At 35.5% G+C, this 58250-nt stretch overlaps 3 protein-coding genes across 9 annotated transcripts; 2 read left to right on the forward strand and 1 right to left on the reverse strand.

The window, feature by feature from the left end:
* Nucleotides 1-8263: 8263 nt before the first annotated feature.
* On the forward strand, nucleotides 8264-13734 carry LOC132149250 (homeobox protein Dlx4a-like). The gene is made up of 3 exons (XM_059558322.1): nucleotides 8264-8747; nucleotides 9800-9993; nucleotides 13195-13734. The coding sequence occupies exons 1-3, from the start codon at nucleotides 8444-8446 to the stop codon at nucleotides 13444-13446; spliced, it is 750 nt and encodes a 249-aa protein (XP_059414305.1). The 5' UTR covers nucleotides 8264-8443; the 3' UTR covers nucleotides 13447-13734.
* Nucleotides 13735-14159: 425 nt separating this feature from the next.
* dusp3b (dual specificity phosphatase 3b) lies at nucleotides 14160-16481 on the forward strand. 2 transcript variants are annotated; one of them, XM_059558330.1, is made up of 3 exons: nucleotides 14160-14525; nucleotides 14816-15054; nucleotides 16155-16481. In XM_059558330.1, the coding sequence occupies exons 1-3, from the start codon at nucleotides 14404-14406 to the stop codon at nucleotides 16367-16369; spliced, it is 576 nt and encodes a 191-aa protein (XP_059414313.1). In that variant the 5' UTR covers nucleotides 14160-14403; the 3' UTR covers nucleotides 16370-16481. The 2 variants fall into 2 exon arrangements, with proteins under 2 accessions (XP_059414313.1, XP_059414314.1); XM_059558331.1 differs by having other exon boundaries at nucleotides 14816-15039.
* A 6006-nt stretch (nucleotides 16482-22487) lies between these two features.
* thraa (thyroid hormone receptor alpha a) lies at nucleotides 22488-52153 on the reverse strand. Of its 6 annotated transcripts, none has more exons than XM_059558325.1 (9): nucleotides 51835-52149; nucleotides 34900-35100; nucleotides 30208-30269; nucleotides 29414-29514; nucleotides 29191-29338; nucleotides 28346-28551; nucleotides 27084-27227; nucleotides 25812-26070; nucleotides 22488-23756 (listed from the first exon to the last, which is right to left on the reverse strand). In XM_059558325.1, exons 2-9 carry the CDS (start codon nucleotides 34947-34949, stop codon nucleotides 23506-23508), a joined length of 1221 nt encoding a protein of 406 aa, XP_059414308.1. In that variant the 5' UTR covers nucleotides 34950-35100; nucleotides 51835-52149; the 3' UTR covers nucleotides 22488-23505. The 6 variants fall into 6 exon arrangements, with proteins under 6 accessions (XP_059414308.1, XP_059414306.1, XP_059414307.1 ...); XM_059558323.1 differs by having other exon boundaries at nucleotides 29414-29535; nucleotides 51835-52148; XM_059558327.1 differs by having other exon boundaries at nucleotides 23557-23776; nucleotides 29414-29535; nucleotides 51835-52153.
* Nucleotides 52154-58250: the final 6097 nt, after the last annotated feature.

Consider the following 58250-nt stretch of genomic DNA (forward strand, 5'->3'; position numbering starts at 1 on the left):
ATCATAAAGAAGAACATGTGAAAATAGGTCAAATTGAATTAAGAGATAAGAGAAAATTTGTTTAGACATTCTTGACATTATTGCAAAGCCATTATTTTCACAACTAAACGTCTGGCCTATATGGCTTATTCAACAAAAATGGCTAAAAAAATACGTAAAAACAGTAGACTGATAAAAATGAAAAAGAAGTGATTATTGTACAATATTAATGTATTCTGTTCAAATCCTTTATAACAGAATCTCCAGTTCTTGTGTTTATTTTCTGTATATAGAAATGAAACTTCAAGTCCATCTTCCTTTAATCCACTCTTATCCTCTTAACAGTACATACAATTTTTGTTTTGACACTCAGCTTGTAATATTAGCCTACAAATAACTGATGACCTTAAAAATGAGTCTGCGAGAGGGTGTGTACTGGGAGATTAAGTTCTTACCACCTGCAAGGTGGCCATGGGTGTTTCCTCCTGGCAGCGGTGTGAATCTTCCATCTTTGATTCTCCTACATTTTCAAATCTGGTCTCTGGAGCCTCGGGACACACACACACCCACTGCTGAAAGCGGATTTGGCTAATCATTCAGAGTAGCTGGGCTACATTCCTCTGGCAGATTATTTGTAAGAGTTGTGTGGAGCAGTTGAATGTTAAAGAGATGTGGCTCTTGGATATCATCCAAAACCTTTACAAAAGCATTTGAAATCCCCAATAGGAGTGACGGCAGTTCAGCCAGCGTGAACATACTGTACCCAAACAATCTGACACTTGCCTGCATTTACTGTAAACAGCCTTTGCTTGTGGATAAAGAAGACCTTCTGTACAGTAATTTTGAATTTTAACAAACCTGGCATAAGTACAACAACTGATATAATATAATTAAAGTCATTAATTATATTTAATAGCAACATTTTTTTTATTTATGCTTAGTTTTCCTTGTTCCTGGTCAGAGTTGCAAAAAAGCAATACAGAAATTCTAATGGTATTTCTAATATTTTGTAAGCATTTAAATTTAGGAACAACCACTGAATGAACAAACACAATTTGTCATTAATAAATTACTTGTAGGCTTCCAGACAGTCCATATCCAGATAACATTTGTAGCTATAAATCTATCAAGCGTCATTTGTATGTTCACTGTTGTACTAATGCTTTTATTGGCAATTAAGGGTTTGGTCTTGGTACTTGAATTGTATATTGAACCACTTGTTTAAGTAATTACCACTTACACAATACTTTGTAAATTGTCTTTGTAAGAAATCATCTGCCAAGGAAAAACGTCTTCAAGGTTGTACCAAAGTGTTAAAACATGCAATCTTATCAATAAGGAATTACATACAACTGATAACCAAGGCAATGAAATGCATATAAAAAAAGATGTAATCTTTCTGATATACTCACAGCTCTGCTTTCCTTCAGAGATTCTTTTAATATTGGATTATGAATTGTAATGGTTTAGTCTTAATCTTAATAAAAAAAAAAAAAGATTAATCGCTTACGGAAAACACCATTCATTATCTCAAAATGAATCTATTATAAATTGGATATGTATACATAGTATATTATGTACAAAATGTAAGGGGAAAAATTCAACCTTATAAAATTGTTGGAATAATTTTTATATATATATATATATATATTATGAACAACATAATGTAGCCAAGTCAAGTCAAGTCACCTTTATTTATATAGCGCTTTAAACAAAATACATTGCATCAAAGCAACTGAACAACATTCATTAGGAAAACAGTGTCAATAATGCAAAATGATAGTTAAAAGCAGTTCATCATTGAATTCAGTGATGTCATCTCTGTTCAGTTAAATAGTGTCTGTGCATTTATTTGCAATCAACCAGGCTCAGTTGGGGGGCCAGTTCTCCTCTGACCAGACGAAACCAGTAGTTCAATTCCAGGCTGCAGCAAAGTCAGATTGTGCAGAAGAATCATCTGTTTCCTGTGGTCTTGTCCTGGTGCTCCTCTGAGACAAGGTCTTTACAGGTGATCTGTATCTGGGGCTTTAGTTGTCCTGGTCTCCGCTGTCTTTCAGGGATGTAGAGGTCCTTTCTAGGTGCTGATCCACCATCTGGTCTGGATACGTTCTGGATCCGGGTGACTGCAGTGACCCTCTGATCTGGATACAGACTGGATCTGGTGGCTACGGTGACCTCAGAATAAGAGAGAAACAGACTAATATTAGCATAGATGCTATTCTTCTAATGATGTAGCAAGTACATAGGGTGTTATGTGAAGTGTTTCCGGTTCCGGTTTACCTAATTAATGCAGCCTAAAAATCCTTTAACGGATCTGGATATTAAAAGCATTTAAACTGCAAGAGTGTGTCTGCCTCCCGAACAATGTTAGGTAGGTTATTCCAGAGTTTAGGAGCCAAATAAGAAAAGGATCTGCCGCCCTCAGTTGATTTTGATATTCTAGGTTTTATCAAATTGCCTGAGTTTTGAGAACGTAGCGGACGTAGAGGACTTATAATGTAAAAGGAGTTCATTCAAATACTGAGGTGCTAAACCATTCAGGGCTTTATAAGTAATAAGCAATATTTTAAAATCTATACGATATTTAATAGGGAGCCAGTGCAGTGTTGACAGTATAGTGTAGTGTAGCCTATAATTAAATTATATGCTCTTAAGATTTAAGAGATTGGTGAAAAATGCCCCTGTATGAGTTTTTAATCTAATATTTATATCATTCAGTTACTGAATAGCATGAGTGCAAATATGATTTTTTACAACAGTTCAGTAAAGTTAATATTGTGTTATATTTTAAGATACAACCTAATTAGTTTGTTTCTACTAATTAGTCTCTTTTTGTTCAATTTTGCCAACAAAAATATTACCTATAAGACTTCAAGAACTGTTGTGCATCTCTGAGCAACACACAGCATCACATTTATAAAGTGAGCTGGTTACTTCATTCTTGAATGAATCAGTCAACTATTGGTAAATTGGTCGTAGAGACCATTGGTGGCAATGGGTCTACAATCTACTTAGGCTTACAATGCTTTTAGGAAATACAGCCCAGATTTGGTCACCAGGCAATGACTTTTAGTGTATGAACAATAAATACTGAGATGTTCATTGGTTTATGTCAGGCCGCTGTGGCCTAAAGAATTATGTGTAATATTTTTATGTTGAATCAATATTGGGTTTAAATGATCTGTGGGGGTATTTTCAAAGCCAAATGTAATTTGCACTAATTTAGATTAATTAATTGCCACATCTTGTAGAGAGAGAGAGAGAGAGAGAGAGAGAGAGAGAGAGAGAGAGAAGTAACTACAACTTCCAAAAATCTATTTAAGTAAATATATATCTTAAAAATATATTTTAGTATAATATTTTTAGATATATTGATGGATGATGGATAGATTGAGAGGTGTTTTAGAGATATAGATAATTAGATGAATTAGATGTATTAAATGGATGGATGGATGGATGGATGGATGATAAGCACAGATCATCTCTATCCTCAGGGTTGGTAGGTCAAACATTTCACCCAAATGCTGTGCCCTTCACAGCCTCTTTTCTTACCATACAGCTCCCCCAGGCTTGGGTAAACCTGCCAAAGCCTGCTCCCAGATGGCAGATCATGGAGAGAGAGAAAGAAGATAGAAATAAAATGAGCACACAGTGTAAGGTAGAGAGAGAACTTCGGCAATGTTCAAAGGCAAAATGAGTTCACATCAACACCTTTGATGTTGCTGACAGCTGCCAGACAGAAGGAGACAATCTGTCTCTCTGGTGAACCGCCCAGCTTGAGCAATGCCTTAAACCACCCAAAACCCTGCAGCTAGATTTAAAACACATTCACAGACTGAAACGTGCTCATCAAGCACCTTAATTACACTGACAGGTAAAGGCATCTGAGACACCAGTGAGGTGCAGAGTCTCCAGGTCAGTCTTGAATGCTGACACCACTCAAATTCACTTTTACCATTTAGCATTGACAAAAGACTGAATATCTGGACTATTGTTCAAACTAATTGCCATTTACAAGATAAGTAACTCATTCATCCCAGGAAAGCTGAATTGTGCTTGATGATCATTCAAGTCTGTTGCATGTATTGAGGTCAGTGATTATTGTGTCAGAGGATGAGTTTTACCCAGTAGACCTAAGAAAACTACACTCTTAAAAAACAGTTTGTTTAGTCAACTTAAAAAAAAAATTGTTTCCCTGCTGCCTTTTTTTTGTTATATTAAAAAATATATATTTCAGTGTGATTCAGTTGTAGCAACATGCATTTTTGAGTTGAAATAACAGTTATAGTTCACTCAACTTTTAGCTTGATGGCCAATCAACTTATATTTTCTTGTTGCTGGAAAATTTATAAAAAATGAGTTATGTTTATGTCTATTTTTTTAAGTGTACAAAGTCATTTGGTGTTTCAAAATTCTTCATAGTGCTTGCAAAGTGCATATATTGTGTGTATTTTTATTTCATTTTTATTTATTTATTGTTTATTTATGTTGTGGTAACACAATTAAACAACGTTATATTCAATGCTCATTTATTAAACACAGAAAGTGCACTCAAAATCCCTTTTTTTTTAAGGAGAAAGAGTTAAATCAAACAAGTGTCTTGGCAAAGGCATCCTCCCATAAAACGACTGTATTAGTACTATTAGATGATTCTTTCTGGTTTAAAACTTAAAATAAAGAATAATTGTATACAAGTGATCTATTATTTTGGTCTATATAGGAGTGCATGGTCTCTTAACGAGAAGACAAAAACGCACACTCCACAGTTGCAGTGCTCCAGATATGATTTCACATCATTTTATAAATCGTTCATAAAATATACCAGTCCGACTGTACATGCTCACAGCATTATAATTAATTAGTTGATTAGTCTGTCTATCTATCTATCTATCTATCTATCTATCTATCTATCTATCTATCTATCTATCTATCTATCTATCTATCTATCTATCTATCTATCCAATTATCTATCTATGTCTGTCTGTCTGTCTGTCTGATTTTACGCAAGAATTTATTGTTTTACTTTTATAACACAATACTGAACATTTTCCCTTAAAGAGAACACTCTTGCTAAAACAATAATAGCATAATACCTGCGGTTTAGCCAGCAAATAATTCACGTCTTTATAATAAATCAGCCTACATCCAAGTTGTTTCATAAAACATAATACCGAGAAGAATTCGTTCACGACAACATCCAGTCTTGAAAACAAAACAAAAAATGATTGTCAAACTACCTCGTTAAAACTGACATAGGCCTACATTTTGACAGAAGCACATGAAAATATTATACATAAACGAGGATGTGTCTAGTGTCTAATGTCCAGTGCAATATAATTATAGGATAAGTTTATTTTAGATGTGGGTTGCTACGCCTGCATTTAAATTATGATTAGGCTATAGGCTACCTTCCATAAGATGGATAAGAGGGTGAATCTTTAGAATGATGAAATAGTGCATGCAAATTAATCGAGTCTCCTCATCGAGCAGGTTCATTTCATCCATCGCGATGAAACCAGAACAAAAGCGCCGTTTTGAGAAAAAAAAAAACCAAGAATGTTTGGAAACCGCTAGAAATACCCGATATAGGAAGATGTATGGTCAGCGTCACGGGACATATTTAGATGATTCTTAATTTTTGTACTGCAGAGGACCGTTTTTATTGGCTCATAAATAAATAATTTATATTTCATATTTTTAAGCATATAATCAATTTTTTTTTATTTCAGTGCGATTTTGATAGTAAAAATTAGCATTTTGGACCATTCGTATTTTAAATCAGGCTAATAATGATAAACGACAGGGTTGCGTTGATAATTAACCTAATAAATAACGACATTCACCTACCTGGCTTTGTCATTGGAAAAGATTACAGGTGTGAGTAAACTTTTAGGTAGGACTAGCCTACTTTTGCGTCGAAATGTCATATTTGTGTATCACTCCATGCTTAGCCCAACTGATGGAGAACGGATCCACACCTATTTACAACTTACTTCAAAGACTTTGAATTGCCTGTCAATTAAACAAATTATCTAAATGGTCGTGCCTTACTATGATCTCACATGTTTCAAAGCAAAATCATTTCCAACAAAGTAGCTAGCCTACTTAGATTTCTCCTTAATATTCTCTTTCAGTATCGATTATAGGCCTTGTGATTTATTCCATCCTCATCCACTGGAGTTCACCAACATCAGCAGCGCATTTATCAGCTCTGGGCTTCAGCTTTAGCTAGTGAAACATGCGCCATAGTAAAGCATTATCACCTGCCCTCAAATCAAAGATGACATAAACTCACCTACACAATACAGTGTGCAGTGTGCAGAAATATACACACATACAAACCAAGACACACACAGCGAGGACGCCAGCTAGTCTGGCCTAAGATGAGAAGTATTGTTATTAACCTCTTTACCTCCAGTGTGAATGAAAACCAAAGTGAGGGTATAAGTCCTTGTGTTATGACTTCAGGGGCACGTTTTGTTCTCCTCTATAATGTACACATAATTACAGACTGGGATGGAGTATACACTTTCTTTCTCTGAGTCTCTCGCTATCCTCTCTTTCTCTCTTATTGTGGCCCATGGTCTTATCTCTATCCTACACTTTCTTTATCCTTCATATCTCCCTCTCCTTCTTTCCCTTATGGTACCACATTTTGTCAAAGCAGTGCTTAGTCAATCATAGAGGATTATGACCTGCTGGCCTATACTGTTCAGCTCGAATACCAACTATTGTTAAAATATTTCTTTCTCTTTTAGCTGCAGTGCTCATGTCATCGTGTGTTCAAATTAAAACTTTGTCTAGAAATATAAACTAACATTTGAATAGGTTGTCATGTTTTCAGACAACATAGAGCGTGGTTGGTTCTTCCTGGAGTGTTGCCGTTAAAGGTCAGGTTTCAGGCTTCAGGACTGAGCATCGAGGCTGGGCGTGTCGTGACGGTTGGTTGTACCTGTGTGTTGAGGAATGTTGGCATAAGATAAAAGTACCTATAATTTGTGTAATTCTGTCGTAACGTCACTATTTTGGTTTAACAACACGTGTGCTTCAACCAAAACATGTAACAACATCGCGCATCAATAGCGGTTCTTTTCAACGCTTTTCCTCTCGAGCGCGATAAAAATGAGTTTTATCTGTGGGAGGCTGCATTCACTTAATCCTGTATGTCTGATTTCGTTATCCAATAATTTCAATGAATACTGTTAAACTGTTTGACTAAAATAACGTAATCGGATTTCTGTTTAAACTTTCCTGTATCCTCAAAAAATTAACTTTAGTCATTTTAACGAAAAATCTATACGGTAAAAAAAATTATATATATATTAGGCTATATATAGCCTATATATATATATATATATATATAATAGTTGTAAGTTATTGTAAAATATTTGTATAAAATCTATAATGGAAAAAATATATATTGTTTGGAAGTTAAAATAATTTTGTTGATAATATTGTTGAAATTAGCCTACATTGTTTCATTTATGTAAAAGTTGTCTAGGAGTTGTCTTACATGTTTTAAAAGTGAAATGTTTAATTCTTGAAGTAATTCTAGTACCCAAAATTCCTTTCGTTTGTAGGCTTTCATTACTTTTTGCTTGATTCTAATACATTTTAGTACGTTAATTTCTTCCTTTTGTAGAAAAGTTTGTTTAATATTAGCCTACATTTTATGTTGTATGGGCTAATGATTGTTGCATTATTTTAGTAGGCCTACAACGTCTGTTGATAGTGTTTCGTCTTTATGTTCACGTATTTTAATAACAAATGTTCATGCCTTTCCATATCACTGATGTTAAAAGACTTTAGATAGCTTGCTAGCCATATAAAGCCTAAGTGAAAAACATGTAGTGAGTCCCAGAATGCCCGAACATGTTCGAAACATTTACGATAAATGTATAGCAACCACAGTTGTCACTCACAAATTTTGGTTGACAATTGTATAGCTACATATTTGAATAACCACTGCCTACTGATTAATTTTATTTCTTAATGTTTATGAATCTTATCGTTAAGACTTTCTAAAAAAAATTGAGACGTTCCTTAAATGCCCTTTTTGTAGGCTATTTCTTGGTAAAGTATCAAACGATTTTTGTTTGTTTGATTGTTTTTTTTTTATCGTATTGATACATCTAAACCATTTACTTGCAGCATGTGAATTGCGATGTTACGAGCATATTACACGAGTGACGTCATTGCGCCTGCAGAACTGACGAGAACGGCGCGTGCAGCCAATAAGAGAGCGCGTTCTCACTGCTGAAATTAACTCCAGTATGTGATGAGACTGTTGAGACTAACTTCACAGACCTCGTACAGTCAAAACAAAAGCAGACACATGAGCGTCGCGTTTTCACGGACACGGATATTTTTATCGAAGTTATTTAAATGATGGAAACCACATGACTCTCCTAAATAGATGCTGCTTTTTTATGGTGCATCGGTCTAATGGACATAACTCTAAAAAATGACTATGACTTCACTGTCTGAACGTTTGGTGGCTTCAGACCCCTCAAAATCGGCTTTTCTGGAGTTCAGTCACGGCTACCAGTCTCACCAGCAGCATTCACCCGGTGTTTCTCACGCGCATTATCAGGTGCACGGTTTGCATCAAGGAGCACATTCGCAGTACGATGCAGCCTTCTCTTCGGGAGCTGCTTCGTACGGCCGCCCGCTCTCTTACCACTATCCCACCGCCCATTACCAATCCGGAGCTTACCTACACTATCAACACAACAACCCAGTCGGTCACTCAAGTGTAGAGGATGCAGGTAAAGTGTGCTTTCCTTTACTCTACCCCGACACGTCTTAAAAAAAGGAAAAAAGAAAGAAAAAGAAACAACTACTAAATTCCGTGTTGCGCCAAAATTAAGCTGGCTGAGAAAACTAGTTTTACAGGGCGCAGCATTCATGATTGATTCCTGAAGACAGAAATCCTTAATTTGGGATCGACATGTAGGCCTGTGATTATTTCTCTTTACATTTAATTTAATTACCGACGCATTTCTAATTAATAACGTGTCAAAACGTTTATATTTCATTTGTGACATTGGTCAAATAAGACTTATTGCAAAGTTTATCTTCACAATTTTTAAAACCGGTTGAGCGCATTAAAAATCCTGCAGAAATATAAGTGTTTATTTAAAGCCAAGTAGCCTATAAAGGCAGAACAGAGAAATAACATGCTAAATCGTTAAATCATACTTTGTCAAAAGAAGGCTAATTGTAAACTATTTATCTAGTATTTTAAGAGTGAGCATATTGCTTTAGTTGTAGGCCTACTCAACTCGAAGACATTCGTGTTCTAATTTTTGTAATGTCAAATTCTTGAACTTTGCTGGCTATATACCCATTATGAATTAAAATACTGTAATGACTGTTATAACAAATCAGGTAATTTTCGTGCCCTGCACACACACACACACACACGGACTAATGTCTCGCGATTTCTGTCTTTGAAACCTGTTTTTGGATTGCAAGATTAAAAAGAAAAGGAAAAGGAAAATAAATAATCACTGGCTTTTTTATTATTATTAATTATTTATCATTTTTTAATTAAAGTAAAATTTTACTATAGGCTAAAGTTAGCTACAAATCATACACACAGGAACTGTTTTTTTTTCAGCTCTACGTGTATATATTTCATGTAGTGGCAATTACTGTTTAAACCAAATGTCTTGTATTCGGTTGACAAACCTTGTCTTCAGACAGAATGGCCTATTTTTGAGAAACTATTTATTTTCTTTCATTTATTTAACAGTTATCAGTAGCCTATACCTCCGATATATTTTTTTAAATGTAATATTTAATCTTCTTACTCAAGATTCCGAGAAGCAAAGTTCCATTGAAAGTGGAGAGATCCGTCTGAACGGGAAGGGGAAGAAGATTCGCAAACCGCGCACGATCTACTCGAGTTTACAGCTGCAGGCGCTCAACCAGCGCTTCCAGCAGACCCAGTACCTCGCGCTGCCGGAGCGCGCTGATCTGGCAGCCAAACTGGGCCTGACACAAACACAGGTATGTACATATGACAACACTTAATCAAAGATGGAGAATAACTTCGACTTTACGCCATGTGTTACGCATGCTTTTGTGGACCGTTCTGAAAGTAAATTGGTTCATAATAAGAATAAAAGTTATGTAATAATGAATAAAAAATGTTCTAAAATAACAAAAGCCTCTATTTATCAGGGACAAAGGAACTAAAAATAAACGATAAAAAATGGAGGCATATTTTGCATTTTTATAGGAAATACTATGTCGTCTACTAGCCTATATTTGTGTATGTAAATATAGCAAAAAATGTGGTTTTGTAAAAAAACGATTCTTCACGGGATTAACATGACAGTCAAGTTAGAACTAGGCTCACGTTTATAATCACAATTTCGAGTGATATAGGCTATTCTTAAAAATAGTTCTTATGAAAGTAATATATGACCCTGCAAAAGGTTTTCACCCTTAATTTAGCAAACAAAGAAATAAATAAATAAATAATAGTGAGCACGAGTCTCTTCTTCAATGGCAGGTTCTAATCTGGAAACCACACATGACACATCTCGCATATTATAGTCAAAACCGGATATTGCATATACTTAGACAACAAAGATACATTTATGAATGCAGATATAGTATGCGATTCTGCAGTGCGGATGTGACCATGGCTGTAGTATCCGGTTTTGTTTAGTTCTTTTCTGTTTCCAACCGCGAGCTCAATTTTAACTGCAGTGTTTCTGTATTTATTTCAGATTAAGTTGCGTTTATATGCAACAAGCCCATGTAGCCTACAGACATGCATTCTTAAAAAAAAAAAAATTCCCATGACAGCGTTTTTATTTTTTTTTATTTTTGCCAAACTTGCTTCTAGGGTTAATCTCTTTAAAGCATCAATATTTAAATCAATATATTTCGACTTATTAAAGTGTAATTATTTCAACATTTAGTAGCTTCCAGTCTTTGGTCACAAGCTATATGTCTATAGATGAACAAATGTAAGAACTCTACTTCAACCTTATTTGACCCGTTTTACACGGTGGCCTAGTTCACCTGACTTCAACCTATATTTCAGTTACTATAATGAAAGGACACACTGAAGCTTCTAGGAAAATTGCAAACCATCCACCCACACACAAAGTCTAACTTCGAAACAATGAAAACTTTTAATTAATCATAAAAACAACTTCTTCAACTAAAGGCACTATACTTTTACGAAGAAAATGTTACGTTACCTTCACCTTTTATGAAGAAAATATTTATTTCTTTTCTTTTTTTAATAACAAATGTCCCATTAAAACGGTCTTGAAAATATTTTTTCCATTTATTTGGCTACTTTTCAAAAGCCTTTTTTTTTTTTTTTAGATGAATAGTTTGAAAGTCTGGGATTGGTATTGTTGCGAATACAAAGATATTAATTATTACATTTTTAAAACTAAACAGAGTCAAAGTGAAAACACATTATGAATTGTTAAATTGTCATAATTGTAAACTTATTATGACCTTCATTCATACTAATTGCTCTTACTATCATTACTTTCTGTGTTAGAGTATCATTTTTGTGTAGCATATATTAAACCTTCAATACTCCAATACATTATAAATACTCTGTGGTTTTGGTTTGGAAATGAATCACATATTTCATTGATTAGTGTTAACATTTTCTCTTGAGGACATTTACAAAAAAAAATCTTTTCAGCAGGAAAATATTTAGCAGAACAAACACACATATCAAAACTTTAATATGTGTTTGATAGTGTGTGGGCAGTTTGCAGAGCCAAGTACTCTTGATGAAGTTGAATGTTGCCTCTGGCACCTGTTCCTGTTTTTAGTACAGGCGGCTCATTTAATCTATTTTTTGATAATAATACATGCAGACATCATTTTAGTGATAAAAATAAAGGCATCACCACATGACAGAGTTTTTCTAATGGCAGCAAGAGGAACATCACATAAAAAAAAAATCAATTGTGAAATCCTAAATTGGAATAATTATTTTGGGTGTCAGCGTGCAGAGAAACGTTAAAAGGGTAATTGGACTTTCACCCAGCTTAAAAGGCTCTTGAAAAACATCACTTTAATTATGTTTCATTATAGAAGATTTTACAGCTCTGTGGTGTGACTTTGATTGTAAATTCACAATTAGTATGATTTTTCCACATTAGTAACACAATTAAGGAATTAAAAACACCAGAGTATAATATCAAGGCTACTTCATATCATATATTCTTAACTAAAAAAAATAAAATAAACATGCACAAGTGTATGCTAGGGAGGGTTCTGGTTAAAACTTTGGACTGATCAGAATTTTATTTCATCCAAAGAACTGTCAAGCTCTTCTCACTGGAAGGCTTTAGGGTTTTTTTTGGGGGGGGGGGAATCATGCTAAATCAAAGCTTGCAGAGATTCACACTTAAAATGTCTGCTTGTGACATTTTGTTAATTCTGTGCTCTACAACTACAAAAAGACAAGAAAAAGTCTGACTTTTCTGCTCTTGATTTTGTAAAAGTAAATAAAACAAAAAGCTAAAATGTTAGTTAGTTTACTGTAAAACAGTAATGTTTCTGATAGAAATAATTACAATTTACTATGAAAACCTGTATATCAAATATAACATGTTCCTATACCTAGTATAATGTGGTTAAAAAACAGTTCAATTTAATACTTTATTTACTTTTATAACTAAGATGCTTTCATGCTTTTTGTAAAAAAAAAAAAAAGTTAGCATTAGTCTCTGTGTGATGCTTTAGATTTGACTTTAATTATAATACTTATTCATTAAGAACATTTAAAACACAACCGAATTTGACCGAAATGCTCTCCTATTATTATTATTATTATTATTATTATTAAAGGTTATGTCTTATTAGGGTGTATTGACATTGTATATTGTTCATAATTTTGCCAGTTTGTGGTCTATGTGTTTCTCTGACTGTGGTTTGTTTGTTTATTTTGATTAGTAACTTTATACAGTATCGCCATGGGGCCTTCCGTTTGACATTTTATCAGTTAATAAAAGGTTAATTATATATATGGTCTCAAAAGTCCCCCTATATTTTCCACCTGAAAAGTGCTTATGGTTCTACATGCATTTTGATAATTCCTTCCAATCTTGCTTTACTAATGTGTTATGAATAATAAAAATAAAAATAAAGAATTTCACCATATGCTTTTAAACAGATGGAAACGTGTTGTAACAAATGCTAATCCAAATGCAAATGTTACAGGTAAAGATATGGTTCCAGAACAAGCGTTCCAAGTACAAAAAGATCATGAAGCATGGATCAAGTGGACCAGAAGGAGAACACCTTCAAGCTGCTTCTGCATCTGGAACACCATGTTCACCAGGAATGCCCCTGTGGGATGTTTCCATGTCAACCAAAGGTGCCCCCATCCACTCTGGAGGATATATGAACTCTTTTGGACACTGGTACCCTGGTCATCATCAAGACCCAATGGCCAGAACTCAGATGATGTGACGGGATGTTTAGGACAGTCTAGGACAGTTTATCGGCATCCCCTCTGCTGATTCTACCAGTCCATGCTGTTTCAGATCACACCAGCCCTTTTTAGCACTACTCACTTACAGCCCAACTATCGTCAACTTCCTCCCCAGAATTGTTTTCATGAAGATTTACATTGCTGACATGATTTTACTTGCAGGTTTTTGTGGTGGTTTTTTTAAAAGAATGAATAAGTAACCTATTCTAAATGTGGATTTTGTAAGCTCTTGTAAATTTGAATAAAATGCCATTGTCTGATTGCCATGCACGTCTATATTATATTTCAAAGCCTGCAACCTCCAAACTATTGCAAATATTTTCTCTTTGCTACAACAGTCCTGAGAACCTGCTTTGGTTTACAAACTTCTCAGTTTGACCTTTTTAATTAATGTGTTTGAATGTGCTCAATATTTCAATGTCAGGAATTTCAGATTTATTTTTTTAGAAAAATATATTTATGACAAGTTTTATGTCCCTGTTGTGTCAAATGAATATGAATTTTTACAACTACAAATATTCCATCTTAGTTCATACAATAAAAATCTAAAATAAACACAAAACAAATAAATGAAAGTTAAATGAAAGATAAAGTGGCATGCATAATAATATTATTAGTAGTATTATTAGTGATGGAGTAATTCCATCATGTTAAGACTTTCTGATGCCACCTAGTGGTTTGAGGGTAAAAGCTGTGAGAGTTTGGCTGTAGTCAACTCTCTCTAGGCCTAACAACAAAAACAACTTACAGATGAATCTGAACTACTTTTTAATTATGTTGAACTGAATACTGACCATTGGACTGAAAACACTAGACCATTATTTATTACTCTAAAAGGCAACATAATGAAGATGGAACTGGATTAAAGAAAGTCAAGCACTGAGGCCTGAGGAACAGCATTTTCTACTTGAAAGGCAATTTATCTTTAGCTGAACATGACAGACTATGAAGTGTCTGTTCAGCAGCTCAATGATCTGTTGACAGATGAAAACGGAGACTTCTGTATGCCCTCCAAACATTTCAATGAAGTTTACCCCGGGATACTCCTAGGAAATGAGTAAGTCCTCACATAGCCTCCAGATATGTAATGGGTGGATAATTTATTTTTTTCTTTCTTTAATTATAGGAGCAGTGCTAAACAAACATTTACATTTTGCAATCATACGTTCAGCCTTTCTTATCTGATACGTTGAGATTCAAAACATGTTCATGTATCCTGTTGCAAATTCTCAAGGGCAAGTCTTTAAATAAACATGGCTATTTTCCATGTGTGAAGGACACCCTCTAATGCTTGATGCTTTCAGACACTCATACTGATGTTGCTGTTATTTTACTGTATCTGAACAGGTCTGTAGCTACAAATGTAACCCGTTTGCATCAGCTGGGAGTGACCCACATCCTCAATGCTGCACAAGGTCAATCGGACATGCATGTGAATACAGATGCAGAGTTCTATGCAGATACACGGATCATCTACCATGGGATACCAGCCTTTGACTCTGACCATTTTGACCTCAGCGTATATTTTGAAGAGGCTTCTAATTTCATTGAAAGAGCTTTGGCAATGAAAGGTCTGAAGGGTCTTGGTAAAATGCTTAAAATGAATATCTTTTTCTTCTCTGCCTTTTCAGTGGCGGTAGTGGTACTGCATTTAGATACTCATTAATAAAGCATAGTTCACCCAAAAATTTTAATTCTGTCATTTATTCACCCTCACGAGTGAATGTCGAGTATGACTTTCTTTATTTTGAAGAATGTTGGCAATAAAACAGACATTTCTCAAATGATCTTCTTAGTACAAAGTCAGTCATATAAGTTTAGAAAGACATGAGGATGATTGCAGAAAATAAAGCAGCAACCTGCTTTATCCAGACGATAGATAAGGTTAAAAAATGCTGCTATCAAGAACAATGATTGTGGGCATAAACAAGAAGTTATCGATCAACTTACAGTTTAGATGCAGTTTTGTCTGTTTTTGTCCACCAGAGGATGCATAACGGCTGCACTTTTTCAAGGCACACGCAGTAAAGGTGTTTACTGCTTGAATGACCAATAGTTTGAGCGAATTATTCAATAACTCATTAAGTAAAGCATCACGCTTGAATAAAAATGTGTTTTTGAATGAATGTGACTCGCCCATGAAGAAACTTCTTGCCACTTACTGGTGTAATATGTAACCTGCAAAACAGATTTATGGAAAAATGGCGTGAATAAGCGGAGTGATACAGACAGTGAAAGGTTTGCTGGATTTTTATTAATCAGCCGTCTTGGAGCGCCGTTCGACCAATCAAATTCGAAGACTGTTAGCTAGATGAGTGAGTGAGTGATTAGATTAGAAATTCTGTTCTTTTCAATAGGTTTCCTCTTAAGGCTTCTTATTTTTTAGTTTTACCAACACTCTCATGACAAATCGTTGCTATTTTGAATTTTGGTGGATTTATACGTTCTCATAGTAGTTTTCGTATTTGCTTGAGGGTTAGGTTTCCAAAAAAATCCTACACATCAATAATTCTACCCATTAATATTCACATGAAACTCCTAAAAATAGTCGAGTTAGGTTTTCTTTAGCTTTTTCCACAACCACTGTTGAATGTCTTGACCTTAAAATCTTGAGTTTTATTATAATTGTATATGTTGCAATCACTGATATCCAATAAAATCGTCACAGTCTCTTGTTTTTCTGTAGGTAAAGTGTATGTTCACTGTCAGAAAGGCTACAGTCGCTCGGCTGCGCTAGTCATCGCACACCTGATGCTGCAGCACAGAATGGATGTTCGAGCTGCTGTGGCCACGGTGAGACAGAAGCGCGAGATCGGGCCCAATGATGGCTTCCTGCGCCAGCTCTGCCAGCTCAACGACAGGCTGGAAGGTGAAGGAATGCTGGGTGTTGATAATACCTAAATATAAAAATATAAAATGATTAGTAGCTCAGTTCTCAGTTAATCTGTTTTTATTATCTAAATTTTAGCAGTTGGCAAGTCAATTCTTTGTCTTTGGTGTCTTCTGCCCTCTAGTGGTAGGCCTACTGTATTGGTAATCGTAGTTTATGCAGTACAAAGAGTTAAATTAATATTTAGGCACATTTGGCCTTTTCTAGCTCTCTCTAGTCAATATAGATAAGCATAGTTGCTCTAACACATATATATTCCTGATTTGTATTTGCTATAAAATCTAACCAGTCTTTCTCAGTATAGCTACTTATTTTGTGCCATGATATTAAGTCGTTTTTGAGTAGCCAATGATAACAAATAATCAAACACAAGAGGTCTTCACAACAGACAACAATTATTTATTAAACATTTTTTTTTAAAGTGAAAAGTAGCACACATACCTGAGTTACTTTTAAACCCCTCCCACATGTTTTGCTTTCGTCTGATTGGTATTGAACACATACAGTATATTTTGATTGTATACCTGCAAATAGGATTTTTTTTTAATTATTATTAATCATTTCCACTTTGTTCCTGTGTGAAAATATAATCTGAATTGTTAAATTTGTTACTGCATGCAAATTAATTGCTCAAAGCAAATATCTTGAACATATGTACATACTGAACAAGCCACAGTCCAATGATGGTCAGCGGTTTGAGGATCAGTCAAAATTGGTGATTGTTTTTTTTTTTTTTTCAAATAAAGCAAGAAAATAAAATAAACATTATCTGCATTGCACCCACTAATCCACTGAACAGAGATTCATTGTATAGGGGAAAAACCTCACAGGCGTTTCACATCCATTACAGGTTTGTACTAGGACAGTTTCATAGAAGGATAATGTACAATGCTACAAAGATGATTTAACAGTAATTCTGCAGCGCTGGACTAGATGGTGTATCACCGACCCATAAAGGAGAGGGCATCTTAACAACTTCCTGTATAAGCATAGCGTTCAAAATCGAGTAAAAGCACATGGATTATGCTTCACAAGCAAGAAAAGAACACAGACAAGCATCATTTGTGCAAGCATCAGTCTTTGTCATTTTATAGAGCTATTTATGAGAATGCAGATAAAATCATTGTTAAAGAAGAAAAATAAAAAAGCTAAAGATCATTTATCGAGCAGGGGTGCAAAACTCAGTTTCTGGAGGGCCACAGCCCTGCAGAGTTAAGCTTCATTAATTAAACACCCAATCCAGCTAATCAAGTCCTTCAGGCTTATTTGAAAATCACATGGTATGCGAGTTGGAGCAGGTTGGGAACTAAACTCTGCAGGACTGCGGCCCTCCAGGAATTGAGTTCTGTACACTTGGTCTATTGCACTGAATGGGTTTACAGATCAATAGTGAGGTGCCTGCAGTGAGGATGAGGATGTTTTTTTTAAAGTAAGTGCGCAAGGTCCTGTTGTGTGTTAGACCATGTTGAATACTGTAGATTGAGGTACTGGTGATGGTGGTTTACTTCTCAAAGAAACACAGATCTGCTGCAGATGTGTCTTTTTTCTGACTGGATAAAAATCTTAACGTCTTTTGTTTCTAACCTGTCAGACCTACTGTACAACTACATTAATTCCAGTCTGATCACATTATGGCAGTCTAAGATACTGGAGAGGTGAGAAGTGCTGTGTGTTTGACACAAATGTGACATTAATAAGTCTATGCTGAACTCATCCTCTTATATCGTTCACACGTGAGGTATGATGGTTTGAAATAACAGAAGTGCTCATCATCAAATCACTATGAGAGAATCTTGATATGGGAGACAGAGTAAATACTAATGAAAGGTGTCAAATCCATTTAAACACATGAGAAGCACAATGGCTGTCTATACTGAGCACATCCACTGTACAGTTCAGATTGAAAAACGTACAAAAAAAGCACAGTGTCTGACATCGACTTTAGTTTTGCTGTGTTTGAACAATTGCTCATCACAATCCGCTTACTTAAAATTCACAGCCTGTGAATGTGTTATGTCCACTCAACATAAAAAAAAAGCAAGTATACTAAAGAATGAGTGCTTTGTCTTTTACATTCCTCATCAGAAGATGGACAGAGTTGTTGTTTTTTTAGGAATGGTAGGTCTTCTTTTCAAACTTTTGGACCTCAAATATGACTTGCTACTTTGCAGACATGGACATTTATTGGGGCGTGTGAATTTTCCAGAGAGCTGTTGAGAATATTTTTTTAAGATCTTTTAAAGGAGTCATATCATGCATTTTATTATTAATATTACTTATATTTATCCCCTGAGGTCCACTTATTAGTTTTTGCTCCGACAATAATAAAAATGTAGTTTTTAATAACTGTTTTTACATCTTCTTACTGATCCTTGCATTTTTTTGGCTTTAAGTCATAAACAGTTTATTTGCATGTGAAATGAGCAACAGGGCTTTGCTGTGCTCATCTGTAAACTGAATCCATTCTGCTCTGAAATGAATGTGTGTGAATTATGTTTCTTGAAAGAATATTTCACAAAAAAACTTATTTACTTATTATTTACTCACCCTGTCTTTCCAGATTCTCTTACAAGACTTTTCCATTCATCATCTGAATAGAAATTTTTTTTTTTTTTTTTTTTTTCTCTCATCATTTTTGTACTGGGCATGTCATTTCATGTTTTTTTTTTTTTTTTTTTTGAGAGGGGGGTGGGGGGGGTTAAAGTAAACATCCATAAATTAAACATCAAACATCCTGTTTTTTTTTTTTTTTGTCTTGCAGAAAATGGTAAAAACTCTCGGTTTGTATTTGGAAAAAAAAATATTAAATTAACATATTAAGCACCTTGATTCTTGATTCATAATACATTTAGGATGTCTTTGTAGTTTCTGATCCATCAAACCTTCGGTTGTGTGGACTTTTAATAAATGGTAAAAATTAGGAGAATATATTAAATATATCCTCATTTTTGTTGAAAGTTTTAAGGATTTGAAACAACACGAGAATGCGAAAATGATGATAGAATTAATTTTTGGGTGAACTATTTACACTGGAATCCTACAGAAGGATCTGCAGAGCTGTAGGTGCTACACACAGCCAGGAAAAGCATAAAGTTTGGTATAATTTTACTTGTTTAATCATTAGTCCTTCTAGTGTTTAAGAATAATATTAAAAATCTTTCTTTGTCTAGTGAGTGGACACCAAATAAAAATGGCTCATATGTAAATGTTGGTGGTCATGTTTATATTCAGAAAATGTTCAGCAATTTTCGCTGCATAGTTTCAGTAAATGCCCTTTTAATTTGGGCAAGGGAAGAAGTTCTGAAATTTGCAGTCTGATTTCATAGTACATTGAACTCAGGGGCATCATGCATTCATGATTTTTGAGGGGGCACATTGGTGGGGGGGGGTATAAGTCATGGTTGTCATGTGACACAGCAGCTACGATAGCGCTGTATAACTGATATAGGCTTATGTTTTATTTATTTATTTTTCCTTTTTATTCAAAATAATTCCAAACATGCTTAATATATCAGGAAATATCTTGATTCTCAAATATGTGTAAGTAAACGCGTTTTGCACCTTTATAGATTGTTATTTTATCAATATATGGTGATGGGCAAAGTAGTGTAATCTATTAACTACACATAAAAACCTGACTTTTTACTTAAGTGCCATATCATGCCATGAAATATTTTTGATAAGACTGAATTTGGATTTTATGTAAATTTAGTTACTTATTTTAACGCTTTCAATTTACAGAGAGTAAAGAACATTTACATTATCAAAGAACATTTTCATTCAGTCTAGCCAGAGTTCAGGCACTCTCAAAAATTCCCATTAAAATCACTGAAGCACTTTACATTATGAAACGAATATCTTACTTACATTTGTATGCACATCTGCATCTTTTGTTGTTTTTTGATGAGAGAATTCGCTAAATAATTCAGTCAGTGAGCAACTGAACAAAACCTCTGTGTTTCAGTGATGACTCTTCTGCACGTCTCTGATTGGCCTTTTCATTCATAAGCGCAACAGAATCAGTTCTGATTGGTTATCACGAAGCGTTGTACGAATGCGTCTGTCTCTGGCTCAGCGCCAGCCAGCGAACGCAGATTTGAATTTAGCAGCTGATGCTGTGCACTGAACGATCTAATCACACCGGTGTGATTGTATCAAATATATATAAAAAATATTATTATTATTAATAGCAATTTTTTTTTTGTCGTTTGGAAGCTGCATTTAAAATCAACTTGGCTCAGAAATTTGAGGGGATACTTGCACCCTCACTTTGAATGGGCATGACGCCTCTGATTGAACTTTTTATTTAAAAAATATAATGATATGGCCCCTTTAAGAGTCAAAGTCTCAACCAATATATCCATGATCTGGCTAAGTGTAAAGGACTGAAGTCTGCTCTAATAAAAGTGCTGTGAACTAGAACATCCAGCAAAACAAATGGCTTTCTGATTCCCCGTCATCAAGAACAGGGTCTGTGGGCAGGGCTCAATTGAGCTGACCCTTGCTGGTGCAGAAGATTGTGATTGTGGGCAGTGCATGTCTGCAGTGCTGGTGGGTTAGATTGAGCCTGAGTCAGATGCATGGCCTCATGGGAGCTCCGTGCCTGAGTTTAGCTAGTCACAGTGAGTTTGTCCTTTCTGCCCTTTTGTTCCTCTGTGTCACTTTAAATGGAGTCTGCGTCTGAACCACAAAAAAATAAGCTGGTAAGAGATGCTTTGGGGGTCTGGCTGTGTCCTTTGCTGGGGAAGAGTGCATGAAAAGATCTTGTGTTAGATGTACAGGCGCACATGCACAGGGACCACAGAACTGGGCTGACAAAAATTGAGGTTTGTGTTACGCAGGAGCCATCTTCTTGTGCTGCTTCTTCAGCGCTTGCTTAAAACAATATAATCTGCTAAGCAATCAGTTAGCTCTGTTACAGCACAGTGAAATTAATTCAGCCCGGCTCATTCTTACTGTCCTCAGAAACAGAGAACAAGACTGACACTTGCTCCCACATCACTAGTGAAAGGGAAAGAAGTATACATAAACATGAGTGAGGCTGCTATCACACACATGTGACTTTTTAGTGTAAATGTGCATGTTTATGTACAGGTTTAAGCAGGAATATATATGCATGAGCAGGTGAGAAATGCAAACTGCGATGCATGGATGAGGGGTTTGTTTGAGTCTGTTTGAAGAGATGGAGAAGTAAGTGACACTCATTTAATCTTGCAAGAAGGTTGTGGAGAGTTTAAGTTCCCTACTTTCAAAATCAGCATAGATGTCGTGTACAATGGGGCTTCAAGTCCTTTCTATTTTCAATTTCAGACTTAAAACAGTGGATAGCCACAAACACAACTATAGTACTACCCTAAGGACCTTTCTGTCGCTATGCACTGTAAAATAAAAAAGGTATTGTATTAATTAAAAAATAAAATGAAATGTTGCAGATGAAACCAATGACAGTCCTTGAAAATTATATATTTTGCAACAATGGTTGTTTGTGATTTTGTGATTGGTTTTGTTAAAGGTGATTAAGTTGAGTTTTACTGCAAACTAGCAGTTAGTAAATTACTGAACTAATGAAAAAATGGTATTAGGTAAAACTAAAGTAGCAACAGATTTTGATTCCATATTGTGATATAAGTTTGTGATTTTGATTAAACATAACAATAATACAAAAAAATGCACATATGCACTTATTAACAGTTTTTTAAAAAAGAACAATAACATGCATTTAGAAAACAAATTTTCATTTCATGTTGTCTATAGAGTTTCTTTCTTCTGTTGAACACAGAAGAAGATATTTTGGACAATGTTGGCAACTAGACAGTTGATGGTAGTATTTTTTTCCATACTATGGAAGTCAATGGCTACCGTCAACTGTTTGGCTACCAACATTCTTCAAAATGTCTTCTTTTTGTGTTTTAATTTTTGGGTGAACTATCCCTTTAAAATGGTTACAAGCAGCTGAATGGCAAAAATATCGCCAAAGCCAAGATGGCTAAAATCGAACTGACTGTTAGCCCCATTGTACTCTACTATTAATAATATAACCCCTAGTTTCTGATTTTATTCCCACTTGTCAAATCTAGATTATGTGTTTGTTTGTTTGTTTTTTTTTGGGGGGGGGGGATATGTGGGTGTAATACCACATTATTCTTTGAAGTTCTGTGTAATAACATGGTACTCATACTCTGATGAGACAGGTGAGTGGGAGCACAACGAGCGATCTGAAGGCCATAATGTGGAGATGGATGTCTCGAACCACATCATATGTCTTAATAAGTATGTGCATCAATATGTCTGTACAAATGGGTAACACTAGGACAGATGAATACAGGAGGAAATACCTCACAACAGCTAAATGGGTCACATGACAGAAAGCAACAAGAGGCTTTTCAGAAAATGAGGTCACAAAATGTTCATCTTAAGTACCATACAAGAGGATATGGTAGATAGGAAGGTATATGAGAACTGTAGATACTGCATTGGAAGCAGATAGATGGGTTAATGCAGGTAGAATTGTAAGCATACATACATGTATGGACATGTTGCTACATGTATGTCTGTATGCTGGTGTATACGAGGTATGAGAAGTTCACGTAACATATGTACAGAGTGAACAAGTGCACACAGGTAGTTATGTTTATAAAGGAGATATTCTATGCGTGCAAAGAGGAAGCTGAATGCTAAAATACTACTGTAATCAGAGGAAAATCTAGCATTATTTTAAAGGCTAATCTTGTAGAGCCCATGTATAGCTGTTCGATGTTGCTCATAGAAGTTTCCTCTGTCCTTATAACAACAGCTAGCATTTCCGAAACAGGTTATTAAACAGCTTTTAAATGTGTGGGTTTCTTTGTCACGCTTTTAAAATAAGTTCCTTCTGAGGTTGGGAGGTATGTTGGTATGAGAGGTAGGTTGATGCATGCTAGCATTTTGTCTGTCTGTGGGAGGAATCTGAATGGTAAGTTACTGTAGGGTCAAAAGGTGTGGAGGCCGACAACCCAAAACATATCCCAGACAAAGCTGATGGTGCAAAATAAAGTACATGTCCTGTTTCGGCATTGCATGAGGATGCAAAAAAAATGCTTCTGGTATGCAAATTCACGACCAGTTTTGCCCCCTTTTATCCCTCCCCAAGTTTCCCTGTGGCTCTCGGTCACACCTCCTGATCCTCGAAGACCTCTAGGAAGAGCGGGGGGAAGAGTTCTGTGGGACACTCCACTTTCATGTGCAGGAAGCGGCTGGCATGGCAGGCTCCGATCATGCGCAGGTTTGTCACCTTCATCAGAAGCTTGGGCCAGAAGTGTGAGATGTTGTGCTTGCGATGGTTGATGTAGTGCTCGAATGCTAACAAGTACATCTCCTGACACTTCTCGATCTTTTCCACACACGTGAGTCCGGAACGATCTGTGCAATGGAAAACTCAACTAATATTAAAGTGAATTCAGGCGGTCAAGATGCTGTCAGAGGTCATAACAGGAAAGTTAAAGGAAGCTGACAGGGATAGTTCACCCCAAAATGAAAAATCTTCCGTTATTTAATCACACTCATGTGGCTACAAACCTATATGCTGTTATTTCTTTCTGTTGAACACAAAAGAAAAATTCCTTGACAGTTTTTTTGTGTGTGTCTGATAATTGGTATGCAGAACCAACATTTAATAAATGTTATATTAAATGGGTTTGGTAGAGGGGGTCTAATGCTAAGAGTTAATTACAGTGATTTGGACGTATGAAGGAGTATTTATGTGCAGAATACACTCCCTCTGGGCTCGTATAAGTTTTTGAAAAAAAAATTTGAGCATGGCTCTTCATGACATCAACCAGAGCGAGAGCAAGAGCAGCCCATCAACGTGCTTCATTTGGGTCACAGAAGTCATCAGCAGCGCTGCACAGGACTTGTTCGAGAAGAATGTCTCCAAAGAAGTGTTTCTGGATGTGAGGGAAAGATAACTTTGTTTAGCTTCCCAACGAACCCAGTGTTACGTGAACAGTGGACGCAGTTTGTTTTTCGGGGTAGCAACGAAATTTCGCAAGTGTTTTGCACTTTCAGTGAAGAATGTTTTACAAACAAGGCCCAGTTTGATGTTGTATCTGCAGATTGTTTGATACTGAAAGATGGAGCAGTCCTCTGCACGCTTCCAGCTTTTTCCAGAGAGAAATATAAAGCTGTATCTTTCTTTTATACTGTAAATCTGATGAAACTAGAGTCACTTTGGTGATATGAAGGATGCAATCCTGCTCAAGATTAACATGAGATTGGCAGAAACTGTGTGTGTTATGTCTCCTTTAATGCTTTTTTGTACAGTGGTAAGTAATCATTAGACTAGAGGTTCTAACAGACTACTGTTATGTTAAAAAGGTTATACATCAGGCATTTTTGTTATGCATCTCACTTAAGCATGAATGGATGTTACATAAAAAAGGTTAATCATTTATGAAATATTTGAAATTAGATATTTGTAATGCCATTTTGGCCGTGATTTTTTTGACCCACCAGATGGTGCCATTTATCAGTAGACACAATATTAAAGAAAACAAAACTGATTACATATACAATACCATTCAAAGGTTTGGGGTTGGTAAGATTTTTTTTCATGTTCAAGTCTCTTCTGCTCACCAAGGTGGTATTTATTTGAGCAAAAATACAATAAAACTGTGAATCATATTATGAAATATTACAATTGTAAGTCATTTTCAAATTATTATATTATTCATGTGATGTCAAAGCTGAATATTCATCAATTACTCCAGTTTTCAGTGTCACGTGATACTTCAGAAATTATGCTAATATACTGATTTGCTGCTGAAGAAACATTTATTTATTTACAATGTTGCAAACAGCTTTGCTGATTAATATTTTTGTGGAAACTGGGATACATTTTTAAGGATTTTTTTTATATATAGAATGTTCAAAAGAACAGCGCTTCTTTGAAAAAAGATGATGTATAACATTATAAAAGTCTTTACTGACACTTTTGATCAGTTTAATGTATTTCTGCTGAGTAAAATTTCTTTAAAGAAAACTCTTACTGACCCCAAATGTTTGAATGGTACTGTATAATAAGCATAAAAGCACAATAAAAGTAGTCCATAGGTCTTCTGAGGTTATATGTCTGTGAGGAACTATTCACTAATAAACCTCCTTCCTATTATAGCTCAAACATCATTAGTATTGTCACATGCATCAAACCTTTCACAGTGCTTTTAAGGATGCCATATTTGATTTAAAAGCTGCAGTGACGGGAAATATTATCAGTGAACAATAACTTTGAAATTTCAAATGTAAACATTCTACTTTTTAGTTTCATGGTAGAAAAGAAAAAAAAAAGTCACAGTTTTTAAAGAAAATGAAGATGACGTGATGACGGGATCTTCACTTTTGGGTGAACTATCTCAAATCATAATAGTTATGATTCTTAAGACCCTACATATGGCTGTAACAGCTGACAGTCCATCTCACCTGAGCTCATGAGCAGTACAGCCTGCAGCAGTGCCACCTCCGAGTCATCCAGGTTGAACTGTGACAAGCTCTTGCCCAAATCAAAGATGGCATCAGACACCACTCCTAACCCTCCATTCTTCAGCTGCTCTCGACTGACAGCCATCTCCCCGCTCAGGGTCAGCGTCTCACTCTCTGGGTCGTATCGCACCGCTGCGCGCAAGGACATGATCTCCATACAGCAGCCTTTCAGCAGGATGATCTGGTCTTCACAGGGCAGCTGGACACCAGAGGAAGACAATAAAGCACAAAGAATGCTTTTTCAGCTCGCATGACATCATCCCAGACCCCAAAACAAGGATGAACCACTATTCAATTGTTATTTGTTGTTAGCTTTTTCACCTTGTCATAAGTTTTGTCGAAACTGAAAGAATGATTTCTGATAGCATCACTAAGATAGGACCGAAAATAACAAATGCAATCTGTAATGTACTGCCATGACCTAATTTTCCAGCAAAAGCTGTCTAGGAGTTTCTGTTTAATTATAATAAATGCCATTTTTAATTAAAAAAAAAAACTATACCTGTATGTGTGACAAATCCAATACATTTAAAAGAGTTATTTTCCATAAAAGTATTTAAAATGAGAGAAAACAGTATAAATCTAAATGTATAATTTTACAAGTAATACATATAAATTAATTAGGAAAATACAATTTTTTATATGTGTGTTTGTATTAGGGCCGGCCAAAATGTTGGCAATGTTCCTGGTTAAAATGTTGAATCTGAATTTCTTCCTGAAAGGGCAGAACAGTAGCCCTGCCTTTGACAATGACAAATCTGTTTTTTTTTTCTTTTAAATTGTCTTTTGAACTTCCTAGCACTATGAAATATCCTCGCTTATCCTCTCTTAGATACGTCAATGTCCTCCGATGTAGCAGGTCAATAAGTTATAATCAGTGATCATTATGTGTTCACACGAGCAATAAGAGAGGCAAAATAAGTGATTCAAAGCACAGCAACAGCCTGTAATCACAGGTGGTGTTTTAATAAGGCCATTACTCATATCTGGTAGAAAACAAGGCAGATTTAAAACGAAGGAAACACACAGGCAGCCTCTATCATTCATACACAAACACTGACATGCAGTTTTGGTTCAGAGAATGTACAGTACAGCTGGAGCAGAGCAGATAATTGCTCTTTTTCAACTGATGCAATAATGTGGCATGGTGTTGTTTATGAAAATGTGTATTTATGGGAAACTCAGACATATAAAATAAAAACAGACACTGACCTCAGAGAACATGGGCAGTTTTTTGGCAAAGTCCACAACTCGTGTGATGGCAGGGGTGATGATCTTGGTGAACTCACTGAAAGCCTCCAGGTCGACTTTGTCGTTGTCTGATGTGGGGGCTGGAGACTGCCCGATGTCTTCTGGCTGAAAGACAAACCAAAATAGAGTGAAAAAATTAAATCTGACAAATGTTTGTAATGAAATAAGGTTCAACACCAAGGATTTTTCCCCCTTTTTTCACATTTTGAACATATTTACATTTCATTTTATCAACACTTGTATAAGTGACATTATGTATGTTTTTGTAAAAGAGTAAATAAATAAATGACTACTACTTTACCGTAACATTTTAAAAGTTTGGGGTCAGTATTTGTTATTTTATGAAAGAAGTGAATATTTTACACTGCAAGGATTCATTATGTTGGTCACATGTGACATTTATAATGTTACAAAAAATTAAATAAATGCATAAAATACATAAAATTATTTTAAACAGCTTATTCATCAAAGAATCCTGGAAAAAGGAAGTGTTACAATGCCCACAAACATATTAAACAGCACAGTTGTTTTAAACTTTGATAATAATAAGAAATGTTTCTTGAGTAGGAAATCAGCATATAAAAGTGATTTCGGAAGGATTTTATGGCACTAAAGACTGGAGTAATGATGCTGAACATTCAGCTTTGCTGTCACAGGAGTAAACAGCATTTACACTAAAACAGAAAACAATTATTAAATTGTAGTTTTTCACTGTATTACTGTATTTTCGATCAAATAATCGCAGCCTTGGTGATTATAAATCCCAGCCTTGGTGATTATAAAATATGCTTTTAGAAAAAAATTCCAAAATCTTACAGACTCCAGACTTTTGAGATTTGTTTCTACTTTTCAACCCATTCTAAGGCCATTTTCACATTTGGTTAGACTGAACTCACGCAAACTCGATCCGCTAGCATCCATGCCAGCCAAACAAACCAAACCAAATTGTTTGAGGGCCAATCCAGTGCTCTTTGGTCACTGTTGGAAACTTTCAAATCCTGACAGACCACTCTGTGTAACAAAACTAGTTGCTAGGCAGCATGTGTTTTTTGAGCCCTGACATTCAAACACAATCGGCACGATGAAGAAAAGATTCTGAAAAAAAAGCTGTAAGACGGACAATAGCTGGAGGTTATCAGTGATTCAGATGAGAACCTAACCGCCTGTTCAGTGTAGGCAATAAATCAATGCTTTGCATGTTCATACACAACCAGGACTCTTACTAGGAACTTGCGTTTTTGTTTCCAGTGAGGGCCTTGGGCATTGGTGTGGCGATGAGCCTCTGTCACCATACGAATGAGCTCCCACTCCGAGACGCTGGGCTCAGGTCGATTGTGCAGTGTTTTCACCATCTCCTCTTTCTTCTTCCGTTCCCGGTTTTCCTCGATCAGACGCCTCTTGGCCACACGCTTTGAATCGTCCAGCACCACTGCCAGGGACACCAATCATTGCACAATCTCTCATTTAATACCCTCAGTACTAAACAGGAAATGACAGGCAATGTTATGTAATGTTATTATGTATAAGGAGATTTTAGCAAGTAATTTCAAAGGCCACATTTATATATTTATTTTTTGAGAAACAATGTCATTTAAAGACTCATGCCATTTTTACAAAGATAGAAATCTTACCATCAGATTGTCCTGAATTAATACTTTGGGAAAAAATATTATTATTAATTATTATATATTTTTTAAAGATATGTGCGTGTGTGTGTGTGTGTGTGTGTGTGTGTGTATATATATATACAATTAAAATTAAATAAATATCTATTACTTAAAACAATCTGTAGTAATTTTATACTTCATAATTTAAAAATAGAAAACATTTGGAAACATTTTCTGTAGTCTTTGGATACTAGTAAGCCTTTTCTAATTACGATTAAATTTAAAAAAATACACACATAAAAAAAACACACACACACAAAAAAAAAGACTTCTAAAAAAATGATATTTGGGTTTGTGATAGTCTGTAGAATCTTTTATTAACTTTATATATATAAAGACATCTACAGTATGTCTTCATTTCACCATACAAAGTGTGTGTGTGCGTGTGTGTGAACACTCACAGTCCATGGCCATGCCCATCGAGATGCACTTCTTGAAGCGACACAGCTGGCACTGGTTGCGGGTGATTTTATCAATGATGCAACAGCTGTCATATTTACAGGAATAGGAAGGGTGAAGATTCTTCTGTATTGTCCTCCTAAAGAAACCCTGGGGGCAGGAGAAAGCAAATTAATAAGTAAGAACAGACTGATTATCAAGTGGTTCAGTGGTTGTAAATCTCACCTTGCAGCCCTCACATGTGATGCAGCGGTAATGGTAGCCGGTGGCCTTGTCTCCGCATACCACACATGGCTCATCTTTCTCCAGGTAGCTGGGAATGTACCCTGGAACAGAGATGATCTTCACTAGAAGAGGAGGAGGAGACGGGTTGTTACAGCAGAACACACACACACACACATGCTCGTCATGTTTTATGAGGATAATCCATAGACTTCACAGTTTTTATATTGTCCAAACTTTCTATTTTCTATCCCCTTACCCTAAACCTAACCAACACACCAAACTTTCTGCATTTTTATATTTTCAAAAAAACTTCTTTTTGTATGATTTATAAACTGTTTTCCTTCTGGGAACCAAAACAAATGTCTTCACACATTACAGAAATTATTGGTATTAACAATCTTTTTTAGGAACATTTGATCCCAACAGTGTAGGGAATACCAGGACCACACACACACACACACACACACACACTGCCTCTACAACCCTGAAAAACAAAATTCCAGCAACACTGATTGTCATATTGTTATTAACTCCTTTTGTGTACTGGGAAGTCATGAGAGTTTCAGGAATCAAAAGGGTGAGGAGATGATAAATGTATTTTTAGTTTATTCCAAATGATCTGTGGACAGTGTTGAACTGTGGACTAATCATTCTTAAAATGTCTCAAAGATATAATAATTTTTTTTTGTTAGCTGCATTCAAAATCTGCTTGTCTCGAAGCACAGAAAGGGCACGTTTGGGCATCACAAATGTTTTGGTTTAGACTGCAGTGACACCAGATCCAAAATGCTTACCAGATGTGCTCTTCATAGAGCATTGACTATTCTTTCTTTTTCTCTTCACTCCATTCGGCCACCTGGAGAAAAAGAGCAGAGGGGAAATAGGTATACGGTAAAATCTGAAATTATTTTTCTATTTCTGTTTCACAAGAATGACATTTTACAAAAACCTATTCAAAATCAAAAAAATTTAAAAGCCTCTTATATACACAATCATTGAAAGTTTGGGATTGGTATGATTTTTAATATTTCTAAAAGAAAGAAATATCTTAGTCTCACCGAGACTCAGTGGTAACCAAAACATTTATTGGTTTATTTACCAACATTTTTCAGATTATCTTCTTTTGTATTCCATCTGAGAAAGTCATTCATACAGATTTGGAGCAACATGAGGGTGAATAAATGCTGACAGAATTTTAATTTTGGGTGAACTATCCCTTTAACTAAGTGGGGGAAAAAATAAATGCATGTGTTGACCACGCGGTGGCACTGTTTAAAACAATTTCACACTGCATTCTTCACCTCAGCTGACCGCCATAATTTGTCTATAAACAGTGTTGCATCACCTTATAAAACTAACCACAAACCAGTTTCATGTGTTAAATACATGTGACTGCCTTCATGACTCCAAAACCATACATAATGACATACATAAGTAACACTTTCAAGTTCTGGTAGTGAACAACAACAGAAGTGGCTGTATACATGTGGAGGTTATGAGCTCACTAGCAGTGTACAGCAAATGAAACGGACACACCTCCATGAACCAGCACATAGTCCAGTTCATGTGAGGCAATGCTTGTTTATAGAGCTAAATACAGCAATGCATAGTAAATACACTGTTTATTTACTGCATGCTATATCACAAATGACCAAAACATGACAAACGTACTGAGCTCAAAGTGACTGCAAACATTGCAAATTACTGAAATGAATGAGAAAACTTACAATCAAATGCAACAGATTCTAACGCAATCCTGCATTATCAGTCATGTGGGATTTGAGTTTCATTAAACACACACAAGATACCCAAGCACTGACAATAATGAAATGACCTTTTAAAGCAATCTTTTTCTCTTTTCTCTATTGGATAGCACAGCATTAAGTCCAACTGACAATCTTCCCATACATCCACAGATACAACTAAACAAACAGAGGGAATGGGATAAATGGAGAAAGAACATTTATATTCTAACCTGTTGACATAATGGGGCTGTAAAATGTGCATGACTGCCGTCTCCCTCCTCTCGCCAAGCTGTCAGCAATCTATCTGCAGTAACAGGGACTCTGAGCTGGTAGGACACACTCTCTCTCTCTCTCTTCACACACCCCTCCTCCTGCCAAGGCTCCGTATGAATCAGCCCTGTGAGCCCCACCTCTCCTCCATCACTAACCCTCCGCTCTCATCTTCCTCTTCACTCTCTCGCTGACTTTGTCTAAGCCAAAGGACCCTCTGCCATCTGTCTTTATTGACAAATGGACTGCTACAGTGTTGTAATTTCCACATACTAATGCTCAGTTTCTAGCATATTAATACATTCATGCATAAATCATCAACAGAACTGTGTTAGAGCACAACACAGCACTAAAAATCTTCACTGCGTCACTTCAATGCACAAACATTATGTTTGGTATAGAGATGTCCAAAACACTAGTGAAAATATTGTTTTGCATTATTCTAAACAAGTATTTGAATATATCAAATATATCATACTTAATATTGATCATAAAAATAATGTGATATTGATAATAATACAAATATTAGTTTAATCATGTATTTGTAAATGATTTAGTTTAGTATAATAATATAATAAGATTATGTATAATAATGCATTTAATTTATTATATAACAATAATAACAAAAACATTACTGATAACAATGATGACTATTAGGGTTGTAAATTTTCCATGTATTATTATTATTATTATTAGCATAACAAATTGAGCAAAAAGGTTTATTAACATGAATACGAGAATGTGAAAAATATTAAATATTTTATTAATTTTACGTCACGTGGTTGATAATAATAATGTTTTTGCTGGTTTACCATTTCATGCATGCAAACATACAGTAGAAATCTGTAAACAAAATTTGATTAAAAGAAGTTTTATGATTTTATTGAATTTTCTAATAATTCAATAATTCTAATAATAAAATCTATTAAAAAAAACATACACATCATTTTTTATTATTTAACAGATGCTGCATTTCTTTAAGAAGAACATTTTTAAAAAAGAGAGGTTCTAGCATCTAAATCTACACGTGAGCCGATGACGCATCAAAGCAAAATCCACGTCAAAGTTCTGCTTCCTCCTTTTTAATTCCCGCACATGCTTTCGAGGAGAGAGGAGCTGAGACGCTGAGAGATGAGTGTGCACTCTCAGACTGAATAAGCCTTTAAATGCTCACTCACGCGTGCTTTCTGCTAATCAAATTATAGAGGCGCAATTAAATGGCAGGCCGAGGCGAGGTAGGGCGCAGGACAAATCTGCCTTTCAGGGAACCATCTGAAATTTCTCTAGCTGCATAATAATCCAACAACTGACCCACAGGACCATGAAACTGTGTGTGATAGTGTGTGCGGTGGTGCGTATGCGGTAACTGAATGTCTGGGGGGAGGGCACGACCATGAGGCAGCACATGTGAGAGACACGTGCTTGGACGCTCCAAACACAAACACACACAAACACACACACACACACACACACACACTCTTCCTCAATGACACACACTGGTCCGAGACAATCCATCGACTGTCGCAATGATTCGGTGTCCTGAATTGTCCCATGCTACACACTGGCCCCATCTGGCTTCTGTACCTCTCTCTCTCTCTCTCTCCTGCACTATAATCTCACTCTCTATTTGTCATATTCCATATCTAATCGTATCATCTAATCGTGAAACACTTCACACACTTGGATGAATCATCAGGCACTCTGGATTACAATCACATTCAGTTAGGTGATGTTAAAGACTTCTTGCTTCTTGCATATGTGCACTGTAATACTCCTTATATCGGTTTAAAGTTATATTAATGTTTATGTATGATTTTATAATATACTTGAATCTGATTGATAAGTCAAAGCATAGAGGGCTCAGATATGTTTGAATAAAGAACCTACACTATATTATTGACCATTGCCCCTGGTAGACAATCTAGTTTCATGTCTCTCTCATCACTCTGCAGCCTATTTCATATAAAATATAATATATCATATAATTACATAATTGTAACTCAGTATTTGGTAAGCTGTGCGTGGGACAGTTTGTGAAAACACTTCTATTTTTATTATATATATATATATATATATATATATATATATATATATATATTTTTTTTTTTTTTTTTTACAATGTATTATATTTAATATAACATTTATTATTATTAAGGTATATGAATAATTTGGGTGAAATGTTTTACATGAATTTGAGAAAAGTAAAACAAATTCACAGATTTGCTTGATTATTTTAAAGTAGTGCAAATTCATTAATTTGGTAAACTGTAAGTGTGATATGCTGTATTATGTACAGTCAACTTATCATTATTGCAAAATATACCCAAGGTTTATCAAACCAACACTTTAGAAAAAACAAATAAATTTGCCCTGGTCACTGTTGTATTTGCTGTTTCTAGAACACTGCTCGAGGTTTGTGTTCACGGTGAGTGTGTTCACGGTGTGTGTGTGTGTGTGTGTGTGTGTGTGCACTTTGGATGGATTAAATGTAGAGCACAAATTCTGAGTATGGGTCACCATTACTTGGCTGTATATAACATCACGTCACCAAAATGGTTTGCTTATGTTGGTCCCTAAACAGGGTTGTAACAATATACTATATTAATATTCTTAAATTATATATTTGATTAAAGCTGCAGTCCGTAACTTTTGACGCTCTAGCGGTTAATACTGTAAACAGAACTGCTTGCGTCTTGCAGAAGAACATTGTAGCCGGAGCTACTTCTCTCTGTTTATGTCTATGAAGAATCACAAAGTAACTGGGTTACTCCGCTGCAGTACCTACCCGAAGCAATCTAAAATAGTCCGAATATAAACACTTATTATAGGTGTACCCTAGTGATTCAGGACAGGCTAAAAACACGGTTTCTAAAATGGATTCATGGTGTACTCGCTTATTATATACATTTTGTACATTTTGAACACAAAAAAAGTTACAGATCGCAGCTCTGATTGGTTGTTTCTTACCGGGAGCAGTGTATTTCTGCAAATGGCAATAGGACCACTGGGAGGAGCCAGAGGAGCTTGATTTTTTCACAGATTATCTGTCTCATATTCTACTGTCAGGACTTAATGACAGGTTTAACAAATATGTAAAAAATACATTTTTACAAAAGTTACCTACTGCAGCTTTAATTGAATGAAATAATATCTTAGCCATAAAATTTATATTAGCTGTTAAAACTGATACAAGGAGGAAAGAAAGCAGATGCAGTTATTGGTCATTGGACTTACTTTCTTCTGTGAAACATAAAAGAAAATATTTTGAAATATGTTGGTAACCAGATAGTTTTTAGACTTTAGACTGTATGGACATTCTCAAAATATCTTCTTTAATGTTCCACAGAAGAGAGAAAGTCATACAAGTCTGGAACAACATGACAGTGAATAATGATGACAGAATTTTTATTTTTAGCTGAACTGCCCCTTTAAGAACTGGCATATTTTATAAATAGACAGAGGATAACTCACCATGTCTCATCTCCCTCTGGCAGGTTAAGCTCCTGCTCTTTGTGTTCCATTCACCTTGATTCCATCCAGCGTCCAATCACACGAGACTGAGGCGGACTCTGCTCAGCATACGCAGGGTCAGTATCAGTCAGCTGCTATAGGACGGCACATAGTGTCATATCCCCACGTGTATTCCAGGCTCTGGACCAAATGCCTTTATACCTGTTTATACCAAATATAATTTGCCTTGAATTAGCACAGAGTCAGACAGTGAATTTCTCTAATCAAATCACCTACATGACACTATGTCCTCTATAGACATTAGTAAAGCAGCTGTGACTCAGTTTCAACACACGGTGGTGCACATGCGCATGAGACCGTGGTGTCTAAACCCTTGCCCCCAGAGCTCAGGCCAAGCTGGTCTCATTAGAGGGAAAAGGCCAACTGATAAATGCACATCCCTCATGCATATCTGTTATTTTTCCATTCTTGGTCTGAAGCTGATATGGCTTCACTGTGCAAGGTCAATAACTCTGCCATTTCCAAGGCAACCACTTGGCCTCTATCTAATTATAGGAAAGCTGAACTGGGTTATTCCATAATGGCTGACCTCAGTCTTTAATAATTTAGCAGATTATTCCATTTTGTGATTAATTTACTCTTTTCTTTAAAGGTCGTAGAGGTTTAGCTTGTGTAGGATGTCATCATTTCTGCCCTTTTCTACATCTCTCTCTTTCTCTGCACACATGCATAATCACCTGCTTGTCACACCTTAGGATCTCACATTCTTAAACAGCCAATAACACTACTTGAGTTGAATCAGTGTGATATATCAAGTTGGGACAATTTATTGTATGATGCGGAATGTCATGAAATTTGCCAAATTCTGGACGGATAAATGAAAAGGAGGTCAGTTCACTTAAATCAGATCTGAATCTGGGCTAGAGTTCGTTGAAATTGAACCACAAAAATACTTATAAATCTTAGAGCCTACGAATGAATGGTTCAGATGGGTGGTTTTGTTTTTGCTGCACAAACTGAAGCGCGCAAGATGCTTGCAGTGTTTTCAGCGTCTGCCCGCTCACTAAATCAGGACATAGAAACATGAACAACAGCTCCAGAGCTACACTAAGAGTCACTTCATGAGCATATGGCCATTTAATTTGAGAAAAACATAGGCATGCAAACAAAACTCTTCTTGGTAGCCTGTCAAAATAAAAGTCAGGTTAAACTTAAAGATATATTTTACTTTTGTACAGTAGAATGTATGTTAAAGGTTTATTTTTTAATGAATAATCACAATTGTCTTCCATGTTATAACAGTACACCTGTTGTGCAGCACTCCGTTTGCCAAAAATTAAAAAAAAATTAAATTTTAAAAAGTTTCATTTGTATTTGTATTTGTTATGCCTTCATTGGTTTACCAGAAAAAAAGCGTAAAATAAAACATATTTTATAGGGCCCTAAAAACTTTTAATAAATTGCTGTTTTTGTAAATTGTATTTTGATTTCAAGACATGCTTTTAATAAAGTTTAATTTAACTATTAAAATGGAGTCCAGAAAAATAAAAATAGGGGAAATCAGAATCAGAATCAGAATCAGAACAGAATCAGAAAAAAAAAAAGAATTTGGGAAAAATAAATTGGATTTCATAAATCCCTAAATATTCATTATGAATGTGACTCAGTATATTATGAATTTAAATAAGAAAAACAATACAAATGTATTTTAATTAATTATAAAATATTACTAATCATAAATGCAGTATGTAATTCTTGGGCCAATTGCAAAACCTTTAACCCCCTGAGACCCAGGACATTATATTTTAATGAATTTCTCTGAAACCCTGTATGTGTCACAGTTGTAAGTCTGAATGTCCTGTAGCACATTCATTGCTTTTCTGAGATACCAAATGTCTGAATGTTTACCATGACCACTCCCTCATATTGGTCTTTAAAAATGACTGACATTAATTAGTGATCAAATTTAACACTATTATGGAAATATGGTAATATTTTGTAATCAACATTTAAATCTGAATATTTTTCCCCAAGTTTTGTCATAAATCGACATCTCAGGAAAATGTCATGGGGATTCACATCAAAATATGACTTTCTGTTATGAAACAGGACATTGATTTCATACATGTTCACTGTAGAGGACACCAGGACTAAAAGCATGTTTATTACGCATTTTGGGAGTCACAAATGAATAGGGAAATAAATTATATTTCAATATTCCTATGAAATATTAGGTATTATTATGAAAAACTCGCCAATTATTACTCTCATTATTACAATTCTTTTTTTCATTATTTTCATGTCACCCCAAGAACACATTAATATGCAAATTACACTCACCTAAAGGATTATTAGGAACACCTGTTCAATTTCTCATTAATGCAATTATCTAATCAACCAATCACATGGCAGTTGCTTCAATGCATTTATGGGTGTGGTCGTGGTCAAGACAATCTCCTGAACTCCAAACTGAATGTCAGAATGGGAAAGAAATGTGATTTAAGCAATTTTGAGCGTGGCATGGTTGTTGGTGTCAGACGGGCCAGTCTGAGTATTTCACAATCTGCTCAGTTACTGGGATTTTCACGCACAACCATTTCTAGGGTTTACAAAGAATGGTGTGAAAAGGGAAAAACATCCAGTATGCGGCAGTCCTGTGGGCGAAAATGCCTTGTTAATGCTAGAGGTCAGAGGAGAATGGCCCGACTGATTCAAGCTGATAGAAGAGCTACTTTGACTGAAATAACCACTCGTTACAACCGAGGTATGTAGCAAAGCATTTGTGAAGCCACAACACGCACAACCTTGAGGCGGATGGGCTACAACAGCAGAAGATCCCACTAGGTACCACTCATCTCCACTTCAAATAGGAAAAAGAGGCTACAATTTGCATGAGTTCACCAAAATTGGACAGTTGAAGACTGGATAGATGTTGCCTGGTCTGATGAGTCTTGATTTCTGTTGAGACATTCAGATGGTAGAGTCAGAATTTGGCGTAAACAGAATGAGAACATGGATCCATCATGCCTTGTTACCACTGTGCAGGCTGCTGGTGGTGGTGTAATGGTGTGGGGGATGTTTTCTTGGCACACTTTAGGCCCCTTAGTGCCAATTGGGCTTTGTTTAAATGCCACGGCCTACCTGAACATTGTTTCTGACCATGTCCATCCCTTTATGACCACCATGTACCCATCCTCTGATGGCTACTTCCAGCAGGATAATGCACTATGTCACAAAGCTCGAATCATTTCAAATTGGTTTCTTGAACATGACAATGAGTTCACTGTACTAAAATGGCCCCCACAGTCACCAGATCTCGACCCAATAGAGCATCTTTGGGATGTGGTGGAACGGGAGCTTTGTGCCCTGGATGTGTATCCCACAAATCTCCATCAACTGCAAGATGCTATCCTATAAATATGGGCCAACATTTCTAAAGAATGTTTTTAGCACCTTGTTGAATCAATGCCACGTAGAATTAAGGCAGTTCTGAAGGCGAAAGGGGGTCAAACACAGTATTAGTATGGTGTTCCTAATAATCCTTTAGGTGAGTGTATATACAGTGTATAGATACATTGTACATAATGGGAAAACCCTCATATGGCCATTTTACACACATACTGCATAAAACAAAATGGTATATCAAATCATCTGGTTATATCTTTCATAACATAGTTGATTATCATCTTTTTACAGTTTGGTGTAAAAAAAAAAATCCTGAAATTCACAAAACATTTATCTTTTTTTTTCTGGGTCTCAGGGGTTATGCCTAACAGACTTCCGTTTTCTGTTGACCCGGGTCTCGTTGCTGATGTCAGTTCAAGCGATTTGCATGCGTTTCGTTAAATATGAAGCAGTTTTCCACAAGATGCCTTCAAAGTAGTTATGATGATCATAACTAATGTCCATCACATATGCGGAATGATATCTAAAAGTTTTTTTTTGTATTCTTTTCATTATCTTTTCACACTCTGAACATTCAGAAACCCCTCAAAAAATAAAAAAAACTGTAACAGTATTTCAGATGATCACAATGTCCTTATTTAATCGGCTAAATGGCTATTTGTAAAACCAGTAACAAATGAATTAAACCCCAAAACAGCTTCTATTCTGTTGATTTCTGAAACCATTCAAGTACATACAGATGACGTAGATTTGTATACAGCACATGCACAGAGTCCATATGTCTAAAGCAGATTTTGGCAGAAGAGGACTCTTGAGCTGCCAAGAAAATGACTGGATTAACAAAACTAAATTGACCTTTCTCATTTCCTCCCTGGTGAAGTGGACCACTCGCCCTGTTTTCCATCTCTCATGTATTTTCAATGGGGAAATAAAGCTAGCAGAAACAGGAAACCACCATTATGTGTTAAGAATTAAATAATAGAAACCCAAACAAGTGCCTTGAGCACTGAGTCTGTTTCTTTCACTATGATATTGTGGGTATTAGTCAGGAAATGCATGTCTGGACAGAATGATTAGTAGTTTAAAAGCTAAAACCATGTCAGCAATGTGGCAGATTTGTCAAATACACTTTAAGATGATGTTTTTTTTAACTCTCTACTTCATGTTTAAAAGTACTGAACCAATAAAAAAGCAGTCAAACACACTGACTGGGATTCCTGTTCTCTCCTTCACAAAAGTCAAGGATGGAGTTTTTCATTAGTTGACTGAAGACAAGACGATCTAATTATGAAACTATGCTTTCATCTGAATTTTACTCCCTATGCGAATAAAGACAGTCCTAAAATTCACTAATGGCCCACAAAAGAGAGTACCTAAAGGATTCTGTGGAACTGTGTTTCACACTGACACTTGGCAGGAAATTCATCCTTCTCAACACATCACATAAACATAACTGAGAAAAGGAGTATGTTTGACATCCTGTGTGGGAGTTTGTGATTTCTAAGAATGATAAAAATGTGACATTATGGTAGACTGGTTTAGTCTCCTGTGTGGTTACAACAGAGTTGTTTGAGACACCTCAAAAACTATTTGTGGTAAGGAGAAATGTCTAACTTGTAAAATTTCTAACTCTAAATTTGTAGCTACAAGATTTACAAAAGCAGATGAAATGAGATCAAACTGCCTTAAGACATTCTTTGAGACACTGGCCAACCGAATCCCTATAGTACATGAGAGAAGTCACTGCTAGAATGTAGGCCATGGGAATTTCCTAAAACTGAGCTGTGTGTTGTGCAATATGACCATCAAAATCCTCAGTTATGGGATATTACAGTAAACAAACATACTTCGGTGAATACACTGTGTGACAGAAACTTTGAGTCTTATCTGCTGAAAATCAGATATCTAAACAAAAGCTTCTTGAGTGTCAAATGTCCTTTAGCTTTTGCATTACACCAGGAGATTAAGTACAGTATATGATGATCAGCATGGAAGTCTCAGTTATTCTGCATGACCATATACTAGATCCCATAATCCTACCTTACTAACTATTAATAAGCAGTAGTTAGGTATTTATTGAGGCAGAAGTCATAGTTAATAGTTAGTTAATAGTGAAAATTGGTCTATGTGTAACATATGTTTCTCAAGCAAAAACATAAATTAAAATGCTTTCTTAAGAATTATGTGACGGTGAATATTTAAATTTATGCTGTGAAAAAACAACAACTAATATTTGCTAAATAAAGGTTTTACTTATTTTATCGTTCCATTTTTATTTACCATTCGAGTTATATGCATAAACCTAAAGAGAAATATAAAACTATGTCTGTCAATATAATAATGAATAATGAACACTTTTTTATGTTGAAGTTCTGACTGGTCAAACTCAAATGTCTCGACTCTTAGATACTGTCAAGAGAAAAATACCAGATGACCGTCAGTGAGACATGAGAACAGAATGGACAGGGATTACAGAAAGTGATGGAACGGAAAAGAGGAAGTAGCATGGTTAGCCTTATTTCCCGTCAGGTAGGAAAATACTGCATTAAGTGTCTGAGTCAGATCATCTTAAGTTCAAATAAATATGTTAAAAGCCTCCCACATGTTTTCGTGATGTAAAGGAACATATCCGTACCTTATCTTGATCTGCAGTGCCTACTAACCCTAAAAAGTAAATCTGTCATTGAGTTTCTGTTTGCTGACGATGCAAAGGACAAATCAGATTGTTGACAGTAATGCAACACAAATCCAATGTTTGAATTCCACTTACGACAACCCAGATCCCCTCTGAGTCAAGTCAAGTCACCTTTATTTATATAGCACTTTTAACAATACAGATTGTGTCAAAGCAACTATACAGCATTAGTTAGGAAAACAGTGTAATGCAAAATGACGATAATAAACACTCATTTTTCAGTTAAAGGCAGTTCTGAGTCAGGCATTAGGTAGGCTAAGCATTAGATTTTGGGGTTAGCTGGGGTTTGGGCAAGGGAAACTTAATCTACTAGTGCAGATTCATGCTTAAAACATTCTAGGCAAATGTATAGACGTGCAGGAGTTGGATTTAGGTCCTCTGGCAATATCCCAAGAGATCCTGAGAAGTACCGTGAGCATGTGACCAGGCAACTAAAAAAAAGGCCCTGGGTTGCTCAGTAAACATCTGATTCACAGCCAACATGTTCCATCACTCATTATATACTGCAGAGCAGAGCTCCTACAAACCCCACACAAGCAGGTCAATGTTTTCAAATCTAAATCTAACAATAATATTAATAATTAAATCAAAACAATGAGTTGTATTTTTATTTTTTATGAAAGAATCTTCATCATGTACACTGAATTAAGCTTGATCAATTTACAGTGACAAACAGCATTATTTAAGGGAGAAGTCTTTCCTCATTTATCATTATACACAAAAAATATAAAATTTATGATGAAAACTCAATAATAGCCTAAAGGCATTTTTTGTGTGTGCCTGCTGGACACTACTCATTTAATCTTTATAACGGTCAACATAAACCATTACTCTAGGTGTTAATGTTAATAAAAAAATGTTAATAAAAAAGATACAAACTGTCACAATGCAATACTGAAAAAAAAAACTCATCCATTACCACATTTCTACCTGATTTAACCCATATAAAAATAAAAATAGAAAAAATTAGAAAATTATTATTCTTTAAATAGTAAATAGTAATAGTGATAGTAAAGGGATTTATGATACAAAAGATAACAGTTGCAAAAAATGAAGTTCTTTTGAAGTTTCTATAATTAAAAAAATTACCACACAGTTCAGTTTCACTAAAATATCTGTTCATTAGTGAAAGTCTAGTGTTTTGTTCAGTACATAATGTTCTTACTCTAGAGACATGCAGTATAGCAAACAAGGATAAAGGGTTAACACAGATCAGTGCACAATCCAGTGTAAATGGATCTATAGGGAGATATTAGCTCTCTGCAGAGACCTTGATGCTACACCAGCCAACATGGATACACAAGATACTGTACACACTGACTTCACTTCACTCTGAGCAGTGTGGTAAACAACAAGTGGCTTTTCAGTCCATTTGTAGCCCCTGTTGTTTCTGTTTTTCACAGCAGTGTAGCTTTTCCAGTTCTACAATGCTACAAGTGCTTCTATAATATCCTCTCACTCTTAAATTTGAAAAGTCATAGTATCGGAAAGTCAAAGTAATTTTAGCACATGAAATGAAAAGAAAAATGAAAAGAAATGATTCACCAATTCAAGCCTCTATATAAACAGTCTCTCAGATTGATATACATTAAATCAAAAATCCTAATGCTTCAGCTTAGCAAACTAAAGTTTGAGAGTAGAGTCAAGAGACTGAGCAAAGAGAGAAAGTGGTACATTAAAAAACAAAACAATCATTTTTCTCAATGGAATGAATAACTGAACACTTACTGAACAGTACCAGCGTATGCTTTGATGCTGTTTTTAAGAAACTTTAACTGAAAGAAATGGCTGTATGTGTAAACAATAAAGCAAGTAAAATCCCATTCATTTTCTCCATAGGAAAACAGATTTTTAAGGATAATTTATAAACCATGCCCATGATTCTGCAGAGAACATCACAGACTCTAATGCCACAGGCTATATCCACATTAATCCATATATATTCAGAATTAGCAGCATTTCCTTTTTTGAAGCTCTATGTCCAAACTGTTTTAAATACTTTCCAAAAGTTTCTTGTCAATACTGACACATCTGAAGATAAATCACCTTACTGTACATCAATAAAAGGTCATTAATGCTCACTGAGATGATACTGAATGACCAGACATAATTAAGTTCCCACAATATTCTTCTGGTACGTTCTTTTTTTAGCTAAGTACCCAGCACTCAAAATCAGCATTAAATGAACCATTTATAACACAGCTTATATGCCACAGAAAAGCAACTGCCTGAAAATATTGCATCTTTGTAAAGATTGTAAAAAGTAACATTTATATTTCATTTATTGTAACAATTTTTTAACAATTATTATTTTACACTTGCATTCTCTATTCTAGATCTATTCTTACTGGTCTTCTTTCAAATAAAGGAGATCCTCTGATGCTAGCATTCTCAATTCTTTTTCAATTCTTTTGACTTGTTTTATTTTTATATAAAATAAACTGTGTTAGGCTAACAGAGACCTGTCACCGCACTTTTATATTATTGTTCTTTTGTTGGTTTTGATTGCTTCTATTGTCCTCATCTGTAAGTTGCTTTGTATAAAAGTGTCTGCTTAATAACTAAATGTAAATGTAAATATTTAGCAACATTATTAAAGGGATGTCAAAAGCTGAAAGACTAATTTATTGCTGGATACCTCAAGTTTTTCAGTTCAAGAGTAAAATAAGGTCTGTGGTAAACATACTTTAAGCCATTTTTGAAGCAGATATGTTTATTTTTTTAAACAACTGTATGTGGCTAGACAGGAATGTTTGGGGTTTGAGTGTGTGTGGTTTACTTGTAGAACAAAATGTTCTACAATGTAATGTTGAACATTTTGTTCAAGGTAACATTCAAGTATTGTCAATTTATGTTTACCACAGGCTTTATTTTACTCATGTATTGAAAAAAACATTATAAAACCCCATGGGAAAATGAATTAGTCTTCTGCATTTTGACCCCACGACTGCAGCACTCTACGCCAGTACAAGATAGATATGTGTATGATATGAGTCAATGGACTAGACATGTGTTATCATTTTCACAGTCCACACTACAAATGTGACCCTGGTCTTAAGTGTCAATTTTTCAAAATTGAGATGTATACATCATCTGAAAGCTGAATAAATAAGCGTTCCATATGGTCTGTTAGGACAGGACAATTTTTGGCCAAGACAACTATTTGAAAATCTGGAAACTGAGGGTTCAAAAAACTGATAAAATTGCCTTTAGAGTTGTCCAAATAAAGTTCTTAGCAATGCATATTACTGATCAAAATTAGGTTTGGATATATTTACGGTAGAAAATTTCCAAAATATCTTCATGGAACACGATCTTTACTTAATATCCTAATGATTTTTGGCAAAAAAGACCCATACAATGTTTTTTTGCCTATTGTTTAAAATATACTCCAGCCACTTAAGACACTTAGGGTTTTGTGCTCCAGTGTCACAAATGTGAAAACTGTTTTTAAATGTATTCAGAGAATCTTAAAAATCTCAGTGAACAAAAGGCAAAAATGTGGAGAAAAGATGGATTTTCAAGCTACAGCTACAGTCGTTCAGCAACAACACTACTAATAGTGGCAAACGCTGTTGTTACATTACAGCGTTTAGTGTATATATAGTAGAGGTCAAATGGCTGTTAACTCAAACTATAGGAGTTGTGTTACTCATAATGAATCAGCCTCAGTCATCTCAATGGAGCACAAGGTGTGGCACCACTGTCAGTGTCGCAGCATATAGTTACACACGTCACACTACAGCAGAAAGACAAACACATCATTGCGAGGGAAAACAGGGAGATGAGGGCATGACATAAATCATGCCGCTGGAATATATATACACACACACTCCATTCTCTTTCACATACATGCAGACTCACACATGCTCAACAAGCTGCATGAGATGAATGAGGGGGCAGAGGGAGGCCAGTGAAACGTGATCTGCTTCAATCTTCTGGTTACAGCGCCGTCGCTGTAATGCGAAATGTGTTTTTGGGGAGATGCAGGGGTCAAGGTCTGACCATGGGGACATTTCCACTGCACCTGTGCCATTCTTTACATAAGCTGCCACTCTATACAGTCACTGACACTTCAAACAGTATGCTTATGGCACACAACGCTGCATATGCACTTAATATACCAAAGCATTTTGGGGTTTGTGCATTTTGGTCTACTGAATGTAGACTGCACAAAAGAAATACGAAGTAAACCGAATATACACTGCACAAGTAAACAAGCAAAATTAGGTCATCTGTTGGCAGGCTTACAGAGCTATTTGATACTGATATTCTGACACCATCTGTGTCAAGAAATATGATATTTTTCTCTCTACATCAGGCATATGTTCTGATCATGCCATCTGAAAGGCTTTTCTAGCCAAAGGGGATTAAAAAAAAGGAGAATAGCCCTCACATGTGAGTTACTCACAGTAAATGACCGATTCATCATGGATGCATGTCATCCAAACCATCAATAGCGAATGTTTGACACTAGTCACAGTAATAATATGTGGCTTGATAGAGCAATAATACATAAGTTACACTTCCGTTCAGAATTTGGGGTTGGTAAAATGTATTAGGTTTTTGAAAGGAGAATTCTCTTTTGCTCTCCAAGGCTGCATTAATTTAAAATAAAGTAAAAGCATGAATATTGTGAAATATTATTACAATTTAAAATAACTGTTTTCTATGTTAATATATATTTTACTTGCCCACACTCTCACTATCAAAAGGTCACCAAAATCTAGTATTTGCAGTTTCGACAATCTCAAACCCTGAAAAGGGTGTCCATATGGCCCAGTTCAGTGGGGCCAGTTTTGTTACTATCATCCATTACACACTCTGTTCACACTTCTTCCATCTGGAAAATGTTTAGGAACCATTCTTGCCAAAATACTTCACATCACTAAACAGTTTATTCAAGCAAGCTGCCAAACTACTACACCCTGTCAGGACTCCCATTCCCTTTCACCTCCAGCAGTTTAATATGAAATACAATAGAACAAGACTTTATGATTACAACAGATTCACATCTAGTGATATACCAAGACACACAAACCTCTGCTATAGCCACTCATGACATGCACTCTTAAAGAGACAGTAACTCTCTTAAACTCTGCCATGATATATTATTACCCTTTAAATTATAATATATGATATACAGATCTTTAAAAATGGGCACAAATAATTAAACATCTAATATTAAATAACCAAAAAAAAGGCCAATAAATAATATTGTGCATCCCTAACTACAGCCTGTATACAGTGTCATGGTTAATCACCAGTGTTTCATATTGGATTTCCTATTGTAGGTCTGAGAATAGCCCATTTAAATGTCCCTTTCTCTCTCTCTTGTTCTTGCTTTTTATTAGTTGCTTCATTATACATGCCTCAGGGGAATGTGAGAACTTACTTCAGTATTGGCTCACTATGCTCACAAGTCTAAACATAATCCAACTGCAAGACATTACGTACATTATGTAGCTGCAAATGCACACAAATGCAGTCACACCAGTAATATGATTAATGAGCAGGGATGAGGGGAAGCTAATCAATGTAAAATACCTAATGTCCAAGAAACAAAGAAGCACAAAACAACACAACTTCTGTTGCTTTTGTGCTATTTGAATTAATTAGCAGAACTCAAAATTCTCTCTGCAACCACTTCCTTCCTCCAGTCAAACTGGCTTCTGCTTTAGTAACACTGATACCAACTGTGGGTACTATGAGCTGAGACTGAATAAAACATAGATTTCCAAGAGCAGTTATATAAAACTTACGTGAAAAGAAGTTTATGAAAATAAATCTGGAACCTTTTAAGAAAGCGAATTGACTACCATAATCCCACATGTTTTAGATCTTTGTATATATGAGAAATGAAGTATCAGGAACAGGGTTAAACCTCAGGATGTTTTTTTCTGTAACAAAGATCACAGCTAGACAAGAAACAAGTCAGCCATTCTTCATTATTAAATGTCTGAGAAATATAAGAAATCACTCATGTTTGTTTAAATTTATACATCAGCTTAGATTTGTGATTTTGGACTGAATATGGACTATCAGGGTTCTGTTACCTCCTTGTATTTTACCACTTAGTTTAGTGATGTCCCATAAATACTTTATCCCATAAAACACAGCGGCCTCACATCTTTGATGTCTCATTGTAGCATAACAACATCTCATGGCTGATAAGAGTTTACAGTGCACTTATCTCCACCACGTTAACAACTATCATTATCACATTTTCATAATGCCATCACGTCTTTTTTGCATGCATTTTTGAAGCTGTTAAAAACGTTGGGCTGCTTATTGTACTCGGGTTCTTTTGTTCTCACTGATATAAAATAGAAATATTAAATCACAGTGTAAAAATAGATATATTTCTAAATAAAACCACCTTATTTGTGACTTTTTTTAATTCAATAAATTGATCAAAGGTGACAATAAAGACATTTATAATGTTAAAAATAAATTTATATTTCAAATAAATGCTGTTCTTTTTAACTTTCGACTCATCAAAGAATCCTAAAAAGACTGGAGTTCTGGAGAAATGGCTGCTTAAAATTCAGTTTTGCCATCACAGGAATAAATTACATTTTAAAACATATTAAAATAGAAAATGTTTATTTTAATTGTTAATAATATTTCACAACATTACTGTATTTCTGATCAAATAAATGCAGCTTTGGTGAGCAGAAGAGACTTTCAAAGTCATTTTTAAAATCTTACTGACCCCAAACTTAATTTGGACAGTATAGCGTGGGGTTTATGAACCATATGACGTGGAAAAATGTGGTCACATGGGAAGATAAGTTGTGAAGTACTAATCTACTGAATAGAGAACTTCAGAGATATGATATTTGTCTGAGCATGCAATACAATAAAATGAAAAGTGAAACTGCAATCGAACAATTACACTAAGATAAGAGAGTAACACTGAAGCAACACTAAAGTGAAATCTGTCATGACAATAACGTCTTCACTAACAGAAGATGAGATAAAACCATGAAATTCTAACAGCACATTTTTAGCAACAGTCAAACTTGGCAGCATGAATATTAAGTGGAATGAAGTTCTGTTCTGATGACTTATGAATAGAGGTGAGCATCACCCTGGTTTTCTCAACAAAAACCCAACAGGATTTCTCCTTTGGTTTTTCCTTTTTGCGGAAAAAAATTTCTGTGACCGACAAAAGTTTATGAATTTAGTTTATGAAAAGTTTAGTGAAAGTTTAGTGTAAGTTTATGAAAGTTTAGTGTAATTCAACATGAAACATTTTGACAAAAAAAAACACAACTTTAAAGAATTTTGAAACCTAAATACAATCACCATGAGTAAAAAGCTAAATGTAGACTATAAACGAACTACACCACATCAGATGACATTAATATCTTCTCCATTAAACTACCGACAATTCTTTCGCCACACTCATAGCAAAAACCACTTAAGAATTTCCAAAGAAATTAAATAACCTTACACAGGTTAGAACATGTTTGTTTTTGTTTTTTCTTAACTCAATATTACAAGTTTAATCTCAATTAAACTATGGTAACTTTTTAATGACATGTTAGCGAATGCCTTCATCTTGTTGTATTGTGTTAGTTTAGCATAATAACCTGCTGAAGTCTATTGCAGATATAAATATGCATACATACACACAACTGTGGATGCAGACACACAATAAACTTCCTCTTGAGTGTTCACAGAGTGGCTTTGACCATTCAGATGCTAATTTAGCCATTTGAAAGCAATAGCATTTTGCAATAAAAGTAAAAATAATAATAATAATAATAATAATGGGTGCATTAATGTATTTTATGTCACAGAATAAAATGTGGAAATAACTTGACCCTGGGTTAACGGACCTTGTTTCAGACATTCAAACAAAAACCCACTCAAAAAGAGACAGTGGAACCAGAAGTGCTAAAACTATTTTCTGTTTTGGGATTTTAGCCCATCAAGTCTTTAAAGATAATAAAATAAAATAAAACTTTAACAAGCAGACAAATCTATAAAATAAAAAATAAAAAAATCTGACTTATAAACGGAAGATTTTTCCAAATATCTTCTGTTAAATACAAAACATATTAAGTCTAGCATATGAAACCATATGAAATTGTGCACAACTGCACTTTATATTTGGATATTGGTTGTGATTGTTTTTTTCCAGGCCACCACAACACCCGGCAGACCTGAAGGCGTCAGGCAGGATCTGTTTCTATTGTTGTAATCCCTGTTCTACACACTTCAAGCACGTCAAGAAATGACAGCTAAACTATAAACGATCACGAAGCCAAATCCGTTCACTCAGAAATCCGCTCCATATAGAGCACTAAAAATAAAGCACTGTAAATAGAACACGACCAGGGCACCATTTTGTATCATAAACTCCAACGACTGTTTAAAACACGCCACAGAAATGCTGAACATGGACGCGTTACTCGTCCGTACATTGTGTTCAGACAGAACAAGCGCGTGAAGCAGGCGCAGCTCCCTCGGATGACCTGCTGCGCGCTCCCGCGGCGGCCGTCTGACGTCAACATATAATGAATGCAGATCGGGACGTCAGCGCTGTTATGCAACTGATCTATTTAACTTCCCCGCTCGTTCTCATCATGAGCGCACAGTGGCGAGCCACCCAAAAATGCAAGACACGGGCGCGCCGCGTTGGGTCACATCGGCCCAAGAGTCCCACTGAAGCGCGCTCCCCTCCACGTGGAGAGTGTCCTCTGTGTCTGAAGATGAAACCTTGGGAAGACTGGAGCTGACGGACTATTTATCGCACATGCTCCACAGTCTAGAAGGCTGGCACGATTATGAAATTTTGGCTGATGGTTAAGCAAATATTTCATAGGGCTGAATGAATAAAAATATGTTTGAACATTAAAATATGAACAAATGATTTACATAGGCCTATTTGTATTTTTAGTCCACTTTAGCCTCTTTGCATTTACAGATTTTTTTTTAACCCAGACCACCTGAATATTATACCAATATAATATTACCATTATTGTTATTATTATTGTTTTATAAGCTATTTGTTGTTAATATTAGGCAATATCAATACATTTCTAAAATTTAAATTCTTAGCTTTCACTGTCTGACTCTACAACAGCCAAAAATACTAGCCATTATTTAAATATTAGTCAGCATGAAATTAAAATTCATCTGTTTTCCAAATGCATATTTTAGATCTAGTTGTGAACAAATCAGCTAAGTATATGTTTCATTCTTTTATTTTTATTGACCTTGTAATGTTTAATTAAAATCTCATAACTGGCCCCTCTGGTGAAAATGACAGACTCTCTAGTCAAATACCAATGTTAGAGCAGACAGTGACCCACACACTGATTCAGTTAGATACTGTGGCACAGAAGGAACATCTACTAGAAACCAACAGCAAAGCATTTTATTCAAGCCCCATTCACAATAACAGCAATTAATTCACTGGAGGTGACAGGTGGTTTACTGCTGGTTTCCAATAGGAATTCAAACAAATCGCTCATCATTATGCATCTGCTTAACTTCTGATGTCTCTGTGGCTTGTGCTGCCAGAATCAATAACTCTCATTGCAAGTGAATAACATCCAGACACCTCTTCAGTGTGAACGGGTCTTAACTGAGGCGCCAATCACTGCAGAACTTCTTTACATATGTGAGTTTGGTTCGGATTTGATCACATAACTGCACCGTTACACATAACGTAAACATAAAAATATATCATATTTAATTTCTCTTCAATACACATAAAATTCCCTCTGTTATATGGCAATTAATAAAACCATAACTGAAATCACAATTAGATTAAAGAGCAGGTCATATGGGTTTTCGAAAAAAACATTTTTTGCAGTTATCCTTTCCAAGTAAACAGTCTGCAAAATTGTTAAATCAAAAAAGTGCACGATAAAGATATTGTCTCTTAAGAAAGAGTCTACTCTGTACCATCTTAACGAGTCTATTACCTATATACCTCACAAGGTAACACATTTGCATTATCCCTGGCTGCCCGTGAAATACGAACACTCTGACCTGCCCACAAACACTTCCACTAGTTAGTGTGTTTACATCATGTCGAGAAGATGCTGTTAACAGCCTCACTAAAAACCTTCCTAAAATATTTGTTTCTATTTATTATAACAGGTGGACTAATAAACTTGTTAAGCACATACTGTAATTGTGCATCTGAATGAAAAAAAAAATATATATATATATGTATATATAATAAAATGCTTCACTATTTTTTCAGCCTTTCTTGTAAAACAGTTACAAATTACACATAGGCTACAGGTGGATTAACCATTACAGAAACATAAATGATTTTGGTAATCACCAATACTGTTAGTTTAGGGCGGCTGTGGCACAAACCTTACATTGTGTTGTGGTTGTCAAATACATTTCTAATAAATATATACAGACACCCCTTTGGGGTGATACAAACTCAAAGCTCTTACTGTTAACCCCAACTGTATATCATCTCTTCACGAATTATCTACTGTAAATTCTTCCACATGACATTAGGCTGCTGAACAACTCGCTCGCCAGCGCCTGTCATCTCGGGTAGCATTAACAGTAGGCTAGCCTGCATTTTATAATGGTTGTACACTCCTTCCACGAGCCACAAGAACGGGAACTAAGTTAACTAGTCTTCTGCAGTGTTTGTTAACCCGACATCGGTAAGTAGCCCTCACTTGTAGTCGCTGATGTCGCGGTGAAAGTGCAGAGGCTCAAAACATGCGCAGAAGAGCGAAGACGGCGCAGATGTTTTACAGCTCTGGGCTTTGACGCGCACCATAAGTGGACACCTCTGAACTGGGAAGCTCGACAAGACAGCTGACCGCGGGACAATTACTCACCCACTTCCTTAGAAAAAAAGACAAACGGCTTCTGAAAACCGAAATGGTCCACCGAAGTCCCACCAGGCTTCTTAACGAGTCGTCTTCGTCGCGAATCGCCTCTCGGCGGGTTGCGATACCATTTTAAACCGAAAGAACAAGTTCAAAGAATAGCCTGTTTTCGGAAAATATCCACTTAGACACAGTTAGTACATAATTTCTTTGACTATGCGTGAAACGATACGTTTCGCTGCCACAACAGGAAAATGCACGAGCTTTACTATAGTCGCTCCACCCCCTTTACTGTAAGGACGAGCTGATGGTATAGAAGTATGTGATCATATCAAATGCTGCTCTCTACAGGTTCACAGCAGCTTTGAACTCTGTGTGAGATGGATGACCCTGTGTGTAAAAGCACTTCCTGAGCCAGTGGCCCCACATCTATACATCTGGTGGTCCTGGAGTTGTTGTGATCTTGCAGTATGCTAATTCAAACGCCTTTTACTGTAGGAAATGCAATATAATGAGATTATTTATTACAGAGAAGGCTTATATTTCCCTCTTTGGTGATCAAAAGATAATCTTTCAAATTGAACATATGTATTGTTTGGGTCAATTAAATAAAAACATAAAAATTTAAAAATATATTTACAAAATATATTTTTTTTTTAAAAATAAACAAATAAGTGGCTATTCAGAAATTCATTGAAAATGAAACTTGTACATTTGAATTCTATATGATGATTAACTAATTTTAAAATTAGTTAATTAGTAACTTAATAAAAAGTGTTAAAAAACACAATTGTATTTATTTAATAATCATATTGATATGATCTCTCTCTCTTTCTCTCTCTTCTTATTTCTTTAAAAATATTTTGAAAAACAGCCCAATGTCAGAGTGGTGTAACTAACATCTGACACTGTTTTATTACCAAAAAAAAAAAAAAAAAGAAAAAAAAAAAAAAAAAAAAACCTGGTTATTTCATTGCTTCATATGATATAAAATATTAGATTCTTCATATGAAATGACACTTTTTGTTCAGGTCAAATTGAGCAAACTTAAGGAGACTATGACTAAAAAAATATATGTACATTTACATTTACAGACTGGTCGTGGAGGAGGTGTTGCAACAATATATAGTGATATTCTCAATGTTACCCAGAAAACAGGATACAGGTTTAACTCTTTTGAAATACTTTTGCTAAATGTTACACTGTCAGACATGCAAAAGAAATCTAATGTATCTCTTGCTCTGGCTACTGTGTATAGACCACCAGGGCCGTATACAGAATTCCTAAAAGAATTTGCAGATTTCCTCTCAGATCTTCTAGTTACAGTTGATAAGGCGCTAATCATGGGAGATTTTAATATTCACGTTGAAAATGCAAATGATACATTAGGACTTGCGTTTACTGACCTAATAAACTCCTTTGGAGTCAAGCAAAATGTCACCGGGCCCACTCATCGTTTTAATCATACACTAGATCTAATTATATCGCATGGAATCGATCTTACTGCTATAGATATTGTACCCCAATGTGATGATATTACAGACCATTTCCTTGTATCGTGCATGCTGCGTATAACTGATATTAACTATATGTCTCAGCGTTACCGTCTGGGCAGAACTATTGTTCCAGCCACCAAAGACAGATTCGCAAATAACCTGCCTGATCTATCTCAACTGCTATTTGTACCCAAAAATACACATGAATTAGACGAAATTACTGACAACATGGGCACTATTTTCTCTAATACATTAGAAGCTGTTGCCCCCATCAAATTGAAAAAGGTTAGAGAAAAACGTACTGTGCCATGGTATAACAGTAATACTCACTCTCTCAAGAAAGTAACTCGTAGTCTTGAACGCAAATGGAGAAAAACTAACTTGGAAGTTTTTAAAATTGCATGGAAAAACAGTATGTCCAGCTATAGACAGGCTCTAAAAACTGCTAGGGCAGAGCATATCCACAAACTCATTGAAAATAACCAAAACAATCCAAGGTTTTTATTTAGCACAGTGGCTAAATTAACAAATTACCAGACGCCACCTGATTCAAATATTCCACCAACGTTAAATAGTAATGACTTTATGAATTTCTTCACTGATAAAATAGATAACATTAGAAATACAATAGCGAATGTAGATTCTACAGCGTCTAACACTTCAGTTTCATCCATCGCCCTCAAAGATAAACTGCAGTGCTTTACAAATATAGGACAGGAAGAGCTAAATAAACTTATCACTGTATCTAAACCAACAACATGTTTATTAGATCCTGTACCCACTAAATTACTAAAAGAGCTGTTACCTGTAGCCGAAGAACCGCTTCTCAATATCATTAACTCGTCGTTATCTTTAGGTCACGTCCCAAAACCATTCGAGCTGGCGGTTATCAAGCCTCTTATTAAGAAACCAAAACTAGATCCTAGTGTACTGGCAAATTATAGGCCTATTTCAAATCTTCCATTTATGTCTAAAATTTTAGAAAAAGTTGTGTCTGCTCAATTGAGCACCTTCCTGCATAAAAATGATCTGTATGAAGAATTTCAGTCAGGTTTTAGGCCCCACCATAGCACAGAAACTGCACTTGTTAAAATTACAAATGACCTGCTTCTTGCGTCAGATCAAGGCTGCATCTCATTTCTAGTCTTACTTGATCTTAGTGCTGCGTTCGACACCATAGATCATGACATACTCATAGATCGATTACAAAACTATACAGGTATTCAAGGGCAGGCTCTAAGATGGTTTAGATCCTACCTGTCCGATCGCTACCATTTTGTTTACTTAAATGGGGTGTCATCTCATTTATCATCAGTAAAATATGGAGTGCCACAAGGATCCGTCCTAGGTCCCCTTCTATTTTCAATATACATGTTGCCCCTTGGTAATATTATTAGAAAATACGGAATAAGCTTCCACTGTTATGCTGATGATACTCAGCTATATATTTCAACGAGACCAGATGAAACTTCCCAATTATCTAAGCTAACAGAGTGTGTTAAAAATGTAAAAGATTGGATGACAAATAATTTTCTCCAATTAAATTCAGATAAGACAGAGATATTAATTATTGGACCAAAAAACACCACACAGAATCTTGTAGATTACAATCTGCAACTAGACGGATGTACTGTTACTTCTTCTACAGTCAGAAATCTGGGTGTTATATTAGACAGCAATTTGTCTTTTGAAAATCATATTTCCAATGTTACAAAAACTGCATTCTTCCATCTTAGAAACATTGCCAAGCTACGAAACATGTTATCTGTTTCTGATGCAGAAAAGCTAGTTCATGCTTTCATGACCTCTAGACTGGACTATTGTAATGGACTTCTAGGTGGTTGTCCTGCTTCGTCAATAAACAAGCTACAGGTAGTCCAAAATGCAGCAGCTAGAGTCCTTACCAGGTCAAGAAAATATGATCATATTACCCCAATTTTACAGTCTCTGCACTGGCTACCTATTAAGTTCCGTATCTGTTACAAATTATCATTACTTACCTATAAGGCCCTAAATGGTTTAGCTCCTGCGTACCTAACTAGCCTTCTACCACGCTACAACCCATCACGCACCCTAAGGTCACAAAACGCTGGACTTTTGGTAGTTCCTAGGATAGCAAAGTCCACTAAAGGAGGTAGAGCTTTTTCACATTTGGCTCCCAAACTCTGGAATAGCCTTCCTGATAATGTTCGGGGTTCAGACACACTCTCTCTGTTTAAATCTAGATTAAAAACGCATCTCTTTCGCCAAGCATTCGAATAATGTATCTCTTAAATTGTGAGTGTAGTTGCATCTGCATTTTTATTCTTTAGCTTGGGTTAAACTAATTTTACTTTGTTGGATCAGCAGCTATGCTAATGATGTCTCTATCTTGTTTCTATGTTTTGCCACGGGATTTACATCCCGTGGTAACTAGGATTTACACAAGCTCCAGTCTGGATCCAGAACACCTGAGAAGAGATGATGCTGACCCTCAGAGGACCCCAGATGATCCTATCCTTGAATCAACAAACAGAACTAACAATTATTGCTACATGTGTGACTGCATCATATAATTACTATTAATTAATAATATTGATAGTTCATCATCTAGCTGACTACGTCTTGTATTATTATTATTATTTTTAATTTTCTGTAAAGTTGCTTTGTAACGATTTGTATTGTAAAAAGCGCTATACAAATAAACTTGAATTGAATTGAATTGAACATTTTTGACAAAGATTAATATGTGTGCTGTCGTGTGTGCAAGTAAAGTATTATATAACTTTTATTTGAAGGTTAACTCGTAAATTGTCAAATCAGTATTTTTTTGAATGGAAACATGAACACAAAGTTTAAATTTTTAAGAACATGGCACTAAATCTAATTTAATTTGAGTAAAACCAAAATTAAATAAAAAAAAACTTAAGGCCTTTATATATAATGCATTATAAGTAGTTTTATGCAGCTTATAATGCATTGTATGTAATTAATAATTGTATCCACAGTTGTAACTGTTACGTTTATGAACTTTCTGTTCCCTTATTTGGTCTTCCTGTGCTTGTTTTGGTTAATTGATTATTCCCCACCTGTCTCCAGTTCCCTCATTACCTTCGGTGTGTTTAAATACCCGGTCTGTTCAGTTCTCCCTCGTCCGTGATTGAATGTGTATTGTATTGTAACCTGAATGTGCATCTATATGTAACTTAACCTATTTGTGTAATATAGTATATTGTCTGTTATTCTCCTTCGTTTTCTAGTAAACTCCTCATTTTGATCACCATCCTCCTCCAGCTCTTTAGTCTTCCGTTTAGCACACACCCTAATTTGTAACCGTAACATTATAATGTTTGTTTATTCAGTGTTACACCTTTAGAAAGTATAGTGCATTAAAACACATGACAAAAAAACCTTCAAATGCCTTTTAACATTGGTTACAATTATTTATGAAAAATGCACACAGTGTACATTATGAATACCTGTAATAATGCATTATACCTAAAGCCTTGAAGTAAAGTCTTACCAGAAATTCTTGAAGAGGAAATGTTGGGATAACCAAAAGCTCTTCAAATATTTATAGTTTTGGTGATTTAAAAGGCCTATTTAATGCTTAATGCATTAGTAGTAGTGGTGGTAGTAATAGTATATTCTTAAAACATTTGAAATAATTTAATATTCTTACAACAATTTGTACAGCATTTAAAAGTCTGTGTTGTGCACTGAAAAGAAAAATGGTATTGAAACATTTTTTACTGAGAAACTGCTTAAGTAAATAATACATTGAAATAAATGTAAAAAAATTTTAAGTAGAAATACTATTTGATATTTATGTATTTATTTTGTAAAATGTACTACATCTTTGTATTAACAACCTAATTTTTTTTTTTTTTACTGTGCAACCAACATGCAGGAAGGTATTTTGTTGTCATGTGACAAGAAAACCTTATACAGCAGAGAGAATTAGCACTGCTCACTGTTACACAGACAGCGTGGCATTTCATTATATTTTTTATGAATGACAATCAATTGCAGAATAAACAACACATTTGTCTCGCTCTTTCACTCTGAATTGCCACATAATTAGTTTTGCTTTGGGACTAGCAGACACAGTGGATTTGCCACTGATTTTATTTTAAACCCATAGCTTCAATGAATCTCTGGGGACATCGTCTTTCATGGCTGATTTACTCTCACTACAGTGAGTCAGTTGACCATTCCCTTCTCTGTCAGTCTCTCTTTTAAAAATCCCTGCTTGCTGTGTGCCAATGTAGGAACGGCACAGAGTTCTTAGTGAATTGGGCTGTGGGGTATTGGTTTGTACATTAATTCTCAGCAAAAACAGGACCACCAATGCTAAGGAAGGCTATTTTCCCTGCTGCTTTTGAAATTGCAGTACCTAACTCCATTATAACTGCTTAAAGGCATTCAGTCATTGCAGTCAAATTACTAAGAAATCCTATTGGGTCAGTTATATGTTATTTTATTTAAAAAAAAACTGGTTGCTTAGATGATTACTCGTCAAGGTGAATTGGATGTTAAATCAGTCAATCTGAACTGTATCTGATCTGAACTTATCATTTGAAGTGCTGCTGCAAATGTACTTACTGCCTAAAATATGATGACTCATTATTACGAGTGATTCATGTGTCTGGGTTTGTATCGGGCATGTCTTTGTGTCTCATTTTAAACCACAATAAATGAAGGCTGAAAGATGCACAACATACTGTATATGTCTTCATTCATTTCTAACTGTTAATAGCATATAATGTGAAAGCGTTTATAAAATGAGCACATCAGGGAGCTGTAATGTGTGTCTGAAATACTCTCTGTTGAGTAGAGGAGACAGGCGCTCAGCTGTCTGAAGTTTACAGTACACAGGTTCACCACACACCGTTTTCTGCTTGGTCACCTGTTCTGAAAACATGATGCAGAATTAAAAGAACATGACAT

The sequence above is a fragment of the Carassius carassius genome, chromosome 9 (assembly GCF_963082965.1).
Source record: "Carassius carassius chromosome 9, fCarCar2.1, whole genome shotgun sequence".
Lineage (NCBI taxonomy): Eukaryota > Metazoa > Chordata > Actinopteri > Cypriniformes > Cyprinidae > Carassius > Carassius carassius.

Bases quoted from the DNA above. Each gene is read 5' to 3' on its own strand.
- dusp3b (XM_059558330.1), top strand. From the start codon at position 14,404: ATGACAGACTATGAAGTGTCTGTTCAGCAGCTCAATGATCTGTTGACA. The intron at 14,526-14,815 runs GTAAGTCCTCAC...GTATCTGAACAG, and splicing joins GGGATACTCCTAGGAAATGA to GTCTGTAGCTACAAATGTAA. The intron at 15,055-16,154 runs GTAAAATGCTTA...GTTTTTCTGTAG, and splicing joins GAAAGGTCTGAAGGGTCTTG to GTAAAGTGTATGTTCACTGT.
- LOC132149250 (XM_059558322.1), top strand. From the start codon at position 8,444: ATGACTATGACTTCACTGTCTGAACGTTTGGTGGCTTCAGACCCCTCA. The intron at 8,748-9,799 runs GTAAAGTGTGCT...TTCTTACTCAAG, and splicing joins CTCAAGTGTAGAGGATGCAG to ATTCCGAGAAGCAAAGTTCC. The intron at 9,994-13,194 runs GTATGTACATAT...CAAATGTTACAG, and splicing joins TGGGCCTGACACAAACACAG to GTAAAGATATGGTTCCAGAA.
- thraa (XM_059558323.1), bottom strand. From the start codon at position 34,949: ATGGAACACAAAGAGCAGGAGCTTAACCTGCCAGAGGGAGATGAGACA. The intron at 28,552-29,190 runs GTGAGTGTTCAC...TGTCCCTGGCAG, and splicing joins GATGGGCATGGCCATGGACT to TGGTGCTGGACGATTCAAAG. The intron at 23,757-25,811 runs GTGAGATGGACT...TCCATTGCACAG, and splicing joins TGTACTGCTCATGAGCTCAG to ATCGTTCCGGACTCACGTGT.